Raw genomic sequence first — 60,948 nt, 5'->3', positions numbered from 1 at the left:
TAGTGTAATAAGGGTTCGGTAACAAAAGATGACGGTAATGTTTTTAAACAAATTAATGTCTTTGGCATTATCCCGGCCTTCCCTCCTTTTTTACTAGAATTTGGTTGTTGTTCCAGAGTCTGGATTCATATTTAAATATTCTTTAATATTCCAAGAATTTCTTCTTGTTTTTCAAGGATTTTCTCGATTTGATGTTGTACATAGTATGGCTAATTGCCATAGTTTTGTACTATCTTTTGGATCTTTATAATAAGATCTCCGAAGAGTTTAGAAGATATGAGATTATTTAAAGAACCTATTACTTTGAATTATAAATTTACCTTATGACTTTGATGTGTTTCTCTTTGCATCTGATGTCTAACATTGGTTAGTTCTTCTTATAATATCCCAAAGTATTGGAATAAATTCTGTAAATATTTAATCTCGAACATATGTTTAGATCCATAATTTTTTAGAAAATCTCATCCTCAATCATTTAATTACACAGTAATAATAACTTTGTATGTTTAAAATAATTTTGTCTCGGCTTTGATACTATTTCTGACTTAGTTATAACTTCCATTATATTTTTGACCACTTTGTCAAAATTGGGGAATCCAAACTAAAATTTTAGGTTCTAGGGACTAAATCTTAATTTGAAACTTGAATTGGGAATTTTGTTTCCCTAATTTACCCAAATTTTATCAATTGGATAAAAAAAATTTAGTTGTGTGTTTGAATTGATAATTATTTATCATAATATAATTTTTAATTATATATACTTTTTGAAAAAAATTTAATCAATAAAATAAACTTGAAATTAAAAATTATATCTAATTGAATTTATTAATCGTAATTGAACTTAAAAACAATTTAGGTTAACAGATTAACAATTAGTAAATTATAATTTCATTATTATATAGAATAACATTAATTAATTAATGCTTTATTTTTCCTATCCATTCCAGTGCCTAGCTATACGTTAATTATCACCTGAAGAAAAACAAATAAAATTAAATTACATATAATGAAATGATACTTTATCTGGATCCAGATAAAGTTGTTCCGGAACAACTTTAAATTTCGGTAGCTGAATAGATAATAAAATTTAGTAATTTGAAATTACAAAATTATCTTTTTTCTCATTTTCTGTACACTCGAAGGCAGGTGAGTGTGTATATAATATGCATATATATAGTATGTGTGTGTGTGTATATATGTAGAGTTGAGGCAAGTGAGTATGTGTACATATTCAAGCTCGTCACACCCTTTATTCTGGTGTATTTTGTTGTTAGCTGACTAAGATATGATTTATATTAACATATAAATTAAGTTAAATAATAATCATTATATATTAGGATTCCTCCAAAATAGTCGTTTGTGAGTAAGTGTGTGAAGCATAGGGGGTGACATGCAAAAAGAGAGCCTTGTTTTTATTCTCGTAATTCTTATCTCCTTCCACTTTTAAATGCCCACAGAACTAACCATCTTTTTCCTTCTAATCTTAAATCAAACCAAACTCATATCTTATACAAACAAGCTTTTAACTTGTTTTTGTATTAAAAAAAATTTAAGGAAAAAAAAGGAACAAAAGAGATTGTTAAGCTAACTTCGCAAGCCAACAGTTATTGCACCTACCTCACATAAAGCTTTGGGTGGTTTTGCATTATTCTTTTGTTATATTCTCTTACATATCTCAGTGCAACAATGGAGGCTTTGTCTCTCAGTCCTTCCATCCCCATTGCACTAAACAGTGCGGTGAAAGTCTCTAGCTATAGTAAAATTAAAAATAACAAGAGTATGGTAGTGTATTGTCAAACTGGCAATAATCATGCAAGGAAGTTCAGTGGGATTTCTTCTGTTTTCGCGGAAACATCTTCATTGATCAGCTCGGATCATGGGGCGACGACTTTTATGGAAGCTGGTAGCCTGGTTTTAAGTCCAGATGGGAAGGATGTGGAAATGCATGATGATGGTATTGGCATTGTCAAGTTTCTTCAAGGTTAGTCCTTTTTTATCACTGGTGAATGCTACTGGATGTTTAGGAAAAAGTAATGATTCTTTCTTCGTTTATTTAGTTTTCTTCATTACATTATTATGTAAGGTAGGATAAAATTTTCAATATGTGTGCATGATCAATTCTACCATGCAAGTTTCAAGCTAGTCAGAAAGATATTCTTTTTATACATAAATCACTTGTATGCATGATGAATTAATATTTACTTGTCTTTTACAAGTACAATTTCCAGTTATCATTGAGAAAATACTTAGGACAGCACCAGAGGTCCATAGTATGTTTGTCTTGATCAAGGCTAAGAACAAAGAGGCTGCTATTGGGAGACTGAAAAATGAAGTATGCAAGTTCTTAAGCACCGATTTCTTTGCGTATATATTTCCTTCAATTAAATTACACAAAAGTTAATGGCACTACATGTTCATAGATCATCAATACGGGGCTTTTCAAGCGTCTGAAACAAACTCATGGAAAATCATATCTAGCTTTCATGCTGACCAAGTTGATTCCTGTGGTTGGAAATGTTTGTGAATCGAGTCTTGGTGTAGACGAGGAAGCGTCTGATTTGATGACCGAACAGGTTGATGCAATAATAAATTCTGCAGCTAATATAACTTTTAATGAAAGCTATATACTTAGAAGCACTAATATAGCTTTTTGTGTTTTCATCTAATGTCTACTAAGAAATTGAGTATTAGTGCACCAAAAAAATGCATGCTTAAGTAAAAAGTTCGATGAATTTCAGGTATGATACAGCTCTTGACATTAACACTGGTGGACCTATGCGCCTCATGAGTTTTGCTGCAAATATCAACAGGCAAGTTGCATGTATTCATATATAGTATTTGCTGTCATGCAAACTTTTTAAATGACCGAATTTTCGTTGTTCTTGTATCGTTTTTTCTAGATCAAAGTTCTGACTGATTATGTAAGTCTTTAAGTTGGATTTTTTTGTCGATATTTAGACGTATGTATGCTCGAATGTTCCATGTTTGATATAGACAGACTTAAATATGTCCATTCTTGAAGAAAGTTTATTTTCATTTATGACAAGATCAGCTTATGTGAATGGACAAAGGCAAGGCAGAATCATGGAAAAGCCTTTAAGCTGAGGCGAAAGTATAGCAGGCGATCACATACACCACAAATTGAATGTGAAAGAAGAAATAAAGCTGGTCTTGGAATCAAAACAAGTTCTTGGAGATGATGCAGAAATGCTTCAGAAAATTAAAGAACTGGGGATAGAAAGGTGATTAAACGACGGTCGAGTTATTTCTTTGATAAACATCTAGTTTTGCAGTTGCTCTCATATCGTAGTATCAGTTTTGCTGTATTGTTTTCCTATTATGATCATCAGAGCAAACAAATTTGGATGGCAAGATACATATGTTTTTACGAAGGCTATAGGAGAGATGATGATAAATAATCTAAGTGGAAACATACCAGTTGTCATAATTCGACCAAGTGTCATCGAGAGCACTTACAAAGAACCATTCCCCGGGTGGATGGAGGGGAATAGGTATATATTTCAACAAAGATCGTAACTTTATTTGGATAAAAGATAAGACAGTAATTGATCTCTTCTCACCATGCAGGATGATGGATCCCATCATTCTTCACTATGGAAAGGGTCAGCCCACAGGTTTTCCGGTAGATCCGAGTGGAGTTCTTGACGTGGTAATTCTGATCATTATAAATTATATATATATATATTTCTGTATACTAATAATAGTAGACTTTGTAGTATATTCAGAGTGTTATATAATTAAAAGATGGAGATTAAAAGAACTGATATATCAAGGGATTGTTTCAGGTTCCAGCGGACATGGTTGTGAACGCAACCTTGGCAGCCATGGTTAAGCATGGGGCGTCTGGAAAAGCAGAAACTAGCATATATCAGATTGCTTCATCTGTTAAGAACCCGCTAGTTTTCAGGGACCTGGCCAATCTACTATTCGAACACTTCAGTTCTCTGCCATTCATTGACTCAACAGGGGTCCCAGTTCGTGTTCCACAATGATGACTTCTCGTGTGAGGGCTCATGCTCTTAATTAATATTTAATTACCAAACAACAAGAATTAATTGGTGTAAACAGCGAAAACGAGTTTAAAACGTTTATTTGGGCCTACAGAAATTTTGGCATGACCTTCCCGTAAGTAGGACATCCCAAAAATTTTCAAAACACAACATCAATATACGCTCGAAAATAACATCGAGTTCACAATCAACCAAACAAATATCCTACAACCGCACTGGCCAGGACTAGACACAACATACTACAAATAAAATCCAAAACAACATAAAACATCACAATACAGGTACACATGGCATCTCCCTGGCAAATGTATCAAACTAGTATGATATATAGATATTTGGGAACTCTGACCCAAACCAACTGACTACTGGGTACCACTCACTGACGTTACACCAGACGCGTCAAATCCCCTGGAATGACCTGCTATGTCATCAAAAACAACCACAACATAAAAAGAAAACAGGGGTCGGACCCCAGGACGACAAACCAGTAAAATTACGATGTATATAAAAGACATGTAATAATACCAAGTAAATGCAATGATATGCGATGCATGAATGATAATAATGGAATAACGGATACCAAATGGAGTCCAAACGAATAGCATCATGAACAGTAACAGTGGCCACCCGTGCCAGGAATGCAGCATCAAATCGCCGCTCGTCCATGCACGTTGCATCGGGAATGCGAGTAGCTAAGTCGCTCGTTCCTAGCTGTCATCTGGAAATGTGGCTAATCCTAACCCACTCGTCCCTCTGATGACTCAATATATCTCAACAGAATCAGCATAAATCGCCGTCAAAAGAGTCAAGACTCAATATGTTATGCTAATACAATTAATGCACGAATGCATCAGAATAAACATTCAAGGCACATAATAGCAAACAACATTCACTGAATATTCTTACACGCCAATATAAGCGTCATAATGATATAGGTTTGAGCGTACCTCAACTATAACTTACAATACCACAGTAATTTCTTAAGGACTTCCTGATGAAACTCGTCCAACAATAAAACCTAAAATATAAATTCGCTATATGCTTCAATATACTGTATTCTAACCGACTAAAACAAATTAAATCAGCTCGGTTAAAATTCAAATTCCGGGCAGCCTATAAAACCCGTTTAGAATCTGAAATTTCAAGCTTAATACCTCAAGAATCAAGGTTAAAATGCACAACGGTGATCTCGCGGAGGTGGCTCGGCGGAAAAGTCGTTGGAAATACTGTTCACGATCAGAAAATGTGTTGGGTTTTATTTAAATGGAAATGGGCTGGGCCCAACTTGGGTATTGGACTCTCACATCTCCTCTCACCTTTGGAGGCATGCTATCAACCGAACTGGATTAGGGGCTTTGTCCAATCTTGATGGAAAGTTATCTCAGAAACTTCAACTCATTTGCAGAAAAACAGTGGACCAAGCCAAAAATCTGGCTAATATTTATGAACCCTATACATTCTATGGTGGAAGGTATATATTTTGGAGTTTTCCATTATCCCAACTCTCTTTTCTGTATATAGTTGCCTTAACGTGAAATACGTAACAGGTTTGACAATAGCAACACTAAAAGATCGATGGGATTTATGTCTAACGAAGAAAGACTGCAATTTGGGTTCAATGTGGAGAAAATAGATTGGAAAGATTACATATCTGATGTTCATATTCCGGGGTGAGAAGGCATGTGATGAAGGGTGGAGGTTTGAGCAGCTGAACATTTTTTTCTTCCAAATATACTATAAGTTCTTGTTTGTAAATTCCTGATACCGGTAGACAAAAATAAGAGTTGCTAGTGTATGGTGGCTGTGATAATATATATAAATTACAGTCACTATGTATGTACGTTTAAACGCACGTACTTTTTTTAATGAATCACCAATCCAGTGGACTGTACTCTGTTTAAATGAAAAGAACTCCCGTGTTTTTAATTGATCACCATTATTGATGCACACATAACACCAGCACCAGCTGTAGTTGCGTTTCTTGCAAATCTTGTACCATACACAATACCAAGGAATTTTCAAGCACAAATGGCTCCAAAAACAGTCGTTTAACGATAAACCAAAGTTAGATATAGACATGGTTAAAAAAGTCTAACGAAAATCTTATCCTTCCAAATTCTTAACTGCTTGGTCATGGCATTAACAGATAAAAGAATTTCATCGTCGACATACATTTGNAAAAAAAAAAAAAAAAAAAAAAAAAAAAAAAAAAAAAAAAGAATAGCTCGCTATACAAAAGTGTATGATACATGGTATCACAAGCCGAGGAAAGAAAATAGAGAAGGAACAAGGTCAACAACAGACCAAGCAAGACCAGAATACTGAATGAACCTTATGCCAGTATCAACATCAAATGAAGTCTGCTCGGTGAAAAAGAATAGTTTCTGGACACACCCTAATTGCTTAACTTCATCCAACTTCTTATTAGGAGACATCCCACCTTTTAAGGCAGGTAAATAGCTGGTTGACCTTATTTGAATTCCCAAAGCATTCGCAACAATGGGAAGAATCCATTTCGCAAGAGCCTTGCTGCAATACTTCACGAGAAGAATGGTTGGAATGCCCAAAAAAATTCTACCGACAAATGTGGGAACTGGCAGCTGAGGGAAAAATATTCGTGCAACATTTTCATGGTGAAACTGATGAAACGTTAGGTGGACCCCGATCACCTGAATAATACAATTGCCATCAATAATTGCGCTGGAGTAATATGTGGGATTATAAACCAAAATATGCTGAAACTTCAATAAGTATTTGAATAATATGAAAGAAAACACAGCACAACACATCAGTCAAGTGGTTAGACTGCAGAGACCTACATTTTCGACACAATATAGAGAGCTATAACTCTAATTCATCAAGCACATCGAGATATATTGAAAGAAAATAAATAACATATTAATAATCATAATGATACCAATTCTAGATTATATATATTTTTATTTCAAAAGCAATTACCATATAAACCCACTTGTGTGTTTGTGGGTGGGTGTGTGAGATACAAAGAGGGGGGGGGGGGAGGGAGGGATATATGCATATGTAAATCAATGCAGAAATTTAGAAGCTAAAGTTGTATAAACAAGAATATAGGAGGTAAAAAATGAAAAAAGAAGACATTAATGCAATGGAACACAGAAGGCAGTCAAATATATTGAATTCTACAGCAGCAAACATGCATAGAAATTAAACGGGAAAACAAATTGTTCACTTACAATTCCCAAGGAAACACCATTGAAGGCAGTGTGGAACTCAAAACTAGGGGTCGGACATTCAGGCGTTGGGTAGGCAAAGAGTAACAAGAAACTAAGAGCGGCCCAAAATGATGCAACTGCAGACACAAAAAATCCAATTTATAGATCTCAACCAACATAAAAAAAAAGCACGCTAAGCATCACCATTGTGAATCTAGGTATGATTATACTTGTCATTTTTCCTAAAGGCCAAGATTCACATCAATTCCTACTATAACAACAATAATGGTGTTAAGATATTTTTCAATGATAGAAAACAAAATAAAAACGAAAAAAAGTCCACTCCAGGTTTTCTACCTTACTGACAAATGACCAGCTGTCAAATAGGATAGAAATGGAAATCACATTCTTGATATATCAGTGTTTCCAGTTAATGGTGTCGATCAAACTATAGATCAAATAGATAGTAAGGCATTCAAAATTAAAAAGATATTTTAGAATGTCCACGAGATCAACAAATCTTGGTTAAATGGATGGTAAAACTAATGCAAGGTGCAGATCAACAATGTAAATCAGGTATGATTCCCACTTGATGCACAAACCTGTGCCATGTAACTTCAAGAATTCATCACAAACAAATCTAAAGAAATTTCAATGGTTCAGTCACATAATTGCGATTTCTTAGAGGTAGTGCTTGAAATTACATAAATTTACTGAAGAGGAACCAATAGAGGTGCTAGTAACAACTAACAAGGTAGTTGGGGAGAGACTGAGATTAAAGATATCCATGAGCTAATCTAGTTAATCAAATGGCACTTGGAGAACAAGCGCATCAAGTAAGCCAAAATCAAACATACCTAATAATCAAAGCTCCTGTAACAAATAGCTCACGGCCAAAACAAAAACTGTTTTCTCTGATCAAATTAGTCCAATTCTCAAATTTAGCATACAATTACGTGAGAGCCAAATGATAAGAGCTCCCCTAGTTAAAGTGGCCTCTGATTTGACACTTCAAGCACCTGATTAAGCATGCACTTTAAATAAACCAATTGAAAAGGTGACAAAACAAGGAAGGTCTACAACATGATTACGTAGGTCTATCTAAAACACATCATGCAAGGCTCACATGCCATTCCACATTTTTGGGCATTAAAACATGAAGGCAAAAGGCAAAAGGCAAAAGGCAAAAGGCAAAAGGCAATCAGCTCTTGGTCTTTGAACTGATAACATTTTTTACATACATATGCATTCTCATCATATCCTCTGATATGAAACAGTTTTGTTTTTCTTTATCTCATGTTCAAGGGTTTCTACTAGCTAGCGTTGCCAAGAACCGACGCTTAGCATGTCGATATTCTTAATTGGTGTGAGAATGGAAACATAACTGCGCAATTACCAACTGGATAACTGGTAGGATCTATCTCACTTCTGCATCACCATAAATCTATATCTATATACCCACAAAAGTGTGGATAACGACAATGTTTTTCAATTGTGAATTGGCAAAACTAGCCTTCCATCAACACTTTGATGTGTAAAACATAAGCCATCACATGGATACTTTGGTCAATTTATTTGTGTTAGGAACATATATGGAAACACAATCTATCATTGCCATTAATCATCTTTTAGTTATATCATTATCATTAGACATCCCTTAATTTCAAAAAGAAAAATCACTCATTATAATAATGATTAAGAAAACGTTTATTTCAGATAATTAAATTAGGATAGAAATTATGTTAGTTATTTATAAGTTTTGGTGATGTGCTGCAAATATAAAAACACAATAAGTGGTAAAATTCAGCAAACCAGTGAAAACAGCAGGAGAATCGTTCAGACGAGCGCTTATTTCAGAAGATTTCATCTAAGCCTCTATAGGTCTACCGATTTCAGTTTGGGAAGCCTTCGCTGAAATTTGACTTAATATTGCTAAAGGCCCTATTGAATCTTGATCCCAGTTGAACTCTAAATTTTCCATATCTGAACAAACTCGATCATCAGCAAATCATATGATTCAGATAATATTTTGGATATGAAGACAAATTTATTATGACCGTTTGATATCCGTACTCCAGTCATTTAATGTTGCATTCTATTTTGGGAAGAAGACAAATGACATCAGACATGGAGTGCTATTTATGTTATGGCCTTAGTACGACCGATTTATAGCCGTTCAAGTTTGAATGTTGCATTATCTCTATATAAGGCCATTTCAAGACACAGAATATACTCTACGCTGCACACATTCATTACATGCCTGGATTTTCTGAGTAATCAAATCTATGCTAAAATATCATCAAGCACACGCTCCAAGTCTTATCTGATCATTTAAAGGATCTTCTGCGTTGATTTTGTACTTACCGGTGTATCAATTTTATCTATTCGAAGTGTGAGTATTTGTAACTGACAGAAATATTTTTCTGTGCGTATTTTGTTCAAACATGTTTAAGTTGTGCACTAAGAGTTTCAGCAAGGCAGTTGGTAAGTCCTGCTGAAATGGGTAATTGCAATATCTGAAATTATCAAAGTTTTTTTAGTGGAATCTTTATGGAGACGTAGAAAAGATTTATCCTTTGAACTTCAATAAACAATTCTATGCGTTATTTCTTTTCAGCATTTTCATTACGGCCGTCTACTATTCTTGATTTGCTGATTTTGACAAAGCATTTGGTTCACGAAGTATAGTAGGATTTTTCCCGCACCGATTATCCAAGTTCTCAGCTGCACTTGGAAGATTAAGATTATCCCTGAAGTATTTTTGAAGAAAATTTCGTAAGGTGTTTATTCACACACTCTAAACACATTCACTGATCCTAACAAATTATAATAATAATATAAACTATTGATTAATATAAAATAATACTTTTATTTCATGACAACTCGTGGTATCCGTTTGAGAGAAAATTCAGAGAGTTTTGGTTTATTATCATTCATGGCATATTGTGGACAATTTGGTTGGAAAGGAACAAGAGGATATTTGAAGATGTTTCGGAGTCAGCTGATCAAGTGTGGGAGAGAGTTAAATTGAGGGTCACCACTTGGACTGTCAATATTCTTCAATATTATCATCTCAGTGTCTCCGATATGTGTAGGGATTGGAAATTAGTATGGTCTTGAGTTTTGTGTTTTGTTGCGATTAAACAGGTTTATTCTAAAACTGTATAAGATTGTAGCGGATTACTCATCCGCACATATGATGTAACTAATCCCTAAATTAATAAAATTTGTTTCTTATCAAAAAAAATATATATATAAAATAATACTTTTTGCGCTTATTTCCACTAAGCGTGCGCTTCAAGTCCCAGACACCTGATCGGTTTTTTTTTTTTTTGCACTTCGAGCTTTTGACAACTATGGTAATTGCAAATTAGATTTAATATTATTATTTACAATTAGAATGAAGTGAATGCTGAAAGAAGTGAACTGAATAAAAGTGATTAAAATATGAATCGAATGAAGAAATAAATTAATTAAGATATAAAACATGAAATTAAAATTAAAATGGAATGAAGGAGTCATAGAAAAGTTTGTAGTGTGAGAATAAATCATGAAATGAAATAAGAAATTGATAATTATGTAACGGAAAAGTTGTGATCGGATGAAATCAATAAAAACTTTCTTTATAGTGGGAATGAATTATTAATCAGTTATATTTGTAATTAGAATATGAATCATACAATGCTATTTTTTTAATTGCATGCTAAAATTAATACATTATATAAAAATCAAGCTATATGGGAATGAATTAGTAGATCAATTATGTTAATAATTAATATATAAATAAAATAAAAACAATATTTTTAAATGCTAATATAAAACATAATCAAATTATTGTCATTGCTTTATTTTATATTCTAATTAGGAGAAAAAAGACTGTTGTACATGATTTAGGTGATTTATATATTTTGTAAAAAATAATTGGTCTTTTTTAATCAAACAAAAATATTAAGAAATTAATAATAATGAAGTAATTAAATTTCTAATAATGTTTATAAATAAAAAATATACAATTAAAAGAAAAATATTATTTGATAAATGCTAGGAATCAACTATTATAATTAATATAATTACAATTTCCACCATTATTATTATTATATTAGGAACAAATGCACAAGCGCTACGTGTATAATATAATGAATATGTCATATTTACAAGATAAGTAAATTAGGGATTCCATTTTTTTTTTGCGCAAACGGGGTTAGTCCTCATAAATCAAATTTAAAACAAGAAAAAATAGCTATTCAAAATAATAATAGTAATATATAATACAATATATATAATACAACAAGAGAAAAATGTGGATGGAAAGCAGTGTTTGAAAATTGTGAATTAGCAAAACTAGCCCTTCATATGTGTAAAGCATAAGATATCACATGAATTTTTTTTTATATGATAGGGAGATATATGGAAAATCAACTTCTCAACTTAATATTGTAACTATCATAAGCTCCACTTTATACCTATGACTTAAATGTCATGTAATTTTAACTAAATACATTGACTACTTGATGTAACTTACATTACAAAAAACAAAGAAATAGACATACTCAAATGAAGCACCCTCCTATCTCGTGGAACATGTTTTGAAGACTAAAGAAAGATGGGGGCGGGCACAGGGCTTAAAAATTTATATGCTTGGAACAATGCTTTGATTGCAAAAACATTATGGAAGATTCATATGAAGAAGGATAGCCTATGGGTGAACGAGATCCATGTACGGTTTGCTAGTGTTTGGGAATGGAATTGGAACAAAGATAAGTCTCTTTAGATTAAAGGAATTCTGAGAATTCAAGATGTTATACTTAGATTTTCCAAGGATGAGAGTGCAGGGATGCTGCTGGAGAGTTGGTTCGGATATCATGGTGGTCTTGCTCGAGCTTATAAAATCTTTGTTCAAAAAGAAAGGCGACGGCCATGGAAACCTATAATTTGGAAATATTGCATACTCCTCAAGCATCGTTTTGCCATGTGGTTGTTTGCGCATGGTAAATTCCTAACTAAAGATAATAGACAAAGCTATATTGAGAATAAGATGTGTGTACTTTGTAATAACAGTGAGGAATCAGCTGGTCATCTCTTCTTTGTTTGTTATGTGTCAAAGAGAATCCGGAATGGCATCAAAGAATTGCTAGACAAGCGTAAAATCATGGGATCTGCAACATCAGTTCTGAAAGCTTTACGAGGTGTCTATAAGGTAATTCTGCATTGTCCAAGTTGACATGTATTGCAGTGGCAGAATATGTCTACAACATTTGAAATGCACACAATCGAGCTATTTTTTAAGAAGAAATGTTGTGCCCCGAGGATATCATTAAGAAAATCAAGATCCTTGCTCTTCGATGTTCGCCAAGTCATCTGGATATAGACTCTTGATTGTATTATTATTATTATTTATGTTGTGCGTGGATATGATCATCTTCGTATGTTTCTAGAATCGGGGTATGCCCCATGAAGTTGGTAATGGTATCGTTGGTTCTATCAGTTCGATATTTGCTATCCCCTGAGAATGTCCAGTTTACTTGTACAAAACTCATTTTACCTTATTTTAATGGATGTCATTCGTTAAAAAATTAAAAATTTCTAACGGCCATGGATTCTGTAAAACCAAGTCTGAATGAAGATTTTAAAAAAATCATCACCATTCTTTAGCTTCTCTAACAATTGACACTGATTCCCAACAATTATGACATGACAGCAGTGTGGGTAGCAATTATGACTCATAAATGGCGAATTAAGATGAATGTCAGAAGACGGAAGGGGATGATAATCCTTACCATTTGGACCCGAGACTATGAAATTATCCAAGTATTCAGAAGTAGAGAGCCAGATTGCCAGGATCCCCAATCCCATAGCTAGACCAACAATAACATCAATCAAGCTATGCATTCCCAGGTATATCCTTCCTGAAAATATAGCAACCTTAGATCAGGATATAAAGGACAAGAATAATAAACCATTAAAATTCTGAAACATAATACTTGCCCAAGCCAATGAGTCCCACAAGCAGACAAACCATGCTGAATCCCATTACAGCAGTGTAGACGTTATAACCAGAGTAGGACAGAATGTAATGAAACAGATACCTGCGCTGCCCAAAAGAGAAACTCAAGAAAATTTGATGGATTGGGAAACTGAAGCATGCCAATAACAAGGAGAGCAATATCAATTTTCTCACAACAAATACTAACATAAAAGTTTTTTGGCACGTGGCCAGCAAACATAACAAAGGATACTGCCTCTTGAGTAGGCCTTAAATAACATAAGTCGGAATGCAAGAAAACCTTCGTACCCTGACAAGCAAACGGTATTAAGAGTGTGCGAAGAAGGTAATCCGTATTCCATTGCATTCTCTTCCTCGTCTTTGGTCGCTGTTAATCTCCTAACAAGCGAAGAACTAGGTCTAGGTGCCGATACTACATCCTATCAGCCATGATCATAAAAAAGTATCAAATAACAAGCTACAAAATAGATGATCACGTTGCTGTTATATGTTGGCATATAATCTGATGAAAAGTATGGCAAGAAACTTACCTTTGTGCAGTTTCCGATGTAATCACAAAAGGCCATCAAGAGAGTCATCTGCCTAGCCAATTTGCAATGCCCAGTCTAAAAGACAAGGAAAAACTTCAAAAACAAACACCTATTCCACGAATGCAATTTTCAAAATTCAGCCAAATCTTTGCCCATTTGAAATACAAAACAGAATCACAAACAGAAAATGCACATGCAATAAAGGATAAACGAGAGCATACCCAGAAAACGAAAGGAAGAAAAGCAGTGTAAAAAGGCACAGAAACAACACAAGACATCCCGGAAAACAAGGCATCCAAATACGTATTCTGGTATTTCTGCAAACCCAAAGAAAATAGCCCATGAAAAAGCCGAAACAAAATAAAAAAGAAAAAAAATCACACCCCAACAAACCAACCTGGATCCGGAGAATAATTGGAGTGCCAGAAACGACACAGTGCAAAACCCATGGCTGTGTTAAAGATCTGATCTTTCCAGTCAAATTTAAAATCGAAGAAACCACAATCCACAATGCTATCCCACATAGAATAGTCACTTGCCACCCTGTGATGCTTTCCATCGCCTTCTAATGTAACCTATCCCTCTCTTTTTCTCTCTCTGTCCCTCGCAAAGAAACAGACCGGAAGAAAGAAAAAAATAATAATAACAATAATAGATTCGGCTGCGTTTGGTTTGGAGGATAAAATAAACTAATGATTAATATGTAAATGATAAAAAAAAATTATGATAAAAATATAATATATAATGTAAAATTATATCATGTTTGGTATGATTTTTAAGGATGTGATAATTTTGAATTTTTTGATGAAATGACAAAATTGCCCTTTCTTTTTTTGTTTTTCTTCTTCCACTCCGGCAGCGGCGGTCCGGCAAAGGCGGCGACTGCGGTCGGCCGGAGACGACGGCGGTGGACGGCCAGAAGCGCAGGCGGCGGTCGGCGGCGATGGTCGGCCGGAAGCAGCAGCGTTGGTCAGCGTAGGTGGCCGGCGGTTGCCGGCGGCGGTGGTCGGCCTTTGGCGGATGTTGCCCGTGGACGGTCGATGGAAGGAAATGGTGGTGAGTTTGAATTTAGGAGAAGGGTAAAATTGGAAAAATAGAAAGGATTAAGAGTAGAATAAATAATCATAGGGGGTGAGGAGGTATTATTTTAACATATCTAATATAACCTAATCATTTATAGGATGGATTGACTTGGTTAAATAATCACGCGTACCAAACGAGGGATAAGGTGAGTTAAAAAAAAATAAACCCACCTTATCACCCCTACCAAACACCCCCAAAAAGAAAAGCTAGAGAAGGTTCCAAGAACAACAAAAATACTGTACGCTGATTCAAGCAAGATTTGGATTAAAAAAAAAACCCCTCGAGTCAAGGGGTAAATCTAGGTGGCGTTGAAAAGTCAAAGGGAGAACCACCACCACCAAGCCGTCCGCTTATTGACCAGAAAAAAAGGCTAATTTTCACTCGTGGCTTGGTAGAATGATTGGTTCAAAATAATTACTGCATGATTAAAAATGAACCAACACGATCTAAATTTTCACCTCTTGTTAAGCATTTAGATTCAAGAAAATTGTGATATTTTGTCTTAAAATTTGGCCATAATCATATCTAAAGTAGCCGGGAAAAAATAACTCTTTTGGTAATGTAAGACTTTTTTTTATCGTCCAATTCATGACATAATTTTTCTCGTATGTAATTTTTTTCACCAGATTACTAATATGACATTAGACGCATCAACATTTGACGGTTCTACGTTAGCATTTTCCAATACCAAATCAGTATTTTGCAGTGTCACGTTATCATTCCAGTAAAAATAGACAAAAAATTGATAAATAAGACTAAAAAACGAAAAATTTATAAGTTACATGACCAAAATATTATTATTTCAAATTAGCTTAGTGTGTTGTTTTGTATGGACAAAAAACTCAACAGACATAAAGGGATGGATTTGTCTTTGTGTTGGGAAGTGATAATGATTATGATTTTGTTAAAGTTGTGAAAAAATTAAAAATTTTGAATTTGAATAAATTTTCAATTTATGATTGAAATCATAATACTCGAATAAAACCGACATTTTACTCTTGAATACTAAAAAAAATATACATTCTCTCTTATCCACTTAATCAAATTTACAAGGCATATATGAAGCCTTTACAAATCAATCCCATAATTACAATAGGTATCAAATTACTCAATTATAGCCACAAATCAATCACCTGTAATTAAACATAATATTCTATCTAATTATACCATGTATATCATATCTAATTATAATATGTATATCTCATAAAATATTTATTTATTTAACACTCCCACTCAAGTTGGGGCATAGATATCCCATAAGCCCAACTTGTCTAAAAATTTCGAGAATTCTCGAATTGAGACTGCTTTGGTGAGAATGTCAGCTAACTGATCCTTTGAACGAATCATAGGTAATTCCACAATCTTCATATCCAAATTTTCCTTGATAAAAAATCTATCCATCTCGACATGCTTTGTACGATCATGTTGTACTGGATTGTGAGCAATGTCACAAGCTGCTTTGTTGTCGCAAAATAGTTGGATGGATTGCTCAGGTGGATAACCCAAATCATGCAAGAGAAGTCTTAGCCATAATGCCTCACAAAGTCCAAGAGCCATACCTCTAAATTCAGCTTCTGCACTTGAACGAGCTACAACATTTTGTTTTTTACTTCTCCAAGTAACAAGATTACCTCCTACAAAGGTGAAGTAGCCAGAAGTAGATCTCCTATCATCCACAGATCCAGCCCAATCGGCATCAGTATACGCTTCTATGCTTCGATAGTCTGCATTTTTTTTGAACATTACTCCTTTTCCAGGAGCAGACTTCAAATACCTCAAAATGCGCATAACTGCATCCATATGTTGCTTCCCCGGATTATGCATAAATTGGCTAACAATACTCAAAGCATAAGCTAAGTCCGGTCTTGTGTGAGATAAATACATCAATCTTCCTACAAGTCTTTGATATCTCCCTTTATCAGCTGGTTCTTGGTTTTGTTCGATACATAGCTTTAGTCCTTCTTGGATAGGTGTGTCAACCGGTTGACATGCTGTCATACCAGTTTCTTGTAACAAATCAAGAGTATATTTTCTTTGGGATAGAAATATTCCCTTATCAGACCGGGATATTTCAATTCCAAGAAAATACTTTAGAGACCCAAGGTCTTTCATCTCAAACTCTTTGAACAAATAATCTTGTAAGGCCTTTCTTTCATCATTATCGTTCCCTGTAACCACCATGTCATCTACATATACAATTAATGCTGTGATTTTTCCCTGTTTCCTTTTAAAGAAAAGTGTGTGATCTGCATTGCTCTGTCGGTAACCAAAGGCTAACATAGACTTTGTAAATCTTCCAAACCATGCCCTTGGAGATTGTTTTAGCCCATATAGTGATTTCTTTAACCTACACACTTTGTGCCTGTTATTTTCATGTATCATGCACCCTGGTGGAAGATCCATGTAGACTTCTTCTGATAAGTCACCATGTAGAAAAGCATTTTTTACATCAAATTGTTGTAATGGCCAATCCAAGTTTGCAGCTAAAGATAACAGGACACGAACGGTGTTGATTTTAGCTACTGGAGCAAATGTCTCTGTGTAGTCAATACCGTATGTCTGAGTGTATCCCTTGGCTACAAGTCTCGCCTTAAAGCGTTCAATTGTGCCGTCAACCTTGTACTTCACAGCGTAAATCCACCGACATCCAACTGTTTTCTTCCCTGGTGGAGGATCAACTAACTCCCATGTGTCATTTTTCTTTAGGGATTTCAATTCCTCGTTCATAGCAGCTTTCCACCTCGGGTCAATCAAGGCTTCCTGCACACTGTTAGGAATAGATACAACAGATAATTGATTCATAAAGGACATGTTTGATTCTGACAAGCGATGGTTGGATACATAATGACTCATGGGATATTTGGCTTTGCTAGACAATTCAGGTTCATACGAAGGTTTAGGAATACCTCTATTATAACGTTGTGGCAACTGTCTTTTGTGTGACTCGAGAACATCTTCAACAAGAGATTGGTGTGGTACGTACGAAGTAGGAACCATTTGTTCAAGGGACCCGATTTCATCTTGAGATAGACCTACTTCTTTGGCGGTTATGTGCTCATCTTGAGATTGAGATAGACTCACTTCTCTGTCCGTTACATGCTCATTGATGCTTAGGTCAAGACTTACTCCTTGAATTTGTCCACTTGCTGATGTATCATCACCTATATCTAATGTACACTCATCATGGTTATCATAATTTAAAATCTGAATTTTCTTTTGGTACTCCCCCTGAAGTTCAGCCTTTGAAAAATACATGGTATCTTCATGAAAGACAACATCCATTGTCACAAATAAGCGACGAGTTGGAGGGTGAAAACATCGGTACCCTTTTTGGTGTGTGGCATACCCAACAAAGACACATCTTAATGCTTGGGGAGTTAACTTAGTGCGCTGATGCTTGTGGAGGTGTACAAACACCACGCAACCAAATACACGAGGAGGTAGATTTGGAACATCCGGGGCTATGATTGCTTCAGTGAGTGTCTGTAATGGTGTTTTAAAGTTGATAGCGCTAGAGGGAATCCGATTAATTATATAAGCTGCAAAAGTTAGAGCTTCTCCCCAATAAGACAATGACATATGTGCTTCAATCAACAGAGCTCGAACAACCTCCAACAAGTGTCGATTTTTTCTCTCTGCAACCCCGTTTTGTTGGGGTGTGTTGGAACAAGTAGTGTGATGAATTATTCCTTGAGTTTCCAGATATTGTTGGAATTCACTACTAAGATATTCTCCACCATTGTCACTACGTAGTACTTGGATTTTTGCATTATATTGTGTTTCAACTATTTTCTGAAACTTTTGGAATATTGAGTTGACCTCACTTTTATATTTCATCAAGCACAACCATGTCACCCTGGTACAATCATCAATAAATGTTACAAACCAACGAGATCCACCCAAAGTAGTGACTTTAGACGGACCCCAAACATCAGAATGAATAAGCATAAAAGGAAGAGGACTTTTATTCAATCGCAAGGGAAATGAGACACGATGACTTTTCGCAAGTTCACAGACATCACATCGAAAACTGGAAACATCTACTTTTGAAAACAAACTGGGGAAAAGTTTTTTTATATATCCAAAAGAAGAGTGCCCCAAGCGACGATGCCATAACCATATATCTGTTTTCCTTTTGTCATACTTACAGTCACCCACTTGTAGAGCTTGTCGTAGGCTTTCGGTACTCTTTGATTCAAGGTCCAAATAATATAGCTTCCCTCGCCTAATACCACAACCAATCGTCTTCTTGGTTTTGATGTCCTTAAACACACAATAATCAGGCCAAAAAATTACAATACAAGATAAGTTAGTTGTTATCTGAGAAACGGACAAAAGGTTATAGTCTAAAGATGGAACCACTAAAACCGAATCCAAATTTAGTGAATCTGTTAAATTCATTGGTCCTTCCCCAAAGACTGGGGTTGGAATTCCATTTGCAGTGGTGACAAATTTTTGAGCAGAACAATTAAGAGGAGATACCTGTCTAGAATCAAATGTCATGTGATCTGTAGCACCCGAATCAATTATCCATGTTTTACTCATAACAGGTGCAGAAATATTTAAAGACTTACCACCATTCTCTTAAGTTAATACCAGTGCTGAGGCTTGTTCAGTGACATCTTTCAGGGTCTGTGTTTCAACAACTGCTGTTGTGGATGATGCCTTTTGATTTTTTTTCGAACGACTATGATCCCACCATTCTGGATATCCTACCAACTCAAAACAACGACTTTTGGTATGGCCTGTCCTATTGCATTGATCGCATTTGTAGAAGGACTTGTCAATACCATTAGTCGTTTTCCCATTGTTTGGTCGATTTTGTGGATTCTGAGTAGATCTGTTCCGAGCCACCAAAGCACTGGGTTCAAGAGCTCCAGAATCTCCTTTGAAGGAGGTATTACGAACAGCTTCGCGTCGAACCAACGAATAACATTCATCTAAGTTTGGTATTGTATCTCTACGTAGAATTTCTCTTCGAATAGGATCAAAATCTTCATCTAAGCTAGCCAGAAATATGTGAACTCTCAATCGTTCGATGGATTTGTGGTAGGCTTTAATATCTTCTGGGTCATTCATAACCACTTTGTCACGATGATCCAACATTTGAAAAATTTCAATCAATTCCCCATAATAAATAAAAAGCATTTTCCCGTTTTGTTTTGATGAGAAATCCTTTTGATTCAATGTGAAGACTTGTAACTCATCACTTCCGTCATAGAATGCTTTTGACAAAGCATCCCATATATCATATGCTGTGGGAAGACGTAAATAACGCCTCATGATTTCTGGTGACATAGACATTAACAACCACCTTTTGACCTTTTGGTTTTCAGCATACCATTTTTCATAGCCTGCATCTGATTCTTTAGGTGGCTTGGTCTTGTTCCGAATATAGGAGATTTTGTCTCTTTCAGCGATTTGCATTTCTATGAGTTGAGACCATATGTCGTAATTTTGCTCTGTAAGGACGATTCCAGCATTAAATGCTCCTTCAGATTGAACTACAACCGGAATGGATTTATTCACACTAGATTCTGAAGCTTTCTTGCTCATTTTAAATATTAGCACTTGACTTTCGCACAAATCAAGACAAAAGAATTGCACAAGCGGTGGATTGATAGAAAAGAAATTGAATTGTGGAAAGGACAAAATCTTAGTTTTGTTTCTTATGCTTTGAGATTCGAGCAAAGATCAAGAGGTTTGATGATTTTGAATAGATTGGTATATGTGATATCGAGAGAGATTGAATATTGGCTCTGATACCATCTTGAATACTAAAAAAATATACATTCTCTCTTATTCACTTAATCAAATTTACAAGGCATATATAGAGCCTTTACAAATCAATCCCATAATTACAATAGGTATCAAATCACTCAATTATAGCTACAAATCAATCACCTATAATTAAACATAATATTCTATCTAATTATACCGTGTATATCATATCTAATTATAATATGTATATCTCATAAAATATTTATTTATTTAACATTTACGTTCTCTTCGTTGTCCTCAATTGATTTATGTTTATGAGAGCATCTTAGAGTAACTATTTCGACACGAAGATTTCGAAATTATAATTATCATCCTTATTTTTAATTGATTTACTAATTATTTATTTGTTAACTCATCAAACAAAAATGAAAACTGTATATATTTTTCTAATTAATTAAATAAATGATTTTAGATAATTATCTGCAATTAAGAAAAATAAAATAAAAGAAGCTAAGAGCTCCCATATAAAGAAAAATACAAAAGGAAAAAAAAGGCTAATATACAATAATCCGACTTTTTGTCATAATTTCAATCAGTGTCTTAAACCTTATATTTTCAACATCCAATCGAACATGTTATTATTTATAATTATATTAATCCAACCTAATACAATACTATTTTTAATTAATATTCACTATCACATGTAATCATTTCAATAGTCAATATAATTTGCATATTTATAATTCATCGTGAGTAGCCAAAATTGAATTTACTAAACAAGCATTATATTTATTCAATAGTCAATAGAATATGCATCTTTCATCCGGTCTTGTCATATGTTTATATTCTCTCTTTTTTTTTTTAATAAAAAACATGTCAAAAAAGTACAAAATTATATATTATTCAAATATATTTATTTATCTGACAAATGTCGGATGAATCGTTCCTAAATCTTTCATCATCTCACTTAGATGTTAACAAAACAATAATTTATTTGAATTTTATCCAACATGTTCTCTAAACTAATCATGAAGTACTAGTCTTGACTTTTATAATATAAAATAAATTTTTTTTAATATATTAATTGGTGTATGATCAACTATTTGTTATTGTTATTAGATTTGTCATCTGATACATCGTAATGGTCTGGAGTTCGGATTCGAGTTGACGATGTTCTCATATACTAACACAAGCTTTTCTAGCGTACTTATGTCCTCACTCGCATACTCCTGAAAAAACTTTCAAGAGTCACCCATCCCAGAATTAGTTCAGGTCAAACACGCTTAAATTTGAAGTTTCTAAGTCTTGAATTTCTGAAAAGAAAATAACCTTGTTGGTATGAGGAGTACTTATAAATTATTTTAATTTTTATTTCTCTAGTCCGATGTACGAGCCTGGAGAGGTTCATTAGCGGGCCAATCATCACGATTTGATTGTTTAGCTCAATCTAGACGTCCACATCACACAACATGACTATTTACAAGCGAGCAATATTAGAAGTTTAAGTTCAACGTCCAGATCAAACAACATAACGTTATAAGTCCATATCATACAACATGACGGCTTACAAGCAAGTGGCCCAAGTTGCACCTCTAAATCACACAGTAATACGATTTACAAGCGAGCAAAGTTATGAACTTAAATACAACGTCCAGATCACACAACGCGACGATTTACGCAAAACTCAAACTATATTTTCAGATCATACAACAAAATGACTAACAAGCGAGCAATGCTAGAAACAAGTATTTCACATAAACACTAATATCATATAAATATATTACTATATTATAAGTAAAGTTTTTAAAAGGTGATTCAAAGACAAAAAAGTCAAAGGACCAATCATCTTTGTTTTTTTTAAAATTTTTAAATAATTAAAATATTTTTTTTAGATATTTATATATAGTGTATGGAAACCCTAAATTTTTGGATATATATCAAGAACTATATTTATAAAATTTGTTCATGTATATTACTATCATAATGGGTAGAAAGAGCATGCAGGGTGGTCAAAGTTCACAAATGAACATAATCAACACGCTTTAAGGTTTTGGGGTTTTCCCAACCCTTATAATTATACCAACATTTCGACTTTCCCTATAAAAACCAATTCAACTCATCAATTCTGCATTGTTGGGTTGAATCGGTAATATAAATAGTTTTTTTTTTTTTTGGTAGGGAAAATGAATTTTTTCCTCTAATTTGTCTAATTTATATTTTTATCAATTAAGTTTTTAACATTTAGTTTTTGTACACTAACTTTAATATTCGAATTTTGGCAAAATTGTTGACTTTTCATTCGACAAGACATCAATTTTTATTGCTACGTTATTGTTTACGAGTTACGACGTCAATTCAACAATTCTCGATGTAATATCAGTATTTTTCAATGTTGTACGGCATGTAAATTAATTATTTGATAATTTGATATAATTAGAATAATTATTGAGTTGATAGATTAAAATAAATATTTATGTCATATAAATTTAGTAAGTATTTTAGAATATCGGAGAATTTAAATGATATAAAATACATCCATAGTTTAAATAACACAGGAGAGTCAAATAAATACAAAATCGAGATAAATTGGCACGATTACTATTTTTAGTAATTTAAATACAAACAAATATGCATACATGTGTTTCTATTCCAAATAAAGAAAGAAGAGAAAATTGATACCCTTTCCCCAACCAAACTCGTCGGCCACCTTTTGCTCGTCTTGGGTATTTTATGACCCTTTGAGTGTTTAGTTGAAGCCCAATTCCTCCCTTGTGTTTCAGCCGACTTTCAGCCAAGTTCAGAGCTTCTCCGGCAAGTTTTCGGCGAGCTCTAGCCTCTGCACCACCGTGAGACCACCGGCTACCGCTATTGTCCATTTACTACCTTCTATTCTAGAGGTATATTGAGCTTCATTCCGGTCCCTATTCGTTCAAGTGTAGGCTTCCGATTTCGGGGGAAATCGTCCCTCCCATTTAATTCATTTTTGTTGATTAAAATGTGTTATATTGACGTATATATTGGTATTATGTTATAGATTCAATCGTTGGGACGTGTTTGAGGTATAATCTTCTACCCGAGAATTAATATTGAATTAAATTGTGTGATTATTTTGGGAATTATGGTTATTTCGTTGATTATCGGAGTTGTTGTAATTTATTATAGCTATAATTAGTTGAATAAAATCGTATTGTTTGAAAGTTGGAAATTTAAACGAAATGTTGAATTAGTTGTTGATTTTAGTCGAATATTGAATTCGATAAGTGATTTTAGGTATTATTGGAAATAAAAAGTGTTTTGGTGAATTTTTGAGAGTATTGAGATGAATTTTGATAATTAAATAGTTAAGTTGGATATTTAATAAATAAATTCAAATTTAGTAATTTTTGAAAATAAGTTAGATTATTTTAGTTTTCTTGGTGAATTGTGGAATTATTCGGCATGTTATACTATTTGTTAGGCCAAGGAGACCAAAGTTGAGCTTGTTGTGGTTCAAAATCGGTTTAGGTATTTTACAGTTCAGCAAAATATGACAATAATATATAAATGATGTTTTAAAACATATTTATATATTGTTATGTATTATTAATGTTATTATGTGGATTATATGAGTTATTAAATGTCTGGTTGATTATGTGTATATATTTATGATATTTAGTATTGGACATGATATTATGACATACATGTCGAGTTGTATCATTTTTGTTACTCATTTTTACTGTGTATTGTATTCTTGGCACACGAGACTATTATTTCGGAATCAGTTGAGGACTTTCGAGATTAGTTATCCCTGAGACAAAAAATATGATTGTCTATATTTTAATGCATTTTATGTGTGATATGCTCTTGAAATCTTGACATTATATGTTGTTTGTTATTGTGACTTCATGTTGTATCGTTATGAGCTGTATGGAGCATGATTTTTTATTATATATTTATGCATGATTTATGATGATTGTTGTTGTTGTTGTTTTACAGTTTCATGTCAGAATCCTAACCTCAGTATTTTATACTGGGGGACTACTGTGGTTGCTGTTAGGCACCATGGTCGGTCACTCGAGTAGTTTTGCAGCATCCGGCTAAAGGTCTGTCAGTGGGGCTCTCCAGTGAGATATGATTGCTTGGTTGTCAGAGTTGAAGTCTCGAAGTTAGTCCATTTATATTTATATTGCAGTCTTTTCAATTTTATGTCAGAGACTATCTACTAGAGAGATGACCCGTGCATCTGTATGATTATTTAGAGTTGCCATGTTGGCTTGGATTTAGTTTATATTTTTTTTAGCCTTGTCGGATCTATTTGACTATTGCATATAAATTGTTGATTTGTGTCTGGTTGACACTTATGTGATTGTTTATGAATATAACAGGTAGTTCTTGAGTAATTTTTTTTTCATATGTTTAAAATTTTTTATTTGTCCTATTTACGGAGAGGTCATATCGAAATTTTTACAGGTCCTGAGGTCCATTCTAAAGTATTTTAAATCATTTTCTGCTACAGATTTAAATTAATCAATATTGTTTGAAAATTAATTGTAATTATAATATTTGGGTCTCACATCATGGTATCATAACATAAACTGAGATACACTCCAACTCAAGTCTAGCACACTCGAGTATTGGCACAAAAATGCTCATTGCACTTGTGCATGCTACTTGCCAAAATGAGTACGTGTTTATATGCTTTGTTTATTTCCGTTCTAACTAGTATTTGTTATATTTTATAGAATGAAAAAAGAAAGTGAAACCTCGGCTGGCAGGAGTCGTGGTCGAGGTCGAGGTCGTGGACGTGGTAGATCTTGTACTCGTGTTGATGATGATAACATTACCCAGTGTTGATAAGATAGAGAAACTTAGGATGGATGAGTTAATTACCCATTTTCATATCATGCATCCACCTTGTTATAGTGGTAATGAAGGAGCCAAAAAATATGAGTTGTAGAATTTTGAAATTGAGGATCTCTTTGATTTGATCGAGTATCCACAAGAGCGTCGTCTGAAGTTAGCCTTTCATAAGTTAGGGGACCTTGCTAAGATATGGCGGTATACTATTTTTACTCTAGATGCTCAGATGATTGTTTCATCTTGGAATATCTTTAATTTGAAATTTCGGGAGAGTTATTATCCACCGTCATTCTATAGTTGTATAGCTTTCGAATTCAATAATCTAAAAAAAGAAGACAAGTCTGTTGAGGAATATGTTGATACTTTCTATGCTATGTTGATGTATGCCCATCATGTTATTGTTAGTCAGATAGCCGTTGTTGAGAGTTTTTTTGTTTTTTTAAGGATTTAATGATCGTTTGCAACCTTTTGTCTATACTGGAAACCAATGAATTATCACGATGCAGTGGAATTAGCTAAGAGAGCCGAGGCTAGTATGAGAATAAGTGGTAACCGAGTTCCTATTCAACACCAACATTCTGGGAAGTAACATTTCAGTCCATTTGGCTCTGCATCACTTCACCCCATAGATAAGCAATTTAAGAAATCTGGTTCTAGCTCTTTGAGTTCTGGGAATCATAGTGGACAACGTTTTACTATACCTTATGGTGAACATTGTGGAGGTAAACATTACGGTAATCAATGTGTTGGAGTACAAGAGTTTGCAATTTTTGTGGCAGACATGATCACTTTGCGAAAATTTTTCCCAGTCAAACCAGGAACAAATTTCAAGCAGTTGATAGAATACATGGTAATAGAATTTCAGCACCATCTCACTGTTCACAACAGTCTAGTCGACCTTTGCATCAGTTCAGAGGACGGGGTGATAGAATTTCATAGGACATGGTAATAGAATTTCAGCACCATGTCTTATTTACAGGAAGGTCATGTCGAAATTTTTAATGGTCCTGAGGTCTATTTTTAAGTATTTTAAATCATTTTTCGCTTCGATTTTAAATTAATCATTGTTGTTTGATAACTAATTATAATTATAATAGCTTAGGCTACTGATGTCATGTAAATATTTGTTGGTGCTATATCAGCAATTCTGTTGTCACATAAACAATTAGACCAAAGTAATAAAAAATGTATTAAAACCAAAATTTAAAAATTTAGTAAATCAAAAAATAAATTTTAACAAGTTAGTGGAAAAATAACTATTTTTCTAATGTCATGGTTAGTAAGGACATCCACATTAGTATTCAAACTAATAGATTTGAACACCAAATCAATATGAGTGTACGTCAGCTCGGCGTTCAAACTTATTTTTTTCAGCCCATTCATTACGCGTGGAAAAGCCTTGGGTGGGCTTCTCCACCTCATTTCTTTTGTTATTTTTTTATTTTAAAAAAATATTGTACCAATTATTAATAATAAAAATAAATAAAATATGAAATTATAAAAATCATATACTTGACATTTACAAAAGCGCAATAAAACAAAAATCCGCGAATTTGTATTTTACAAATTTCAGAACTTTTAATTTATATGTTGTTTTAAATTATATGTAAGTGTTTGTTTTGCTATGTTGTATTACTTCGTTTCATTATTATTATTAAAATAGTAATCATTTAACGATGTAAATAAAATATAAAAATATATTTATTTAATTTAAAATAAGAATAAAGATCGATGAGTGGACAATGACGTCAGAAAAAGAGCGCTCCCAATAGCAAGACTATGGGTGGAAAAAATACCGAATTTTCGATATACCGAGGTTAACATACCGAATTTATCGAAGTTTTTGGTATACCGAAATTTTCGGTATGGTATGGTATCGATACCGAAATTTTTGGTATGGTAACGGTATGGAATTTGAAATTTTCGGTATAAACTGAAACACCGAAATACAGAAATAATATATATAAATTTAAAAATATATTTTTTTGGTATAAAACGATATATATCGATATTATATCAAAATAAAGAATTTAACTTTTGTTTGGACTCATCATGTTGGAATAGTCCAAATCAAAGTTCAGTGAAGCAACTCTACTCATAGTTGATAATTTAAACTATTGAGAAGTCTTATCTTTATAGCATAACCTTACAGCTAGCTAGAGGACTGGATGCTGATCCTCGACTTGTTGAAAAGCGGAAAGGCTTCAGAAATCACAGGACCTCAGACATTGTTGCAAAGATAGCGGATGAAAAAGTCGCACATGTAGCGGTTGAAGTTTATTGGTGTTTATTGATGTCTTGGATCTCAAGACACATGTTGCGGTACTTGGTATTTATTATCTTTATGGATTTGTTTTGTATATATCTTTCCTGGTCTCTTTGACAGTTTTGATGGATTTGTTAAGTATTGATAATCATTGATTCTGAAATTACAAGAGAATGAATTTTTTTATATATATTTTCAGTATGACGGTATTTTACCGATATCGTACCGAATTTCAATATATCGAAAAGTCGGTAAAGTAACGGTATCATTTTTCTCATATCGGTATTTTCGATAAGATATACGGTATCCGAAATTTTGATACGGTATATCATACCGACCACCTCTAAGCAAGACCAGGGATGGGAGGGAGCTCCCCTCAACGATAGTTTATCTCAATTGTTTCCATTAGGTGTTTTTAGGTAGTATTTTTAATTACTTTAAAAAAATAATTATGAATTTTTTTTTATAAAATTGCAGAATTTTATAAAGAAAAAATTCAAAATAATTTTTTAAAATTTTTTCAAACACTATCTTAATATCTCATATGTTAATTCAATGGTTAAAGAGATCCATGTATATATAATATTTTTCATATGGACTTGTACTTTATATTATATATAAAAACATATTGTTAAATCTGCAGAATTGTTGTCCATCTCACAATTGCCAATAAATTTTTTTGCTTCAGATCTTTCTTCTTTCAGATTCAGATGACGATTAATGGTATTTCATATTTATAATTATAACCTAGTAATAAATATATATTAATAAACATATGAAATTAATTATAATATCGAATTAGAGGTATATATAAAAAATAAACAATTTTAAATATAAAGTTTGATTAAGTATTTCTTATTACAAAACATTTCTTATTACAAAAATCAAGTTAGACTTTCGAAATGCTTGGTTGGAGTCAGAGTCGTACCTGTGTTCGATGGAGCTTGAGGCGAAAAAGTAAAAAATGCCCTCTTATTGCGGAAAATAATCGTAAAAATTCGCAACGTCTATTTGTTTTAAACATGAAAATATTTATCAAATCGGTATAGTTCAGTTGTCGGATTATTTCTTTATCATTCTACAACACTGCCAGCCCATTTAGTCTTTCATATAACATTGTTGATTACAAATATTTTTTGATTAACTTCAATTTCGAGAAGCTTATTTTCTGCTGATGAGTTGTGAGTGGCACGGATAACAAAATCTTACGGACTACATAAGTATTCGAGAATAAACCATTCAGTATCATCAGACAATATAAGTATTTGATAATAACTCATTCAGTGTCGTCAAACACTGTAGAATATTATTTGATTTTATTAATTTGTTGAATAACATCTTATGACCATCAATTTTGGTGAAAACTCACTGCAGTTAATGTATAAATGCTCATTGTGACTCAAGATTATTGAAGCTCAATATAATACTTCATCAAACAAGTTAAATGCTCACTTTTTAATTTTTTCAAATTCAACAAAACCCAAAACTTTATTGATATTCTTTATTCAAAATGAATTTGAGATAAAATCGAGCTTAATCAATTATTAACAAAAATATTCAAATTGATCTTTTTATTTAATATTGAGCTAGATTTTTTTTTTACTGTGATATCAACTCAACATATAATAATAATAATAATAATAATAATAATAATAATTTTGGGTCTCCTCCAAGTCTGACCCCAAGGCGATAGCCTATTTGACCTTACATAAGGTACGACTCTGGTTGGAGTTAGTTAAATTAACACGAAAATTTGATTGAAACAGTCTCACATGTCAATTTGAGACAAATATTCTATTTATATCACTTATGAAAAATATTATTTTTATTGTAAATATGAGTATGATTGACTCATTTCACATATAAAGATCCGTGAGATCGTCTTACAAAAACTATTTTTAAATTAATATCCCCATCGGCATCGATTAATTATTATGTTATTAATACTAAGCTATTTGTCCTTTCGTATTGGCATGAACAAATGTCGCGTTGAAAGATTAAGTAAGCGTATTTGTCGGCAATGATAGCAGTTGGAAGCCCGGGTGCTGTGAATTACGAAGAGGTAAAATTATTCTTGATATTTTTCCCAAACTCTATAATAAAAATATATACACTTCCGAACACTAATTTTCTTCAATTGTTTCTTAAAGCTCCATTTTAAAAAATTACACTAAGTGCAAACTATTATTATTTGGTCCTTACAAAAAAAATTAATTTTTGATAAATGGAAGTTTAGAAGAAAATATTTTAAAATAAACTATACGATTTATGAATATTCACATAATGATATTCACGTGCATGATCTTGTAAATAAAAAGCGAATTATTGTATGAGAAAATAAACAATAATTTATTTTTTCACTTTATTCATACTTTTTGTAGCTAAATTGTTTCACTAGACTCATTTACATTACATAATTGTTTCACTACATCATGACTATTGCGTTAGTTCAAGAGTTTATTCAGTGCAAACTAAAAAAAATAGCGGCTGTAGGTTCACACGTCATAAAAAAAATAGTTCTGTAAAAAAAAATTATAACTTAGATGTAATTAAAAACTATAGTATCAATAATTTAAAAGAGATTGTTAGGGAAATAAAAAATTCAATTGATGAAATATTTTTAACAATTTAGAATCTATTGCTTGGAAAGTCCAAAGAAAATTTCACTTGAACAATAAAAATATAAAGAAAATATATTAAATAAAAATAAAGGAAAAATAAAATAATAATATTAAAATTTTTTGTGTAAAAGTATATAAGAATTTTGTTAATGATTTGAAGATTATATATTTCTTGATAAATTTAAGAATCATCAATTCAAAACAGATTTTAGTTAATAATCTTTTTCAGTTTTTTTTTTTCCAAATCTCTCACAGTTTTTAATGGTGCCTCCATTTTAAATTACTTAAATGTTTCAAATCATCTTCATTTAATAACTTCATCAAGTTTAATAAAAACTATATTTTCTTTAAATTAATTGATAACTAGTTTTTTCTCATTAAATTTCTACATAAATTTCGCCTCTATTTTCCTTCATATTTCACACGATCAACCAATTTTCCCTTTGATGAATAAANTTTTTTTTTTTTTTTTTTCACTCATGCTTAATGAATTTCGTTCCGTGATTTCATAAATTATCATTAAATTAAAGATAAAAACTTGTGTGAGACGCTCTCACAGGTCGTATTTTGTGAGACAGATATCTATTTGGGTCATTCATGATAAAATATTACTTTTTATGCTAAGGGTATTATTTTTTATTGTGAATATCGGTAGGGTTGACCCGTCTCACAAGNATTTTGTGTCTATATATATATATATATATACTCAAAATTCCAGAATACTATATATATATATATTGGAATTTTGGGTCAGGTCCCTCATTAATGAATCCTGATACCGCTGAGTGTTGAAAGACAAACCCCATCTACCCACATTTAATGTATCTATGCCATGCCTTAAATCGCAATAAAGTCTCAGCTTTTCATGCACATCCACTTCTACTTACAAAATCAAAATTCAAATCAACCCGAAATTCCACGACACTGTTCTTTGGATATAAATTTTTTGAGATGAATCTTTTAATCGATCTAATATAAATTATTTTGTTTGAACTACTGATAACCGGTCCGATGGGGTAACTTGTAACATTTAAATTGATACATATTTATTCAATGACGATTATTATAACATATAATAACAAATATTAAGAGGAGCAAAGTACATGTTTCGGCGGGTACGTAGAATGGGAAGTTGAATTGATAGTTGTCCAAGATTTTTGCAAGTCGACCTTCTTCTTGTACACCGTAAATGGGATCCAGTCCGGTCTGAATTCTGAGACCATGTTCAGACAGATACAGCTACTTAAGAATCTGAGGACTTGATTGATGTATACAATGGATTCGGAGACGCCATTGTTGTCGAGTAAGCAAGAACCCACAGAAACTTTGTTGAACCATCAGAAAAGCAGGTATTCTATCAACACCCTGAGATGTGATTTCTTGTCCAAATTGCCTGACAAGGTGAAGTCGGGCATTGATCCTGAATCCCCGTTTCATATTGACTTCTCCAAAACACCCGCCTTAGCTCAAGGTACCCACGCCACGCTTGTATCTTAATTTCTTTCTTTAGATTGATAATCTCGTTTTAGTTATTTATAGATCAATTAATCTGTATGGATCTGTATATGTTCTGTGTGTTTCAGGCGAGAGAGAGTACTACGAAAGGCAATTCGCGACCTTGAAGTCCTTCGAGGAAGTTGACTCCCTACATTCATCCAATGCCATCGATGAACGGCTGGAACTTCAAGAACTGGCGGAACATGAAAGGGCGATGAATGTTTCTAATTGGGCCAACGTTTTCCTCCTTGGGTTTAAAGTAATTGATTGATGATGCTAATTGATTTTGTAACATTGCCTTTTCACCACCGAGTGTATGTTATATGACATATTCGACCTTTTTTTCACAGATTTTTGCTACGGTAAAAAGTGGGTCGTTGGCCATTGAAGCTTCAACACTGGATTCTTTGCTTGATCTTATGGCTGGAGGAATACTTTGGATCACCCACTTGTCAATGAAAAACATCAACATCTACAAATATCCCATTGGGAAATTGAGGGTTCAACCAGTCGGCATTATCATTTTTGCTGCTATAATGGCAACTCTTGGTGGGTATAAACAGAGGTGTTCTTTTAAGCATTAAATTCTGCAGAGGAACATATGTATCGAGGGTTAAGATTTTTGATAATTTTTCAGGATTTCAGGTGTTAGTGCAGGCTTTAGAACAGCTAATTCAAGATAAGCCTACAGAAAAGATGAGTTCAGATCAACTGATCTGGTTGTATGTCATCATGCTTACTGCTACTGGAGTTAAACTTGTTCTTTGGATTTACTGCAGAAGGTCTAAAAACAATATTGTTAGAGCCTATGCCAAGGTCTACTCTCACACCGATTAATGGTTTTAAGGATGAAAGTTATTTCACTAAATGATTACTATACACGACCATTTTAGGACCATTACTTTGATGTTGTGACAAATGTGGTGGGGTTGATTGCTGCGGTTTTTGGAGATAAGTTTTATTGGTGGATTGATCCTACTGGTGCTATTTTTCTGGCTCTTTACACAATCTTCAATTGGTCAGGAACTGTTCTGGAAAATGCAGGTTTCTTCTTTATATGCATATATATATCACACACATTGTTCTGTTTGCAGAGGAATAACTTGACCATATTACTGTTACTGTCTTTCCTTGTTACAAGACAAATTCCATTCAAGGTTTTTGGTATTCATGGCAAGTTTCTTGATATACATGGCAGGTTTCATTCAAGTTTTCGTGGTGCAAATACAGAAGTTTGTTAGAGGACATTTAAAAAAAAGTTTGAGCTCATGAGAGTTGGACCGATAATAGTTTTTACATTCTAATATGGCATCTTACATATAAGTTTAAGACTTGGAATATTTGCCCAGAATAACATATGAGGCGCATACCTGAATTTTGGTCAGGTATTGAGCTACAGAGACTCGGAAATTACTTATCAAGACCAACTTAGTCCGATATTTCGAACTTGTGAGCTTTTGGCGCTGGCACTATTGAAACTAGTCTATCCTAAAAGATCGAGCTAATGGAAAATGGTCAATGATAGCTTTATACATTTAACAAGCTTCTTAATGATGCACGTTAAGAATCTCTGCCAAATAAGTACAAGGCTGATTGAGTGCCTAGAAAATTCATAACCGGATTTGTCACGAAGTATTTTGGTTCTTGTAAAAATTCTTTAAGCATGGTGCTCACTTTTGACTACTTCATTATGGTTGGATCATTTTCTGTAGTTTCATTGGTGGGGAAATCAGCTCCTCCTGAAGTGCTGCAGAAACTTACCTATCTTGTTCTGAGACATGATCTCCAAATAAAACGTGTCGACACTGTCCGTGCTTACACATTCGGTGTTCTTTACTTTGTGGAGGTAAGTTGAGCAGTTTGTTCTGTATGGCTTCCTCCGTCAAATATCATAGATGTTAATGTGAAATTACGGCTTACTCATATGGATTCGAATGGGGAGCAGGTGGACATCGAGCTTCCAGAGGATCTGCCATTAAAGGAAGCTCATGCGATCGGAGAATCACTGCAGATAAAGATCGAAGAACTTGCCGAAGTCGAAAGGGCTTTTGTCCATTTGGATTACGAATGTGATCATAAGCCTGAACATACAATACTCTGTAAACTCCCAAATAATGATTCCTAACTTGCAATATTTGCACTTCATCTTCCTGGAAACATACAGCGTTATGAAAATGGGCTGAAATGAACATGCATGTCATTGGGACCGGGATTTTGGTAGTTTTGGGTTGTGCTTTCTCAGCTCTTGCGTATACATCGACAATGTATATTTGTTCATCAAAAGATTTTCTTCAGTACTACAACTGATTTCAGGATCCTAGCATGTGGCCGCTTCGATGACCATGCATGGATGAAAGTTTCTAAGATGATATATTTTTGGATATAACTTTTGTGTTTAACATTTCTCAAAATTGAAACAAATTCATAACAGATTTTGAAAAACTAGAATGACAGCCAGTTTTTTTTGGCCGTATGTAAATAGTACCTCCGACAACTAAGAGGATGATCGGCCGACATATATATAAACTAGAAAATTTTTTGAAGACTTTTTATTTTAAAACCTAAGAGATATTAGTTGAAAAAAGGATGAGAATCAATGAGTGCAAAGTAGCAACCTGAACTGAAGTTTCTGGCACTATTCCCTGCCTTGTTCTTCGTGTTCTTGAAGTTTTTGGACTATTTTGGTCAACAATTTTAATACAAATCCTTTGTAGAACACTTTCCAGGTATATGGAAGCGTTGTTGTGCAAAAGTTTGGAGATTTTTGGACTTAGTTTGCCATTTTTCTCCTTATTTTCTCTCCTAATTGTTTTCCTCTTTCTTTATGCTATTCCCCCGAATTATTAGCTCATGTTTATCTGATGCATGTATTTATAGAGGTCTTAGATGAATAGAAGGTTTCCAGTAATACTAGGTATGGTCACCTCAATTTTTGAGGGGTTTACCCAAGTTTATTGTGCAACATATGATCAATTTTGTTTATATTTTAAAGATAATAAATATGTGTTTATATTTGTATATGTCTAATTTTATATTTTTTTTGTTAATGTATGACAATTAAATAAATATAAACTATAAGTAAAGCAAATGTAGATTTCTTTGTAATAAATTAATTTAGGAAACAATATATATAGCGTTTTTTAAAAAGACTAATCAAGTTTGATCTATTTGTGTTAAAAAACCTAAAAACAAATGAAAATAACTTTTGTTAATGTTAAATATGGAGAAAAAAATGTTAGTATTGTATATATCAAAAGCTATAATGAATGGGTTTACCGTTTATGCATATGTGACATGTTTGGGTGTAAATTGACATGTTAGATGTAAAAATATATAAATTTGAAATGTTTAAACTTATAATCCTTAATTTGGTTAGAGTTAGGTAAAATATGCATGTTGTAACGTACAACAGATTTATTGAATTTATTTGAAAAATATATAAACCAACAAGTTTGAATGAATCTAAGTAAGAGCAATAAGCAAGAAATTAACAACTAAACATGTTGGATAATAATTATTGTTTTTTCCTTAAATTTTTTTTTTTTTGAAAAAGGTCACCATTAGCAGTTATTATGTTAGCATGGTTCATGTATTTTGCTAATTGTATGTGTCAGTAATCAAAATCCTGAAGTTGCTTTGACCAAGTGAAGATATATTCTAACTTATCTATTCTACAAGTTCGATCAATGTTGTTACTGTGAACCTATGGTTAAGGTACACATGATCTTCTTGTCTAGCCATTGGATAAAAATAAAAAAGCACAAAATATTTTTATACATGATGTAGATAGTTATTATTTTTTAAGTTTTAGTAATGGCCACGTTTTATATATACATACTATTTTCTTTTGTACTTAAACGTTTATATTTCGAAAAATTTTAATGCATTATATTGTTTAAATAATTGTGTTTATAAGAAATTAGGTGTAAATTACGTTTAAAAATATACACATTACAAACAAAATCCAGAGTTAAACTTGGATGCAGTTAAATTATAGGCGCTTGAGAAGGATAGATAAACACCAAGGGACACGAACATGCTGAATACACTCTCGATTTTGAGAATCATGAGTTGTTACATTGGTATTTAATAATTTATTTAATTATAGACATGTATAAAATTGTATTTTCAAAATTTTGGTTTTATTGTGAGTAATAATAAATTCGAAAATACTAAATAATACATTATATTCAAAACTTTTAAGTCAATAAATATATTAAATTCGAAAATCCTATTCAATGATTTCGGAATTTAGGGCTAGAGTATCAATCAAATTCGGAAGAAAATAATAAATGCAAGTACAAGAAAACAGAATGCATTCAACTACCCAACCTAATATAAATTTCAAAAACTATATAAACTCGAAGACTGAGTTTTTGAAATCGGCAAGGTAAAACGTATGGAAAGAACGTCTCGAAATTGTTGAAGAATTATCACAAAATTATGAAAGAAAATCAACCAAACTATGATAAGATTTTCAAAACAAATCTATAAATACCCAAGCTTAAATTTTCAAAAATAATACATAAATTTCACTCTATATTTTTTAAGTTCTCTCTCTTAAGTGTTGTCAAATTTTCGAGTCAAAATTTTCAAGCTGCAAAAACTTCAACATATTTTTAAGTTGTAAACGCTTCAACATATTTTTATCGTTTTCAAAATTTATATTGTAAATGTGAATTTATTTTATAATATTTACGAAATCAATTGGTTTTGATTTATAACGTACTACAAAACTTATTGTTTATCAATAATGCGATGGTTGAACATCATCAAATATTCATGTTCGGTATCGAAGCGTGACATCGAGTGTGTACATATTCGATTTTTAATACAAATTTTTGCAAACTCGTCGAGATCGTGAGTAATTTTCATGCAACAATATTATGTAAAATACCTTTTGTTTTATTAGAATAAATACCAAAAGATATGTTGAATCCTTGGAACTTGCACAAACACCTGTCAAAGAAGAGTGGACACGCGTAAAAGTTACTACGACTCCGAGCAAATTTTTATGGCCATTTTATTCTGATCAATTACAGATGTCCACTATTGCAATAAAGAACACATATGTAATATTATAAAAATAATAATATAAACCTTCAATCCTCATTCAAGCAAATTTTTATGGTCATTTTATTCTGATCAATTACAGATGTTGCATTAACGACTATTTGAAAATTTAACACCTTTTTTATTTAGATTGTCTCTTCGAATAAATTATTTTATTTGATCAGTTTCATTTAACCAAACTTTTGTACACAAGTGCGTGTTTCATTTGGATCAGGACTGCATATTTTGATGTAACGATTGTAAATTATATAATTAACAAACAAGGAGCATTTGATTGATTAAATTTATTTTGTTTCTGCTTATATTTCCATCTTCGAGTTTAAGCTCTTGTTGAAGCAACTCAAAGTTCCACAGAATTGTGAAATTTAAAAGGTTTCAATTTGGTTCGAATTAGAGTTTACGCGACAATTTCAAACTTAATTCCAGAACAACTGTTAAACGAAAAGCCAATTCATGCATCAAATTCTTGACATATATTAAATCTCACAATCTGACACAAAATTCTAATCCTGTGTTGGATTCTCATATGGAAAAAAAAGGTACAAGGGGATGAAAGGAATATTTTATTCCAAAAGTCTATTAAGATTTTATTTCGATTTTGCACTTCTAGACAAATCTTATAGATTTGGTTTCCTAGATATAGAGAATCCTATTATGAGGAATTATTTATTTAAGTAGGAAACTTATCTATAAGATATAAAGTATTTGCTTTAAATTAGAGTTTGATTCCTATTAAACTCTAGTTTTCCTTGTTGATAGGTAAAAAAGATCCTTGAATATTTAGGTAAAAGGAAGTACTTAATATAAAAGGCGAACAATCATTGAAGAGGGGTGACACGAGGAGACAATATTTGACTGACGGCTATAGGAGCTCTGCTAGAATTAATTCAGTGATTCCTATTTGCGTAAGGAGCTTGAGTGTCCTGTCTACCACGTGACCGTGTTGTCGATTGGTGTTGCCGATTGGTGTTGCCAACACTCAAGAACAAAACTAACGCAGAGTGTTGATCGAAGAGTGGTTACGTTTGGTTTTATTGCAATACGTTTTTATTTTATGCATCTATTTTTTAGTATTGGTTTATTTTGATGCATGTTAATTCCTTGGAGTATTAGAGAATTTAGTTTAGTTTTATTTCACTAGTATTGATTTTGGTTTAAACGATTTACATTTTTCCTAGTGAATTTTTTGCCCAGTATTATACTTGTGCATAATTTAACTCAAGTGTCTACTTGTTAAAGTTATCTTAGTGTGCTAAATAATTAATTTCCGCTGTCGTGTTGTGTGTCGTGTTGACAACACCGAGCACAACACTGAATTCTGATATACTAGTTTTAAATAATTAATTCCTGTATATTTATGCGCAACAATCCTTTCAGGGGACAATGTTGTTCAACGTGGCGGAGGGACAAACGAGAATGAGAAGAGATGATGGCTTGCTGCACGTATCTCTTCCCACTGTATCTCGCTCATATTGGGTGTCTCCACCTAACGACTTAAGCCATGGTGAACTCCCCCACTTTCTCCACCTCCCCTCTCTTACCAGCCCTCAACACCAGATTGTTCTGACTGTATGAAAAGATGACATTCATGAGGATTAGGATGTCGACTCCCTCAAAAGCATCGCACTCGTCTCCCCAAAATTGTAAGTGCACTGAAGCTGTTTCATGAGAATCAAGGGAGCGGAGGAGAAAGGAAAAGGTTGAAATCAGAGCAAGAACGCATAGTAAAAAAGAGATTCTTGATGAAGAACCAGAACTCTATATATGCTTTTTATATCTTTTATTTTATAAAATGAAGAAAAGGTGGAAACCGAATGGTGTAAGCGTCCTTTTTAGACAGTACAAACTCTTGTGTGTTGGAGAGAGTAAAGTAGGACACACGTGTTTTATCTTACCTGTAACCGTACCAAAACAGGCCCCTTTCAAATTTTTTGTGCTTTCATATATGTAGATATATATATTTTATTATCTTTTAATCAATATTTTCGTTTATATATATATATCATTATTCATTATTAATTTTAATATTTTAATTTTTTTTTGATATTTTATGAATTTAAATGCACTTAGATATATATTCGGGTTGTTTTTAGATATCTTTAATTTATTTAAGCTACATTAAATGAATTTTAATTGTATTTTGATGTATTTCTAGATATATTATTTTTATGTATTTCTAGGTATATTGGAGAATTAAAATAATGAGTGGAAAAAAGTTATGGTAGAATTTGTTTTGCATATAATAACTTTTTTTAATTATATTTTAATGTATTTTGATGTATTTATAGGTTTATTGGTAAAATAAAATATTGTCCCAAAATAACGTGGTAAATTTTTTGTTAAAAATTATATTTAGCTTTTTTATTATTTAACATAATTATGAAGTTTAAAATTTGTGCAACTCAAGTTTTTGGGAAGTGACATTATTGTTTTATATATTTAATTTAAGAAAAATCTTAAAATAATTTTAAATATAAAATCACATTATTTTCAAATTTAATATATAACTATTATATATATTTATTTAAAATAATAAAAAATAAAATTTAATTATTTAGTAAGATAATTCAAATATTCACTTTTTATATATACATTTATTAAACATACAAATTAATCTTAGTTTTCTAAAACCATTAACCGTATGTTAAAATTATAAGCTTAGTTTTATACTACTATCTATATTTAAAAAAATGACAAAAAAGAAAAGAAAAAATGGATAATGCTGCTACAGTGTTGCACCAATATGTGCAACTAGGGGTGGATCCAGAATTTTTGGTTTGGGGAGCCGCATATTAAGTGATAGCAATGTACGACGGTGTCGAAGTTACCAATTTCCTGTGAGGGTTACCTGTTTTGCTCTTTTGATTTGTGGTCTATGCGTTATTTTTTTTTAATACTTTATATTTGAGTATGAGAACTATAGTAACGAAAAAATTGAGAACAGGAGGAGACAAATATTGAGTCTAAGTGAAAAAGGTCAAGGAGGAAAATTATTTTAAAAAAATTTCGAGGTTTGTGGAGATACAAAAATAGTGAATTAAAATAAAAATTTAAAAGTAAGGTTTTTATTTCATAAGAGATTGTCACGCTTAACGTCAACACATAAAAAAAAATACAAAAGTGAATTCAACTCAATAATAGAGATTGAAATTGTGTTGACAACAAAATATTGAAGATAAACCTATTAATCCACCAAGTCCAAGACAAATAAATAAATAATTTTTTTGTAAAAAATACTTGAATTGAGGGCTACAAGAATCAAATCAAATACCACTTGGAATTAGGGGTGTTCATCGTTCGGTTCGGTTCGATTCAGTTTTCGATTTACAAATATATAATCCGATATCCGAACTATTTTTCTTCGGTTCAGTTCGGTTTTCTATCGAAATGGTTAGGTTATTTCGGTTTTGATACAAAGTATTTAAATTAATAAGATAAATATATTGTAAAATATAATATGTTATCTTTTTACATGATTTCTTAGTAAAACGTTTAAATATAAAGTTTAAATGAGTTACATAAACAACAATCAGCTAAATATTATTCAAAATAATTCATCATTAACTGATATCATCTCAAAAAATATATAATAAAAATAAAATTATTAATTTAATGAAAATTCGGTTTTTTCGGTCGGTTCGGTTTTGACATATATAATCCGAAACCGAACCAAATAAATTTCGATTTTAACATTTATATCCGAATTATAAAATTCGTTTTCGGTTCGATTCAGTATTTGATTTTTGTCGATTTAGATTTTCGATTTTTTCAATTTTATGCGATGTTTGAACACTCCTACTTGAAATAGATAGAAATATATCTGTCCAAGATTTGGTGCTGGGTTGGAGTGCCCACCCTGCTCCATTTTGGTATTATTTTGGCAGTAAAGGTCAAATACTGCAGGGTAAGAAATGTCCTTACGACATTAATTTGGATGCAGTCAAAGATAAATTAAAATAGAAAACAAAACTAGGTTTTAAAAAAATAGAAAACTAATATGGATTTTGTTGAATCAATTCCTTGTGTATCTATCAGAGAAGGTAACATGAGTGCTATCAACTTAAGATTGTTCAAGATAATAATAGAAACTGATGCAACTATAGCGATTTAAGTCATCCACTTACGTATTCTTTCTTCCTTTCATCAAGTTAGGGAAGGTTTTACGAGTGCTATCAACTTAGGATTGCTTAATGCTTCAATTCATCCACATACATATTTTTTTTTTAGTGTTTTTACCATGGACGTATATTAACATATTCGCAACCACTGATCCGAACTTCCAGCTTGGATGCAACTACAATTCAACATTGTTCTCAAATTGCAAACCAAGTAATACACACAAACTGACTAGACAACCTTTCAATCTTGAAGAAACTTAAATTTTTTTAAAACAGATTAAATTTTTTTTAAATCATTTTCTTAATGAAGGGTATTTGACTCGTTCTAAGAAAGTAAATAAATATTTTTGGCAAAAGTTTGTGTGAGACGGTCTCACGAGTCGTATTTTGTGAGACGGATCTCTTATTTGGATCATCCATGAAAAAATATTACTTTTTATGCTAAGAATATTATTTTTTATTGTGAATATCAGTAGGATCGACTCATCTCACAGATAAAGATTCGTGAGACCGTCTCACAAGAGAGCTTCTCAATATTTTTTATTACATGACAAGGCACCGGGGTTAAAGAATAATTTTACCAAAATCCCAAATCAATTTTGGTACATGCGTTCTCGCTCTAGCTTCCGAGCCCTAGAAATCAATCGTCCCTCCGAATATTCTGCAACTCCGGCAGTTGATTCCTCGTCCATCTCCATGCGAACGCCTCAAATTTCGAAGCCCGAAGTGGTAGATATATCAATCTTGGATTCATCTTGAAGTAATATATGCTTGAGAATAATTGTCTTTTTTTTTTATTATACGTTGCTGTATTTTTCAAATAATAAAAGTTCTAGCTTTATGGTAAGTGAAGCTTAAAATATGTGTAGCTCAATTGCCATCTGGGAAGTTTAAAATTTGGTCAATTTCTATGTTTTTCTACCTCATTCAGTGTGCTGTTAAACTGCAGAGGAAGCGGATTGGTTAGCGAGCGAAACGATCTTTTTTAAGAGATGGCTATTGCGAGGACAGGGGTTTTTGTGGACGACTATGTAGAGTGTGAGCTTTTCATTTCTATATAATCGCAGTGTTGGTTAAATTATAGAGTGTGATGTTGATTATTTGTTGTTTTTTGGGTATTTAATGAAAGATTCTAGCACACTTCCGGGGGAGTTGCAGAGACTTCTTAACACCATTCGAGAACTTGACGAACGCTCTCAAGGTTTAGCTGCTAGTATTTGATGTAGTATATGTTAGTGTTTGCTTCTTTTGCATGATCGATTGCTAATGTTGCCGTACTAAAGCTATTGATATGAAAATGACTAACATTGTCTCTGTATCTGAGTGTTCTCAATTAAGCTATGATAACTCACACGAGGCAACAAACCAAGTACTCTCTGGGGTTGGCATCTCAGGTGAACTCTATGTGGAGGAAAAACAAGGAGGTGGAAGAGGATGACGAGGATAAGATTTTTGAAAAGCTTCGAAAGGAGATTGAGGTGAACCAGGACAATGCCCTTAGCCTTTGCACTGAGAAGGTTTTATTGGCTCGACAAGCTCATGACCTTGTAAGCCCTTATATATATATTTGCCATTGTTGCATTGATTACTAGTATCGTGCTGAAGGTTTCTTTGCCATTCATTTTGTTTATTTTCTGCGTTCAATGTTTTAATTGACTTGCAAAGTAGTTGTGTCTGAATCCATTCTTTTACCCTGTCAGATGAAATATTTCACCTTTTGTTTTGATGATAATAAACCTTTTAACTCAGTTAATGATGCTTGTTAAGTGTTTGTCTGTTTGACAAGGTCGGTTCTGTATGAATCGAACTTGCTCGGAAAACATCTGAGAAGTGTTTGATGTTTTAGTGCATTTTCCGGTCACCACTGCTTGCTCAGTGAAATACCATTTTCAACCAGCTTTGGCTCCTTTTGTCACTTCTGTATGTGTTTTCTCTCTTTATCTTGTTCCCATGTTTGGACACTGGAAAAAGGTACGCTTTTCGTTGGCTTCTTGTTTCTTGGTTTTGTGTGGTGAGTTAAGGAAGGATTCAGCCTGCTATCTGTTGTGGCCATGTCTATATATTAGGGAAGGTGATAATTTTTATCCTTTGCGACTTTCCAACAGATTGACAGTCACATAAGACGCCTTGATGAGGATCTGAACAACTTTGCGGAAGATCTGAAACAAGGTACTCCTAGGGATTTTGATATAGTGTGTTCTAGTTTAGAAAACAGCTAGATAGTTATTTTTTTAGTAAATTTAGCCGGGGCCCTGTGGCTTGTAAAAGTTTGACAAGTTCTTTATTGTGGATTTCCAAAATCACATGATATTCTTTGTTGTGGATTTCTGAGTTTGACAAGTTCTTTGTTGTGGATTTTAACATAGTGTATTGCTTTGAAAACAACTAGATAATTACTTTTCTACTAAAAGGTCTAGGAAGTTTTTATTCTGAATGGTACTTGTTACCCAACGGTAATGCCAGCCCTTTATGGACCAACAAATTGTGTGAGCTTATGTCTATACGTGTGTAGTTTCTAAGCCCAATAAGGTGGGTGTGAGCTAGTTATCCAACATTCCTGTTTCTAGCATAGCTTGCCAAAATGAATATAATTGATGATGGATCATGTCCATAATAATTTTTGCAGAAGGTAAAATAGCACCAGATGAATTGGCTGTGCTTCCTCCATTACCTTTAGTTCCTAAAAATGAAAAGCGTAGGTTCTATGGAACTCCTCAATCAAAAAGGATTGATTACAGGGATAAGGATTGGGACAGGGAGCGCAATAGAGGTTTGGATCTCATGCCGCCTCCTGGCAGCCTTAAGAAAGAATTTGCTTCTGCGGTTGAGCTTGATCAACCCATCGATCCAAATGAACCTACTTACTGTGTTTGTCATCAGGTCCTGACTTCATTATCCCCGATTTCTAGTTTGAGTCCACTGCTTCAGAATTAACACAATGTTGTATGGAGCACTACTGAAATACTTGTCGTGCAGGTTTCTTTTGGTGACATGATTGCTTGTGACAATGAAAATGTAAGTTTATTTTCCTTCTCCTCTTTTCGCTGAACTTGTTCAAAAATAGTCTTTTTCTTTCCTGTCTGGACCATTTAGTCTTAGAAATGGGACCAATAATTCTTGAATGCCTGTTAGAAGAGGTTGGCAGCTTCCATGAATCGTTGCTACATTGCTGAAATATATTCTTTTGGTGTGATGTACTCAAGGCATGGTTTAAATATATTGAACGAAGGGTGGGAATAATTTGGGTGTAAATATTTGCCATTACTTGTTAAAATTGAAATGGATTTACATGTGTACATTTTTCACTCTTGGGTTTTGTTGACAGTGCCAAGGGGGTGAATGGTTTCATTATGCCTGTGTCGGCCTCACACCAGAGACGAGGTTTAAAGGAAAGTGGTTCTGCCCGACCTGCAGGCTATTACCACACTGAAGCTATTTCATTGTTAACTGCCTTTTGCTGGTGTCATAAACGGATTGTCTTCCTCGTAAAAAAATGTTGATAGAAAGGTTTTATTTTCTCTGAAGATAAACTCATTCTAATATTTGTATACCAAGAAGATCAATTTCTTGAAATCTAGTAGATTTTTTCCCAAAATTTCTTTGAAAAACAACTTGATTTTCAGACCAATACATTTATACATGCCCAAACCACAGACTTCTTCTAGGAGTATTTATTCGTGAAAAATTACTTTACTGTTCAAACCTTGTATAAATTGAACCAAAATTTTTCATTGTCAACACCATTTATCCAAAATCAATATAATTTCTCCCTGTATCAGTCAATTTGATGAGATTTCTAACAAATAAATTTAAAAATCGAATTTTTAAGATTGGAAATACTTAAATACAACAATGAATAAATCAATTCTTTTAATGATCATGATAGCAGGCAGCATATCTTTGTCCTCGTGTACAATCTTTTCATAGCAATTTTTTTACTTGCTCCCATAAATGAATATTATATCCGTATGGGGTGTATTTTGTTTAACAGTGAAACAAGTAAGATCGTATAAAATCGTAAATTTGTGTTTATCAGAATTAATTGTTAAATGTTACAATATTTCACATAACATGCAGAATATATAAGTTTGTAACACAAATTGTCTTTAAGTAAATACGATGGAACATAATAAATTTTTGCCTCATGGCAAAAATAATCTCCAGAAAACCAACGAATTTACACAAAAATTATCGCTAGTGATTTTAATCAAAAATCATATGCTTCCTAAAACAAAGAACTACATTAAAACAGTATATAAGGAAGCAAAACACGATGCCAAAACCGAAGCAAGAAAAGCAACTCTTCAGCCAACTCCTTCACAGTTGTTGTATGCAGATGTCTCCAACAATCACGACAACAAGTGGATTCATCACTCTTCGACCAGCAGCAACCTTGTAGATTGTTCTCTTATAAAGTTAATGGCGTGCAAAGGTGCAAGAGTATGTATGTGCTTCTGCGTAAATCATCCCCCTTTCGTATGAGATGATTCTTCTTATTTATAGCCTTAGAGTTTATCAACAAAGAAACCTACACAATATGGAAAGTAAGAGTTTTATTGGAAACAAACTTTTTTTAAACAAAGATACCTTATCACAAAAATCTTAGCATAATTATCACATTATCTGAGAAGACAAAACTATATTTAAATATTCAAAATCATATCAACAAGGAAAAATTAATCTTGAGAAATAAATTTAATACGAAAAATTATATTTCCCTTCAATATATACCGAACACTTGTTGAATAATTACGGGCAACTCAAACCCGCCGGAAGAGAAAATAAGCTCTTTTCCTGTCCCAAAGCGTTGTCTTAGTGATTTTGGCCTAGAAGACTTGTTTTCCCAAAACTATTTAGTGGGCCAAGTAAGGTCCAAAACTACATAACTTGAGCCTTAACCACTTCATGTTGTCCTGAGAGCATCCTTGCAATTTAGCCCAAAAAACAGAAATCGCTTCTCAAAAAAATCAATAAATAAAGGAGAAAGCGCGTTTGGTAGCAGCACGAGGATAATCACACCTTCTTCTTTCCATCGCTCTTCTTACGCTTTTTCCAAAGTCACCGCATCAAATCTATCAGGTATCAGCTGGTAAGATTCTTAGTCTGTTAGGATTTTTTTGCTGCTGATTGATGTTTTGTCTTTGATATTTAATGACAACACTCAGAGCAAGACTGGCATTTTAGTAATCTTGGATGATACATGGTGTGCTGTCGTTGACCACCAAATTAATTCTTACTCTTTTAAGCAAAATTAGTGCAATGGTGAGCAGGGTCGAATCCACAGGGAACGGGGGATAATTTATTTCGAGTAAAAATGCAAATAAAAGAGGAGATTTTGGGATATGAATTTAATAAAATGCTAAACTAAATTTATCTAAGAACGGAAAATAATAAATTTAAATGATAATTAATCAACTAGAATAAAATGAAGAAATTAATACGAGAAAGACCTGATTCAAGGTAGTTTTACTATTTAATTATATCACTATTCATCGGCTAACAAATAATTTATTCAAGTTGTTCCAAGCAATTAACCTTTGAATTATAGGGATAGCCGCTAAAATTCTTGTGTTTTCCTAAAATAATTGACCGAACCCAGCATCCAGTCAAAACTTATTAATAATTAACTGGGCACGATAGCGTTCCATATTAATTAAAAATAGAATTTTCGTTTTGTGAAAACAGTTAATCCTAAAATCTAACAACCGAGATAGATGTAATTGATAGATCGAGTTTCGTTGATTTATTTAGACTAAATATGCTATGATAGCATAACACATCTAATCTATGCTACTCGTGTACCAATCATTCATGACCATTACGGATAATTGAATTCATGGTTAGCAGTAGAAAATTATATAACGAATTAAATTGTCAGATTAACCGAGATACAACTTTCATAGAATTAAATATAAATCCACAAATACTTGGAATAACAAGAATATTAAATCCAAGAACAAAACCTCACAGTGCTAAATTAAACAGTAAAAACAACCCTCAAATCAGAAATAAAACTTAGTCTAGAGTTATGGAGAGAATTGGAGAAAATCTTTGAGCCACTCTTTTCTTGTGCTTCACGTGAGATTGGTTGGAGAGGGTTGAGAGAGTTCTTTCTTGTTCAATGATTCAGCCGCCTCCCTACCTCACGTTGGGTAGGTTAAATCAAGGATAGAAAAACTCATTAATTTAAATCATAATCTCTAAAAATTATACCAAAGATATGATAGAGTTTTTTTTTTTTGGAATAAAATTCTATCTTATCTTTATTTCTCCCAATAAGAAAAATATCTCTCCAATTATTTTCCATAAATCAAATACCATAATTAGGAGTCTAAAATATGATATTATCTTTGCAATTTTCGGAATTCAGATTTAGTTATGCCGGTAGCTGAAGAATAGTCACAAGGCGTGATCACGCCTTGTGGAAAGATCTCTTCTGAATTTTTTTCTGCTTCAAGTCTTCTACGAAGATTATATCGACAACTTTAATTGTGATATAAAATCACCCTTTTAGCACAGATTTATCTCACGAGAAGAAAACTTCTTCCTACAATAAAATCACACAAAAATGTGTCAATTCAGCATGTTGAAAATGGTAACAATGAGAGATATGACAACAAAAAATACCAACTATTATGAGCCTATCAAATCTCCCACACCTAAACCATGCTTGTCCTCAAGCATTAAAAGAGCTCAATTCATTATCTCAACTCATTATCCTCTTACTGCTTCATTTACTTGTCAGTAAATTTTTTTTTTCATGCACCTAAGAAATTTCATTATTGGGCATCTGACTACCAACATCATGAGCAATTGCTTCCATCCGAATGTGTAGAAATAAAAATGCATAGAGTCCAAACACTCCTCGCAAGATTCGCTCATGTCACTCGTAAGTGTCTAGGTATGTATCAAGAAGCTCTCATGTCAAAACACTGAAAATTTTTACCATAAGCTTGCAAATATATCACATCCTCCACCAAGTGAATGGATTGAAATGCACAAACAAGGGCTATAAATGGGTTGAACTGTGGCTAGAGGTAAGGTAGGAAAGAAGGCACAATGGGTTTATGGAATTGAAGAGATCATACACACTTTCCACAAAAACAATTGCATCCGGCTAAANTTTTTCATTCATTTTTTTTTCATAAGAAGTTTTTGAGACAACGATTTCGAGCATTAATAACTCGATCTCAACAATTTGCACTTTCTTGGCTCAAAGCCATGCTAAATGCGAAAAGTTTGTATAATTCTCCAATTCAAGGTTCAAATAGAGGAATAACCAACAAAAGGAATTTATCATGGCTTGTAACGTGGTTATTTTCCAACAAATAGGCTCAAGCTCGAACTTGGCTCGCTAGGGGTAAATGAATTAGGGTAGGCTAAAAAAGAACGACACTGATGATGCGAAAAAAACGGTTTGAACCTAATGCCCTTTACTTTGTTTATGCACCTAATCAATCACAAGGTATCAACAAAGACATGTATAACAATGCAAGTTTTAGAAAAATCAACAATGTATGACTAACACAAAATCAAATAAAATAGAGCATGATATAATGTTTGCTCATAGGCTCAAAGCTCACCAAAGAAAACGGTATGTGTGCTAGACCCCATACACTTATCATTTCAACACATCGTCAAGAGTAATTACCCATAAATATAGTAGTAAGAATGCAAAATCAATTGCACACAAAGAAAACATCAGTTTTTTTAATAGACTCACATCAGAAGCATTTAAGATTTAAATGAGAGAGATAACGAATAAACACTAGATTTTTTATGGAACAAACAACTTTTCTCTATCGTACTCTCTCTCCCTTTTTTTCTACCCTTTTTTTTTTCACTTTTCATAATTTTTTTGTCCGAATAAACATGCAAAAAAAAAAAGGAAAAAATAGAAATAGAAACTAGAAATAAAGCACCCTCTCCCACACCTATATGTGGCAATGTTCTCAATGAAACAAAAAGTAGATGCACAACGCAGACAGTAAAAACGCAAGGGAAGTTAGAGAACTCCCCTGAAATTTGTTGGGCATCGTAGAACAAATCGTTCTATTGTTGTGGCGGGAGAAATTGTTGATTGATGATGGAAGCTGTTGAGAGAAGATGTGAAAGGGGTGAGAACAAATAGGATTAAATAAAAGAAACGTAAATATTTTAAAAAAAAAATTTATTTGCCCTTGAGACAACATCAGAAGATGTTTTCTTATAAGACATGATCACGTCCTGTTAAGAGACATCTTCTGTGTATAGGGCCAAAATTTTTCAAAATCAGAAGATGTTTTCTCACAAGGTGTGATCACGTCTTTCTAGGAAACATCTACTGCATGTATGCCAATTATTTTATTTTATTTTTCCAGAAATGGTTTCTTTATAAGGCGTGATCACGCCTTGTAAAAAGACCTCTTCTGCACAAAAGTAACAATACTATAAATATCAAGAACAAAAATTTGGGTTGCCCCCCAAAAGCGCTTCATTTTTAGTCGTCAGCTTGACCCTCAGAAGCACTCATCAGAGAGCGGTTGACGCCCAAAGTAGGTATCATATAACACCACATATGGGTTTTGGATCCATGTGTCCTCAAGTTTGGCTTGATGTATACAATGTAAGATCGTCTCCTCAACAAAACGTGACTTTAAATAATAGGCATGGGTGAGAATATCATCGTTGGATCTTGAAGAACAAAATCTGTTGAAATTGGAAATGGAGAAAGACAAGGATCTCCTAGATGTATGTATGATAATATTATCGATGAGGTCAAATCGATAGTCTCAGGAGCTTGTTCATCTCTCAATTTCACTGATGGCACATCTTCGTATGATATTTCTTCAAAAACTTCTTCAAACTGAGGCTCAACAGTTTCCTCATTCAATGCCACGTGCTTGTTTACCATATCATTCAGTCGACTTATGATTAATTCAAGACTATATCCCTCATCTTTATTATGCTCGAAAGGTTGGTATGTAAAATCAAAGAGGCTAATTTCTGGAGAGTATTGGTGTTTCCAACTCTGCAGCGAAGAATTCCAATACTGATGGTAGTCAAATTCGGCCATATCATTTAGCAAATATATCACATCGTCTTCATGTCGATTAAGTAATGAACTACCGGTTGTTAATGCTCCATTAAATACCCATCTTCGTGTAACTGCATCCAAACCTTTAAGGAAAAGTCGAATAAAAACAAAGTTAGAAAAATCATGATTTTCGAATGTTGTTACTAAATTATTGAATCTCTCCCATGCTATATAGAATGGCTCTCCGTTTTGTTGGGCAAAACTTGTTAATCCTTGTCGATGAAACATCTCTAAGTATTTCACAACAAAAAATTCTCAAATTTTTCTTTTTAAAATCACCTGCACAAGAAGAATGAGACATAAAAAAAATATTTATAATAAAACTCGAAAAAAAAATAACCTTGCACCGTTCCCCGGCAACGGCGCCAAAATTTGGTGTGCTGTCGTTGACCACAAAATTAATTCATACTCTTTTAAGTAAAATTAGTGCAATGGTGAGCATTGTTGAATCCACAGGGAACGGGTGATAATTTATTTCGAGTAAAAATGCAAATTAAAGAGGAGATTTTGGGATATGAATTTAATAAAATGCTAAACTAAATTTATCTAAGAACAGAAAACAATAAATTTAAATGATAATTAATCAACTAGAATAAAATGAAGAAATTAATACGAGAAAGACCTGATTCAAGGGAGTTTTACTATTTAATTATATCACTGTTCATCGGCTAACAAATAATTTATTCAAGTTGTTCCAAGCAATTAACCTTTGAATTATAGAGATAGCCGCTAAAATTCTTGTGTTTTCCTAAAATAATTGACCGAAACCAACATCCAGTCAAAACTTATTAATAATTAACTGGGCACGATAGCGTTTCATATTAATTAAAAATAGCATTTCCGTTTTGTGAAAACAGTTAATCCTAAAATCTAACAACCGAGGTAGATGTAATTGATAGATCGAGTTTCGTTGATTTATTTAGACTAAATATGCTATGATAGCACAACACATCTAATCTATGCTACTCGTGTACCAATCATTCATGACCATTACGGATCACTAAATTCATGGTTAGCAGTAGAAAATTATATAACGAATTAAATTGTCAGATTAACCGAGATACAACTTTCATAGAATTAAATATAAACCCACAAATACTTGGAATAACAAGAATATTAAATCCAAGAACAAAACCTCACAATGCTAAATTAAACAGTAAAAACAACCCTCAAATCAGAAATAAAACTTAGCCTATAGTTATGGAGAGAATCGGAGAAAATCCTTGAGCCACTTTTTTCTTGTGCTTCACGTGAGATTGGTTGGAGAGTGTTGGGAGAGTTCTTTCTTGTTCAATGATTCAGCCGCCTCCTTACCTCACGTTTGGTATAATATATCAAGGATAGAAAAACTCATTAATTTAAATCATAATATCTAAAAATCATACCAAAGATAAGATAGAGTTGTTTTTTGGAATAAAACTCTATCTTATCTTTATTTCTCCCAATAAGAAAAATATCTCTCCAATTATTTTCCATAAATCAAATACCATAATTAGGAGTCTAAAATATGATATTATCTTTGCAATTTTCGGACTTCAGATTTAGTTATGCCGGTAGCTGAAGAATAGTTACAAGGCGTGATCACGCCTTGTGGAAATATCTCTTCTGAATTTTTTTTCTGCTTCAAGTCTTCCATGAAGATTATATCGGCAACTTTAATTGTGATATAAAATCACCCTTTTAGCACAGATTTATCTCACGAGAAGAAAATTTCCTCCTACAATATAATCACACAAAAATGTGTCAATTAAGCATGTTGAAAATGATAACAATGAGAGATATGACAACAAAAAATACCAACTATTATGAGCCTATCAATACATGAAGAACTCTTCTTTCTTTTGTTGAGGAACACCCATAAACAGCAGAATCCATCATGCTAAATCATTAAAATTTTTATTGAAAACGTACCTGAAGTCATAATCCTGAATTCTTTAGAACGTATCTTGATCTTCCAGATTTACGCGCTCTTTCCTTGAGAGAATATTTTAGTTTTTTCATCTAAACTATTTTCTTAATGAGGAAGAGAATATGGAATGTGATAGAGCGTGGTCTGGAGACCATGACCCATATATATAGAAAATGTTTATCATTATTTTTTGATATTTTTGTTTTAGCCCATCATAAAAACAGAAATTACACTTATGTCTCTACATATTAAATGCCCACAACCTATTAGATACATTAAAGACCAATAACCCGAAATATCAGTTGATCACTTTGGGCTTAACGTAATAGACAATTCACAACGCATAATTATTCACATATAAGCTCATATAAATAAAATTAATTAAAAAATCTCTCACTTGGGTTATATGTGCAACCTTATAATTATGTTTGTGAAAATAACTTTATGAGCTCAAATTTGTTGTCATTCCGAAATGTATCTATAACCAATCCGGTCTATCAATCATATCAACATAGGATCAAAGCATTCTTCGCTACACTCAAGATAACTAGACCCCTAATGGTCAAGTATGTGAACACAACTGAATGACATAGATCATGAAGTGGATGTGCATCATGGAAATTTCATGCAATATGATCGTAACATGCCTATTTTCAACTGGTCCTCCCTTAACTTTATTGAGATCAAACTTTAAACCATAATCAGAGTGTGACTTAACTTGTAAGTTATTTCTGCAGAAAACAAATTTACAGAACTGTAACTGAAAATGTCTACAACTGAAAAACATTTAAAATAACAAACTCCCACTAAAACTGAATTTCTTCAATTGACATAACACTCATACTAGCAGTGTGCTCATGAAACTGTTTGGATTGTAGTCTCTTAGTAAGCAGATCCCCAACCATGGAGTTTGTACCGATATGCTCAATAGACAACTTTCCACTTTGAATTCTTTTTTTAAAAACCAAAAACTTGATGTCAATATGTTTTGACTTCGTCGAGCTCCTGTTGTTATTGGAATACATAACTGCTGATTTATTGTCACAATGTATTCTTAGTGGTCTTTCAATGTCATCAATAATGCGCAGTCCCGCGGCAAAATTTTGCAGCCATATTCCATGATTGGAAGCCTCATAACACGCTATAAACTCAGCTGTCAAGGTGGAAGACGCTATAAGTGACTGTTTAGCACTCTTCTAGGAAATGGCACCTCCAGTAAGGAGATAGATGTAGCTCGACGTAGATTTCATACTATCCTGGCATCCAGCAAAATCGGAGTCAGCATACCCAATGATCTCAAGTTGATCCAACCTCCAATATATGAGTATGTAATCTTTTGTTCTCTGTAGGTACCGTAAAACCATTTTGACTGCTTTCCAATGTTCCACTCTTGGATTACTTAAATATCGTCCCAACATTCTTGTCACGTACGCAATATCTGGACGTGTACAAACCTAAGCATACATCAGACTCCCCACTACATAATGATAGGGAATCTTCTGCATTTTCTTTTCCTCAAAATCATTCTTTGGGCATTGTTTGAGACTAAATTTGTCTCCCTTAACCACAGGGTATCCGTTGGTCTACAATCTTGCATCCTATATCGCTTGTGATCTTTCTCGATATAGCCTTTCTGAGATGATCAAAGAATACCTCGAGAACAATCCCGATGTATCTGAATACCCAGTAAAAAAGATGCATCACCAAGATCTTTCATCTCAAAATTCTTAGCTTGTAATCTCTTGGTGTCATGCAACAACTCTATATCGTTGCTAGTGAGTAGAAAGTCATCAACATATAAAATCCAAAAAATATGCTTATTCCTACTGAACTTATGAAGCAAACCATATTATTTGTGTCTTCGGACACAAAATTTTCTGGCCGCACCATATAAATCGTTTCATCAATGTCACTATTTAGAAACACAGTCTTTACATCCATCTGATGAAGCTCAAGATCGAAATACGCCACCAAAGCTATTATAATCATTAAAGAGTCTTTCGAAGAAACCAGAGAGAATGTATCATTATAGTCAATGCATTCTCTCTGTGTAAAGCTTTAGCGACAAGACGAGCCTTATATCTTTCCACATTGCCTTTCGAATCTCTTTTGGTTTTAAATATCCATTTGCAAACAATGGGCTTAGTTCTTTTAGGCAATGCTACAAGATCTCATACTTCATTGTCCTTCATGGACTTTATCTTCTCATTCATGACATCATTATACTTTTGAGAGTTAGAACTTTCCATGGCTTGACGGAAGTTAATAGGATCGTCCTCCATCAGTCCAATGTCTGCCTCATGTTCTTGAAGAAATACAATGTAATCATCTGGCAGTGTATTTCTCCGCTCTCTAGTGGATCTCCTTAATGGCATAGGTTCTGGAAGTGCTTGAGTTTGTTAATATGGAATAGGAGGATCTCTAATATTTTCTTTCTGTATTATGTCTTGGTCAAAGTGAGGATTGTGATCCTGATCAAATTCTAAGAAACCTATGGGAATATTCACATATTCCTCTTCAAAGACAATATCCCTTACTTTATCTCCCCCGGAAACTCAACATCCTCAAAGAACCGGGCATTTTCTGACTCAAAAATCAACTTACTTGTGGGATCATAAAACTTGTACCTCCTAGATCTTTCAGAGTATCAAATAAAATAACAATTGACCATCATTGAGTTCAATTTCTTTTCATTAGCCTTGTAAGGCCTTGCCTCAGCTGGACATCTCCAAACGTGCAGATGCTTAAGACTAGGCTTTTTACCCGTCCAAATTTCATAAGGGGTTTTGGTCATTGCCTTATTGGAATCCTGTTAAGGATATATGCTACGGTCTTTAGTGCTTCTCCCCAGAGTGATTCTGGTAAGGTAGAATGACTGATCATACTCCTCACCATGTCATTAAGCTTTCTGTTTGGTCTTTCAGCAACATCATTCATAGTGGGCGAACTCGGCATAGTGTACTGTGGGGCGATACCGCATTCTTCTAGGAATCTTTCAAAAGGTCCTGGACGTTGTTCACCTGAACCGTCATACCTACCATAGTATTCACCACCACGGTCAAATCTAACGTTTTTAATCTTTTAACCAAGTTGATTTTACACTTCAGATTTATAGTTTTTGAACACATCCAATGACTGTGCTTTTTTATGAATGAGATAAATGAAGCCATATATTGAAAAATTGTCCGTGAACGTTATAAAATACTATTGACCATCCCATGAAGCCGAAGAAAATGGTCCACAAATATCAGTATGTATAAGTGCTAAGACGTCTGAACACCTATTGGCTTCAAATATCTTTTTGTTGGTTTGTTTCCCTTTATACAATTAACACAATTATTAAAATCTGTTTAATTGTTAGAATATTTCATGTTTGCAATCCTGATTTTGATGTTAACAAAACTTGTTATTGTGTTTCTAACATATTTACTCAAGTGTGAAGTTATAAACACAAGAAGGAAACTGAAACTGAGTTTAGCCAAACTGAATTTCTGGCGAATTTTGGTATTTTGATGATATCTCTCAGCTGGATGATTCAAATGACAATCTGCTAACTTCACCTATCAGAAAACTCAATTTGAAACAAGTCATATTTCACGTTAGTTGGGAAAAATAGGATGTTATCTAGGCCAAACCATTCGTCGAATGACCAAACAGATCGCACGAAAACAGCAATCAGTTGGGTATGAGTAGTTGCGGTATTTTGGCCATATCTCTCAGCTCGCTTATTGGAATGAATAGATTCAGTATGAATTGGAAAGATAAGATGACGATCTACAAATCATATTCAGAAGTCAAAGTCTGAATCGAAGCTTAAAATGCTGATAAATGACTATGAAACTACTGGTACTTCACAAACTGAAATCAGCAATTTCAGCACACCAGATTGAGCTGTTGACCAGTTCAGTTTCAACCGCTGATCAGTTTCAACCGCTGACCAGTTCAACCATTGAACAACCGCTGAACAACCAGTATAAGCTCGGGAAAATGTCCAGCAAGGCGAATTTGACCGTTGCAATTTCAGAAACAGTTCAAAAAATTTCCAAACGATCATATTCTTGTGTCTAACGTATATATCATTGTTGGAGCATATAAACACAACATCTTGAAGATCAAACAAGAGCTTTTGAAAGGGATTTAAAAACATGGGCAGTTAGCATGAAGAAATTTGCTAGTTGAGAGCACAAGCCCTTGTATGATGATACATTTGAGATGTACGCTATAAAGGATAAATTCATCACACACAGTCACTCACACATATACAAGAAAGTTGAACTTCAAATTTTAGTTGAGTGAGTCTTCACACAAAAACATTAAATATTGTGTTTGTAGTCTTGACATACAAGACGTTAAACATTATGCGAATTGTAAGGTTGCGGCCTCCGCTTCGTCCACCGCTGCTCGCGCGGAGGCTTAGACAATAGATAAGTCCTAATTTGCAATGGGTTTGTACAAGGTGTTGTATAAATCAAAGTCTTCTCGTGGATCCTTCCCAAGGGGAAGAAGGGATGACGTATGAGTTGTTAATCTCCGAACATCCATAAACAAATTCGTATCTATTTATTTATTAAATTTGCTTATCATTTTTATTGCTTTTAAAAATTCATTGTTGAAGCATTTTATATGTTTTCAAATACCAAAATATTGCATACCAAATGTTTGATAAAATGCTTCAACCAAAATATTTTTACTCATTCAACTTGCGTATATTTAAAATTCTTTACAAAAATGCTTAATCGATTTCTACGAAGGATTATTTTGAGTGTCTTCTGCTTGGTTAAAAAATCAAACTCGATTTAATTCATCAGTGTTCAATATTTCAAAAACTGATATTGTAGCTCAACGATGACCCCCCTAATTGATCTTGTCAGTAATCTAAATGTTCGAGAATTTCGTGTGACACAAGTCTTCTTATTTTCCTTTCAGAGATATGACCCCAATCTTTTGTGCTATAACGCAGCGGAATTCTCACTGGTTAATTTTTTTTTAGTGTCTCTACTTATTTGCAGAGCGAAGCAAATAACATCCAAATAATAAAGATTATTGTATCCTTATAAAAAACTAAAACCAACCAATTTTGAATTATGAAATAAACTGAATATTCCATTTTCAAAAGAACAAGAATAACCAAATTTGTCATTTCCGCCTAAAAAACGGTACAACAAATGTTTCATAAAGATCCAAATATATTCCACTCTTTAACAATAAATTTAAATTTTCCGATTGCCTCAACTTCAACGTTGTTGCCATCACCAACGTAGATGAATCTTTCAGCATCATTTGGTTTTCGACAATCCATGCAACTTTTCATAGACACACTGATGTGAGTTGTTGCACCAGAATATACCTACAACGTGTGTCTATGCACTGAAGTTAAATTAACCTTAGAACAAACCATATTCAGAAGTATACCTTTCTTAGCACGCCAAGCGTGGTAATTAATGCATTGCTTCTTCATATGTCCATCACTACCACAGAAAAACAAACAAAACTTTGAGAATCACTAGGATTCTTCAGTTGTTTCTTCGGAAGTTGTGTATCCGCATCTTTCTTATCCTTCCTTTTTTTTCTTTATCCTTCGAGGTAGAGGCATAATGAACACTTTCTGTCTTGTCTTGCTTCAACCTTTCCTTTTCCTGGACACAGTGTGAGATGAGCTCATTCAGAGACCAAGTCTTTTTCTGACAGTTATAGCTCATCTTGAACTTGTTAAATTGAGGAGGAGGAGATATCAAAACCAGATGCACCAGCAAGTCCTCAGAGAGGTCAAGCTTCAGTGCTTTCAATCTTGAAGCAAGATGAGACATTTCCATAATGTACTCCCTGATGTTGTTTTTACCCCTGTACCTCATTGAAACAAGACTTGCCAAAAGTGTACCAATTTCAGACTTTTCACTTTTAGAAAATCTCTTTTCAAGGTCCTGAAGGAAAGCCTTAGTCGTAGCAATGTCGCTAGGCATTGTGCCCTTGAATGTTTCTGGAATGGCCATCTTCATGATCATCATACACATGCGATTTAATATCTCCCACATTTCAAACTTTCTCTTTTCATCAGAGATACTCTTATCCGTAACGACAGGAGGTGAGTTAACCCTTATCGCAAGGTCCAAATCCATGACTCCGAGAACTATCAATAAATTCTCTTGCCATGATTTTAAATTAGAGCCATTTAACATAAGAATAGAATTAATGTTGGAATGAATACTGGCAGGAGTCAAATCTGAACAGAGAACAAAAACCAAATATACATGCTCAACCAAATATCCAAATAAAATAATCAATAAATTCAAATAATATAAATCACACAAACACAATATCGAGCACACCATTAATGTTTCATATTTGGACAAAATATTAACTTGTAAGTGATATCCTGGTGTAGCAGTCAAACACTGATAGTAACTATCATGTCAAATAACAACCTTCGTTTGGGTCGATTTATTATTCACGTTAAAAACCGAACAACTATCACATGTTTACCACCACAAGTGTATATATAATTATATTAAATATTAACCTTCCTTTGGGCCAATTAATATTCATATAGATCACATATATCAAAATCCTTTTGTATTTCAAAATAAAATTAATTTCCATTAAAGATGTCACTTTGGCGATATTTTATTTCAATTGACATATTTTAAAAAAATACATATAACCTTATCATTATTTGAATAATTGAACATTTAACCTTAAATCGAATAAACCTGAATCGAAAACAAAGTTGAAATTCCGCACGGGTCGACTCGAATCCGTACGGCCTGACCCAGATCCGTAAGAGCTGACCCGAATCCGTACCTTTTTTTTATCCAAATTTTCGATTTTTCCTCCATTTTTTTATCGAACAAAACTAGAAGGAAAATTGAAATCTTATATCAAATCCTTAAAATTTTCAACCAAATCTTTTTACAAAAACTGAAACTTTAAAAGATTTGGTTTTCAACCAAAATATTTTCTAGATCTTAAACCATATCAAAATATTTTCCAGATATGAAAACATATCAAAAAAGATTTTTAAACAAAGTTTTCTTTTCCAGATCTGGATCCAAATAATATCCAAAACTTTAAACAAATCTCAACGATTCAAGCATTAGTGGCTCTGATACCACTTATTGGGGAAAACCCATAAACCGCAGAATCCATCATGCTAAATTATTAAGAATTTGACTGAAAACTTAAGCAGAAGCATATCTGAAGTCATAATCGTGAATTCTTTAGAACGCGTCTCGATCTTCCAGATCTACGCGCTCTTTCCTTAGGAGAATCCTTTAGTTTTCTCTTCTAAACTATTTTCTTAATGAGGAGAAAAATATGGAACATGATAGAGCGTGATCTGGGACCATGACCCATATATATAGATAATGTTTATTATTATCTTCTGATATTTTTGTTTTAGCCCATCATAAAAATAGAAATTACAGTTCTCTACACATTAAAGACCCACAACCTATTAGATACATTAAAACCCAATCACCTGAAACCTTAGTTGATCACTTTGTTTTGGGCTTAACTTAATAGACAATTCACAACGCGTAATTATTCACATATAAGCTCATATAAATAAAATTGATTCAACATCTCTGGTTCTCGTTCCATCCAGTGTAATTTCAAAAAGGAAATTTACATAGTTTTGAAAGATTTGATCTTTATGTGCTCTATGTTGTGAATCTCTTCATTTCTTCCACTTAAGCCATCCTCCCATGTTGGGACTTTTTTTCGCCAAATACAGCCTTTTTGTAGTTTGGATCATTATCATTACTCCCACTTTCATCACCGGCCTTCCCATGAAATTCGATCTCCTCTCGTTAACCTCAATTCTGCACGCTGACATCGATGATCCATTAGTGGGACAATTTCTTCAAACGAGGGGACGGTTTCGCTAGTGCAATTTGAAGATTTTGTAGAGAAGGATTGGTCATTTCTTGACACGGACTATCCAAGTTTTGATGAAGAGCATAGACTGAAGATGGACCGAATCATTTCGGCTGGAGGCATTTCGTAAACCTCGAGGGTTCTGGTTTCCATTGGTTCTGAAGCATTTGTGGATATAGTTGTTGATACATCACCTGTCGAACAGTTACTTATCGTACATGACTCTCTTTTAACTTGGCTTGCATCAAGGAGAAACATGACAATGTCAAATGCTGGCAAGGTGAACTGGTCAATGTACCTGAGAAGTGGACACCTTTTGATGTTGTATTCATCTACTTCCTCCCTGGTCTACCCTTTGAACTCGGTGAGGTTCTTGGAGCTCTTGCCAAGCTTTGTTCGCCAGGTAACATTGAATTTATATAGCGATCTTTTTCGATCATTCTGGTACTTCTCATCTTTAAATTTCCGTCCTCTTGTTTTACACCTTTTCTAGTTTTGGTTGAATGTTTCAGTATGTTGGTTGAGTGGATTGTTCAAATCTTGAACTATAGCAATGGACGGAAGACTAAACAATGCCATGTTTTAGCATGATTCTTTGAGTTGTAATTCTCGGGGCTTATCTATATTCTTGTTTACTGTTTTACTCCTAATCGTAGTATGTGGTAAAACCAAGTCTTGTTTGCTTTTTGAGTTTTTTGCTAACGATTTATGTCAGAAAATATTACGCCAAACTACGTCAAATCAAGTATAAAGCAACTGTCCGCACAAAGAACCACCAGCCAAAAAACGATAAAATTGTTTCAAGTAATGATCAAATATTATGTTTCAACAAAAATTTTGCAGATGGCCAAACAAAAGAAATTGAAGTAAAATCACCACTAAACATAAATGGAAGTCTCTAAAACTCTCCTTCGGCCTACTTTCCACATAGAAGAAAAAAGAAAAAATGGCAATCCCAAGAAGATGATTATCGAGCACCAAATCAAAGTAGAGTATTCAAATCTTCCATCATTCAGTACTCAGGTATGAAGATACTGCTTTATATCGAAGTGCTCAAAGTTTCCACCATTCGGTATGAAATCAGAAATATACCAACCGGAAGCCACTTGAATTGCTC

General features: G+C 33.2%; 5 protein-coding genes, 1 long non-coding RNA gene and 2 pseudogenes across 10 annotated transcripts in view; 4 read left to right on the top strand and 4 right to left on the bottom strand.

The window, feature by feature from the left end:
* Positions 1 to 1,686: 1,686 nt before the first annotated feature.
* Positions 1,687 to 5,743, top strand: LOC140968648 (fatty acyl-CoA reductase 2, chloroplastic-like; annotated as a pseudogene).
* Positions 5,744 to 6,194: 451 nt separating this feature from the next.
* On the bottom strand, positions 6,195 to 14,356 carry LOC140968639 (lipid phosphate phosphatase delta-like). The gene is made up of 8 exons (XM_073429657.1): positions 14,154 to 14,356; positions 13,978 to 14,073; positions 13,757 to 13,831; positions 13,515 to 13,645; positions 13,204 to 13,308; positions 13,000 to 13,124; positions 7,244 to 7,359; positions 6,195 to 6,700 (listed from the first exon to the last, which is right to left on the bottom strand). The coding sequence occupies exons 1-8, from the start codon at positions 14,313 to 14,315 to the stop codon at positions 6,287 to 6,289; spliced, it is 1,224 nt and encodes a 407-aa protein (XP_073285758.1). The 5' UTR covers positions 14,316 to 14,356; the 3' UTR covers positions 6,195 to 6,286.
* A 5,067-nt stretch (positions 14,357 to 19,423) lies between these two features.
* On the bottom strand, positions 19,424 to 20,395 carry LOC140957357 (uncharacterized). The gene has a single exon (XM_073414582.1). It carries the CDS (start codon positions 20,393 to 20,395, stop codon positions 19,424 to 19,426), a length of 972 nt encoding a protein of 323 aa, XP_073270683.1.
* Positions 20,396 to 23,321: 2,926 nt separating this feature from the next.
* LOC140959707 (uncharacterized) lies at positions 23,322 to 24,827 on the top strand. The gene is made up of 2 exons (XR_012172050.1): positions 23,322 to 23,457; positions 24,597 to 24,827. It is a non-coding gene; the product is annotated as an uncharacterized lncRNA (long non-coding RNA).
* A 6,504-nt stretch (positions 24,828 to 31,331) lies between these two features.
* LOC140968624 (metal tolerance protein 4-like) lies at positions 31,332 to 34,047 on the top strand. Of its 3 annotated transcripts, none has more exons than XR_012173811.1 (7): positions 31,332 to 31,757; positions 31,870 to 32,042; positions 32,134 to 32,332; positions 32,421 to 32,599; positions 32,677 to 32,827; positions 32,982 to 33,629; positions 33,729 to 33,888. XR_012173811.1 is itself a non-coding variant. In XM_073429645.1 (7 exons), the coding sequence occupies exons 1-7, from the start codon at positions 31,553 to 31,555 to the stop codon at positions 33,906 to 33,908; spliced, it is 1,221 nt and encodes a 406-aa protein (XP_073285746.1). In that variant the 5' UTR covers positions 31,340 to 31,552; the 3' UTR covers positions 33,909 to 34,047. The 3 variants fall into 3 exon arrangements, 1 of the variants encoding a protein (XP_073285746.1); XR_012173812.1 differs by lacking the exon at positions 33,729 to 33,888 and having other exon boundaries at positions 32,982 to 33,168; positions 33,496 to 33,631; XM_073429645.1 differs by having other exon boundaries at positions 31,340 to 31,757; positions 33,496 to 33,629; positions 33,729 to 34,047.
* Positions 34,048 to 41,542: 7,495 nt separating this feature from the next.
* Positions 41,543 to 44,594, top strand: LOC140968604 (PHD finger protein ING2-like). 3 transcript variants are annotated; one of them, XM_073429631.1, is made up of 8 exons: positions 41,543 to 41,703; positions 41,906 to 42,012; positions 42,104 to 42,175; positions 42,313 to 42,521; positions 43,080 to 43,143; positions 43,601 to 43,854; positions 43,951 to 43,989; positions 44,300 to 44,594. In XM_073429631.1, the coding sequence occupies exons 2-8, from the start codon at positions 41,967 to 41,969 to the stop codon at positions 44,402 to 44,404; spliced, it is 789 nt and encodes a 262-aa protein (XP_073285732.1). In that variant the 5' UTR covers positions 41,543 to 41,703; positions 41,906 to 41,966; the 3' UTR covers positions 44,405 to 44,594. The 3 variants fall into 3 exon arrangements, with proteins under 3 accessions (XP_073285732.1, XP_073285740.1, XP_073285725.1); XM_073429639.1 differs by having other exon boundaries at positions 41,543 to 41,734; positions 41,924 to 42,012; XM_073429624.1 differs by having other exon boundaries at positions 41,924 to 42,012; positions 44,300 to 44,592.
* Positions 44,595 to 60,611: 16,017 nt separating this feature from the next.
* LOC140968595 (uncharacterized) overlaps positions 60,612 to 60,948 on the bottom strand; it is a 6,442-nt pseudogene continuing 6,105 nt past the window's right edge.
* LOC140968584 (uncharacterized) overlaps positions 60,612 to 60,948 on the bottom strand; it is a 1,597-nt gene continuing 1,260 nt past the window's right edge. The window contains exon 1 of the mRNA XM_073429606.1: positions 60,612 to 60,948. This exon is cut by the window's right edge and continues 1,260 nt beyond it. The gene's annotated coding sequence lies outside the window, so the exon portion shown is untranslated.

Source organism: Primulina huaijiensis, chromosome 2 (genome assembly GCF_012295235.1).
Source record: "Primulina huaijiensis isolate GDHJ02 chromosome 2, ASM1229523v2, whole genome shotgun sequence".
Taxonomy (NCBI): domain Eukaryota; kingdom Viridiplantae; phylum Streptophyta; class Magnoliopsida; order Lamiales; family Gesneriaceae; genus Primulina; species Primulina huaijiensis.
Note: the sequence above shows the minus strand (reverse complement) of the source record. Positions and strands in the feature narration are given on the sequence as shown.

Excerpts from the sequence above, each read along its gene's own strand:
- LOC140968639 (XM_073429657.1), bottom strand. The coding sequence starts at position 14,315 with ATGGAAAGCATCACAGGGTGGCAAGTGACTATTCTATGTGGGATAGCA. Across the intron at positions 13,646-13,756 it reads ACATCGGAAACTGCACAAAG|GATGTAGTATCGGCACCTAG; the intron begins GTAAGTTTCTTG and ends CATGGCTGATAG. Across the intron at positions 13,309-13,514 it reads AATACCGTTTGCTTGTCAGG|GTATCTGTTTCATTACATTC; the intron begins GTACGAAGGTTT and ends TGGGCAGCGCAG.
- LOC140957357 (XM_073414582.1), bottom strand. The coding sequence starts at position 20,395 with ATGAGCAAGAAAGCTTCAGAATCTAGTGTGAATAAATCCATTCCGGTT.
- LOC140968624 (XM_073429645.1), top strand. The coding sequence starts at position 31,553 with ATGTATACAATGGATTCGGAGACGCCATTGTTGTCGAGTAAGCAAGAA. Across the intron at positions 32,828-33,495 it reads AACTGTTCTGGAAAATGCAG|TTTCATTGGTGGGGAAATCA; the intron begins GTTTCTTCTTTA and ends CATTTTCTGTAG. Across the intron at positions 33,630-33,728 it reads GTGTTCTTTACTTTGTGGAG|GTGGACATCGAGCTTCCAGA; the intron begins GTAAGTTGAGCA and ends AATGGGGAGCAG.
- LOC140968604 (XM_073429631.1), top strand. The coding sequence starts at position 41,967 with ATGGCTATTGCGAGGACAGGGGTTTTTGTGGACGACTATGTAGAGT. Across the intron at positions 42,176-42,312 it reads ACTTGACGAACGCTCTCAAG|CTATGATAACTCACACGAGG; the intron begins GTTTAGCTGCTA and ends TTCTCAATTAAG. Across the intron at positions 43,990-44,299 it reads TTGCTTGTGACAATGAAAAT|TGCCAAGGGGGTGAATGGTT; the intron begins GTAAGTTTATTT and ends TTTTGTTGACAG.